This window comes from Corythoichthys intestinalis, unplaced genomic scaffold, assembly GCF_030265065.1.
Source record: "Corythoichthys intestinalis isolate RoL2023-P3 unplaced genomic scaffold, ASM3026506v1 HiC_scaffold_23, whole genome shotgun sequence".
NCBI lineage: Eukaryota > Metazoa > Chordata > Actinopteri > Syngnathiformes > Syngnathidae > Corythoichthys > Corythoichthys intestinalis.
Genome location: NW_026651592.1, coordinates 8,761,786 through 8,833,874, shown reverse-complemented (window position 1 = coordinate 8,833,874; position 72,089 = coordinate 8,761,786). Strand labels below are relative to the sequence as shown.

Below are 72,089 nucleotides of genomic sequence, written 5' to 3'. Positions count from 1 at the left end.
CATTGAAATTTAAAAGGAAGCCTCTTCTGAAGACGGTACACAAGAAAGCCAGCAAACAGTTTGCTGAAGACATCTCAATAAAGCACATGAATTACTGGAACCATTTCCTATGGTCGGATGAGATGGGCAGGCTTTCTTGTGTACCGTCTTCAGAAGAGGCTTCCTCCTGGGGTGACAACCATGCACACCAATTTGATGTAGAGTCTGGTCTGACCACTAACAGGCTGACCCCCCAACTCTTCAATCACGTCAGCAATTCGCTGCTCAGCCTTCACCGTGTACAGACGCACTCTCTGAGCTCCTGAAGCACTCTCTTATCTTAACCGATAAGCGCTCAGGGCCAGCAAGCTCAACTCAATCGAGCTGCTTGACTGGACGCTGAGTTACTAAACCCAGATTGTTGACTGTGTTATTGTAGAGTTTTGATGTATGTTCCATGCCTGAATGTGCGTCTTTAGTTGTATGGGGGACGGGAAACTGATGAGCATATGCTTCATCCCGTCCGCCTTTGTCTTCTTCTTCGGTTCCTTCGGGCAAATCATATCACATTTTGTAATTGTCAATGATTGTCAATGATACCGATGATGATGACAATAAAATTCCATTCATTCATTCATTCCATTCAATGCTGACAGCACTCCTGTAATGAGTCACATGACATTTTGGGGGGAAAATGACAAGCAGTACTCAATTTGGACGTTTTTGTTGCCAGGGGTTTTGATATTAATGGCTGTATTTTGAGTTATTTTGAGGAGAAAATAAATGAACTCTATTATATAAGCTGCACACAGACTACTTTTCATTGTGTCAAAATGTCATTTTGTCAGTGTTGTCCCATGAAAAGATATACTTAAATATCTGCAAAAATGCGAGGGGCGTACTCACTTTTGTGATACACTGTACGACAACTTCTACAATGTCTCGTCAAGACATTATGAAGATTGCCAAATGGTAAGCAATTCGTGGGAGGAGATTGCTGAAAATACGGGGCTGGAGGTCAGCCAGCGATTGAATAAAAAAAAAAATGAAACCACAGACATAAGTACTGTATGTGTGTGTTCGGAATCGAATGGCCACACGAAGCGGTGACCCAGTCGGCCAAAAACTGTCAGCTTTTTATCACTTTATGTCGTGTTTTTGGTTGGTGCACTTCATTATGTATTGTGCACATATGTTTGCTGTGAGTCTGTGACTTATTTATGTGTCACCCTTCAAGTGTATGAAGAATAAAGCACAGGTTTGGTGTCAAAAGAGTTGTTTTGATGTTTAGTTTTCAACTAGACAGTTCACACACTTGATACGTCATCATTGATTGAGAGTGCCTTGGTGGTTTAATGATAACGTGTTCACTATCAAGGCTTACAATGCCGTTTGGGAAGTTCCATACCCGCCAGAAATCTGCTATGGCTTCCCACTGGCTGGTTGTAGGACACACATTTTGGGCACATATGTAACAAAAATGGCAGTAATTTCAAACCCTGAAAAATGCTACTAATTATTTGAATTTCGGTAATATCTGGGTAGCGGCACGGTGGCTGAGTGGTTAGCACGTCTGCCTCACAGTTCTGAGATCAAGGGTTCAATCCCAGGCTTCGGCCTTCCTGTGTGGAGTTTGCATGTTCTCCCCGTGCCTGCGTGGGTTTCCTCCGGGAACTCCGGTTTCCTCCCACATCCCAAAACATGCATGGTAGGCTGATTGAACACTCTAAATTGTCTGTAGGTATGAGTGTGTGCGTGAATGGTTGTATGTCTCCTTGTGCCCTGCGATTGGCTGGCAACCAGTTTAGGGTGTCCCCTGCCTACTGCCCGTAGTTGGCTGGGATAGGCTCCAGCACCTCCGCGACCCTCGTGAGGAAAAAGCGGCATGGAAAATGAATGAATAATATCTGGGTCATGCTAATTTGCCTTAAACACATGCACACAACCATATATCCAAACATTATACATATCATGTTTACATACAGTGGGGCAAATAAGTATTTAGTCAACCACTAATTGTGCAAGTTCTCCCACTTGAAAATATGAGAGAGGCCTGTAAATGTCAACATGGTTAAACCTCAACCATGAGAGACAGAATGTGGAGAAAAAAAACAGAAAATCACATTGTTTGATTTTTAAAGAATTTATTTGCAAATCATGGTTGAAAATAAGTATTTGGTAAATACCAAAGGTTCATCTCAATACTTTGTTATGTACCCTTTGTTGGCAATAACGGAGGCCAAACGTTTTCTGTAACTCTTCTCAAGCTTTTCACACACTGTTGCTGGTATTTTGGCCCATTCCTCCATGCAGATCTCCTCTAGAGCAGTGATGTTTTGGGGCTGTTGTTGGGCAACACGGACTTTCAACTCCCTGCTCAGATTTTCTATGGGGTTGAGACCTGGAGACTGGCAAGGCCACTCCAGGACCTTGAAATGCTTCTTACAAAACTACTCCTTTGTTGCCCTGGCTGTAAGTTTGGGATCATTGTCATGCTGAAACACCTTCAATGCCCTTGCTGATGGAAGGAGATTTTCACTCAAAATCTCTCCAAGCGACCCCAAACCTTTGAACTGTAGTGTACTTGTTTAGACCCCATACTTTTGAACGGTAGTGTATATCCATCTTGCATCTTCTGTCCTCAGGTGTTTTTTTGTTTTTTTTGTTTTTGTTTTTTGGCTAAGCAAAGCAAATGACCGTCTATAATGTTATGATCCTGTGTTGTGTTAAGCACTTATGCCTTCCTTAGTGTCTGCAGGCTGCACAGGTGCGAGAGGGACCGGTCTCCTCAGGGGTGAGTCCAACCAGCAACACCTGTGGCTCTTTAGTAGAGGCCTCATCCGCCAGTTGCCAGACAATTTCCAGCACAAGCACCTAGAAGCCACACTCCTGAGAAGACCACCCTTGCTGAATATTGCTTTCGTAGCATGTTTTTTTCCACTTTAGGGAGACCTTTTGTTTGACACTTTGTTTTTTGAGTAAAACTTAACCACCTCTGCAACTGGGTCCCCGGCATTTCCTGATTACTACATAACAGAATCGTCTGACCACATAATGGACCCAGCGGAGACGGAAAAGCTGAAACAAGCGCTTTCCTGCCAGGCTGCCATGATGACTCAGCATGAGACCTGCCTGAACCAAGTAATGGAGCACCTGCAACAACTCACGTTAAGTGTGGCACAACTGGGACACCAACTGTCATCAATGAGCGAGTTTCCCACACAACCTGCCGCTCCCTCTCCACCTGACCCATCAGATAACCCGGTCGCTACCCCTGCTCCACAAGCCAGGGAACCATACATTCCCATTCCAGCCAGGTACTCGGGGGATTTAAGTACATGTTCACAATGTCTTCACCAGTGTTCACTTGTCTTCAGTCAACAGCCTGCCACATATTCCACTGTTCAGTCAAATATTGCCTTTATTATGAGTTTTCTCACCGGGCAAGCGGCAGCCTGGTCGCTAGCCATCTCGTCGCGGCAAGATATTGTTAATGACCAAGGCACTCTTTACGGACGGGATGAGACGAGTGTTTGATCACCCCATTAAGGGCAGACAGGCAGCTGGCCAATTCCTCGACCTCACTCAGGGAAACCAACCAGTTTCCCAGTATGGTATTAATTTCCGCATCTTGGCAGCAGAAAGTGGGTGGAGGCATTCAGCATTGCAGACAATCTTCGCCAGGGGGCTAGCAGAAGAAGTCAAGGATGAACTGGGAATATGAGAGGATAGTTCCTTTCTTAATTCTCTTATTGAGCTTGCAATTCGCCTGGATAATAGGTTGAGAAAAAGGAGCAGAGAACGGGAACCAGGAAGGAGCCAGGGGATGGACCAACCACCACACCCCAGTTGAGCTGCCCAGATCCCACGTCCCCAAATAACGACAATGCCCCCGCTGCATGCAGGATACTACATCGACCGCTGTCCCGAGACTCAAAAGACCAGGCTCATCAGTAGGTTGGAGGTCTCTGATGAGCCACGCGTCCTCGTCCTCCACATCTCGGATCCAGTTGACAGGTATGATCCACGACCTGAACGTACTCTCTCAATCCCAGTCCTCGTTGACTCTGGGACAGACGACAATTTTTTACACTCAACTTACGTAAAAAAGCATTGCCTCCCAGTCCACCAATTGACGAACCCCAAGGAGGTGCACGCTGTCGATGGTGACATTCTACAAGTGGCCACGCACAAGACAGAACCTCTGAAGTTTGTCCTGTCCAGTAATCACCATGAATATATTGAAATTTTTGTGATTGCCTCACCACTAAGCCCTGTCATTTTGGGTATCTAGTGGCTCACGATGCACAATCCTCACGTGGACTGGTCGACTTCCACGATCTGCAGCTGGAGTAAGCAATGCTACGCCTACTGTCTCCGATCAGCCGTACCTGTCAGGACCTTCAGCCCTGACCAGTCGCCTAAGGAAATAAACTTGAGTAATGTTCCACCTGAGTATCATGTGTTGAAATTCACCCCCCCCCCCCCAATGGCCAAGACGCACTCGGGAACAGCGACAGCCAAAACAAGTGCCGCTCGGCTGACGCTGCCCCCGCGCGCGCCAACCGGGAAGGCAGAACTTCGCGCGTTCTCTCTGACATTAACCCTTTGTACTGACTCCATGTTCCAAAAGTTTGAAAAAGACTCGCCGAAAGCAGGTTGACAATTTATTCGTCGACAATGGTAAAAACAAGGCAAAAACAGATGACGGAGGGACAATTCTGGATCCAAAACAAGGCTACATGTTTCCGACCAGCAAAAATCTGTGTTATCTCAGTGTCCAGTCTTTTTAAAGTCTTTGCTGAAGCGGGCCGGGTCAAAGGTGTGTCCGAAGGTGTGTCTGGGCGTTGCTTTTGGGTCTTCCCCTCTGTGGCCGGTTTTGGGTGGCTTAGGTTTGTGCGGATGGGACGCCCGCTATCAACTTTGTTGTCCAGGCTGGCTTGTACTTGTTTTAGGACAAAGCGCTTTGTCCTTGGAGTTTGCTGGGAGAAGTGATTGCAAGAGTTGGTGCGTCAGTCTTGTTCGTGACGCACTCGTTGGGCTTCTGTGATAAGACAGCATTGTGTATCTCTTCTATTTCTTCTCATTAAACTATGGTGTGCTATTTATTTTATATTAGTAGTGCAGTCCTACCGTAAATATGAAAATGATACTATTTCCTGATTAATTATATTACGTGTGTTAGAGTAATGCAAACAGTTAGACGGTGCCTACGAGAACCTGTACCATATGTATGTGTTAGACTATATATGTGTTAGACTAATGCAAACAATTATATGGTGTGTGCGATGACGATATCTTTTCCCCTTCACATGACATACAAGAGGTTTTTAGTAAAGCCTCTGCCAGGACCTGAGCCCCCCCCCCCCCCCCCCCCTCCCCAATCACCCATATGACCATATGAATAGACTTGCTCTCTGGTGCACCACTTCCCACTAAGCGACTGTACAATCTCTCAAAACCGGAACGTGAAGCAATGGAGACCTACAGTACATCACTGACACTCTAGCGCAGGGGTCCCCAAACTTTTTCCTGTGAGGGCCACATAACTTTTCCCTTCTCTGATGAGGGGCCGGGTCAGTTTGTAAGAGAAAAAGTGTGACAATTGCAGGAGTGCCTAAATGTAAAAATGTATTGTTTTTCAGAAAGCCACAATCAAATAAGCCTTTCTGGATTCTTCACGGAAAAAAAGTAAATACAATTAAAAAAATAAATAATAATAATATAATATATTATAATAATAAATAATAATAACACTATTAATTAAATAGATAATAACCAAATAACCCTTTCTGGGTTGTTGACAGTAAAAAGCCAGGAAATAAATAACACTATTGAAAAAAAATAAAAATAAAAACATGTTCAGGGGCCTGGACCAAATGTGGAGGCGGGTCGTATCCGGCCCGCGGGCCGTGGTTTGGGGACCACTGCTCTAGCGGCTTTTCTTATCGGGCCATCCTCGTCTCCTGTGGGGGCTGTTTTTTTCTTTATGGAGAAAAAAGACAAGACACTCAACCGTGTATAGATTACCAATCGACATACGTACATGTTAAGAATAATTATCCTCTCCTCCTCCTGGATTCTGCATTCAGCCCATTACATGAAGAATGCATTTTTTCCAAACTCGATCTTCGGAATGCTTCCACCTCGTCCGAATTCCCAAATGGGACGAGTGGAAAACGGCATTTAATTCACATTTAGACTATTTTGAATATTTAGACATGCCATTCGGCCTCACAAATGCACCCGCTGTATTACAGGCACTAGTGAATGATGTGTTACAAGACCTGCTAAACAGTGTTGTTTTTGTGTACATGGATGATATTCTGATTTTCTCTCACTCGCTAGAAGAACACGTAACTCATGCCAGAGATGTATAGTCACGGCTCCATATGAAAACGATTGTACGTCAAGGCCGAGAAATGTGAATTTCATGTGCCTTCGGTAAGCTTCTTAGACTATGTGGTGGAAAAGGGACGTCTGCGGGCTGACCCCTCTAAGATGTTGGCGGTTAGGGAATGGCTGTTCCCTCTACTCACAAACAGTTGCAACACTTCCTCGGTTTTGCATTTTTTTATCGCAGATTCATCCGAAATTATAGCCCTCTAGCAACCCCTCTCACTCGACTCACATCCACCAAGGTCAGTTTTTCCAAGTCTTCGGTAGGACTGACTGCTTTTGTTAAGCTGAAGCACATGTTTGTTAATGCGCCTGTTCTTGTCCACCCAGGCACCGAATGGCAGTTTGTGGTCGAGGTTTTCTCCAACAGAAACGAGGGCTGACAACATGGATCACACTCCTTGCATCCTTTTGTTTACAAATGCTGAATGTGGTTTGATTCTCTACATTCTTTTTGGCTCTTTCCTTTTCAATGCAAAAAGATTCAAGTGTCATGATTCTTTTTTAGATTTGTATAATTTTTAACGATACCAATCTGTTGACGTCCTAGCTAGTGTGACGATGACAAGGAGTGGGAGCTTGGTCGCTGAGGGTGTTGCATAGTGACCTGATGCATCAACATAGCGCAACCAAACATATCCTGTAAAATGTGCCATTGTGTACACAGTCTACTGTGACGTGACCTCACTGACACCATGAATTCCTTTTTATTTTTAATTGGTGTGCCCTCCACATCATGAAAACCTTGATGAAGCCTAATGTGACCACCCAGCTGCAGCGAGTGGTAACTGACACCATGACTACCTCCTGCTGCTTGATGTTCCTCTTCATCAACAGGTTCATGTTGTTCAGGTTGAGAAGTAAATATGTGTTTCGGGAGATGCAGCGTTACATCCTGCTATACAACCTTCTGCTTGGAGACACATTGGAACTGACCATAACCTAGCTGATGTGCCTTCTGAGCGCCTGCCGCATTACCCTCATGTTTCCTGTGTGTGGCGTCCTCGCGATGCTTAGCAAACTCTTCAGTAGGATGCCTCCTCTGATGCTGGTGGTAATGTCCCTGGAGAGAGATGTGGCTGTGTGCCACCCCCTCAGACACGCCTCCATTAGTGCCAGAAAGAACACAACGAAGGCCGTGCTTGCCATGTGGATCTTTTGTTTTCTATTTTCTCTCATTCAGGTTTTTTTTTATTGTTGATGTTTCCTTTTGACCAACTTAAGAGTAGGGAAATGACCCGGACATATGGCTTTTATTCTCTCTTTATCGTGGTGGATTTTGAATTGTACAACAGTATTTGTACTTATATCCTGTTATCTTGGCAAGCCTGAGTTTCATATGCAAGACCCTCAAACTCCGAGGCCTGTGGTACATGTACTGTACATATACTGTATATATATATATATATATATATATATATTCTCTATGTACAATATCGATACAATTAATGACTATTTTATTTTGATTTTTTCCCCATGATTAAGAAATACTGTGAATTCAAATTCTGTCTATATGAATGTTAATCTAGAAACAAAATGAATAAAAACAGAAAGAGGGGAATAGATACCTGTGCATTGCACATGTGATAAGCCCTCTATGAAAGCTCTCACTGGTAAACTAGGCTCGGACAAGATTTTGCTTGATTCAAATGCTCTTTATTCATGCAATGACAATAAATGTACACTTTGTAGACTAACACATGTAATTCTTCAAGTCTGCAATTCTAAGTACATGAGAACAAAGTAGTTTGAAAACATGTCATTACAAATATATAATAGGGTCACATGAAACATTTTGCATCACACTAGAGCCTTTTTCTTCCTACAAGTCAGTGTCACAAATCACTGAAATTCTGTAACTGTTTGTTTCAGGTGTATTACAATAGATTTGTACAGACACGTCCTGTTTTCAGCCTATGAACACTAATGACAAATAAATGTGATGATAAAAGGGCAGGAGGAACAGAGCGATGTAACGGCATGGCTGTGTCATTTGCAGACTCTCCAGCTGTTCAAAAGGAAACATCAAAATTAATAGGTTTTGAATGAGAACAATTTTAAAACACACGATCCACATTCCAAGCATGGCCCTCACTGTGTTCCCTCTGGTCATGATGGAGGCGTGTCTGAGAGGGTGGCACACAGCCACATATCTCTCCAGTGACATAGCGACCAGCACCAAAGGAGAAATCCTACTGAAGAGATTAGTGAGAAGGACCAGTACCCCGCACGCAGGATACGTGAGGGTGACGCGAAAGGAGGTCAAACAATACATCAGCTGAGAGACGACCAGTTGCAGCGTGTCTCCCAGCAGCAGGTTATACAGCAGGATGTAGCGCGATGTCTCCCTAAACATAAATTTGTTCCTCAAAGTGAACAACATGATTCCATTGAGAAATAATAAAATCAAGCAGATGAAGGTAGTCAAGGTGGCAGACACTATTCGTTCTGCAAGGCTTAACCCTGTGGTAACATTGGCTAGTAAAATACCTTGCATGAATGTTAGAGATACAACAGGAAAAAAAAGCCAAACAGTGACGCTGGAAACGTCGAGTCTGATTGAATTCTCATCGCACGTTTTATATGTTTTCATGCTCCATTTTGATGCATTGCGTTACCATGCAACACTATCGCTGCAATGTAACCGCCTCTTACAGGCGTCACACTGGAACACACGAGCATCATAATGAGTACACACAAAAAAATGAAAGTAAATACCTTTAGCCCTTTCAGGAACCGTGGTCAGCACAGTGGACAGCGATTCAAAGGTTGATGCTTAAGACCATTAAAATGTATATGACATGACAAATGAAATCTTAAATACAGTAAAATTATTGGAATTAAAATCATATTTTGAGACGATTCGACTACATACAGTGGCATGAAAAAGTATCTGAACCTTTTGCAATTTCTCATTTCTGCATAAAATCACCATCAAATGTGAACTGATGTTTGTCAAAATCAAACAGATGAAAGAGCAGTGTCTCCAAACAGTGATAGGTTTTCATACTTAAATGAGGATAGTATGCAAACAATGACAGAAGGGGGGAAACAAGTAAGTGAACTATCACATTTAATATTATGTGACCACCTTTTGGCAGCAATAACTTCAACCAGATGCTCCCTGTAGCTGCAGATCAGTCTGGCACATCGATCAGGACTAATCTTGGCCCGTTCTTCTCTGCAAAACTGCTTTAGTTCTGTCAGATTCCTGGGATGGCTGGCATGAATCGCTGTCTTTAGCTCATGCCACAGCATCTCAATGGGGTTCAAGTCTGGACTTTGACTTGTCCACTGCAGAACATTCATTTTTTTCCCTTCTAAAACCATTCAGAAGTTGATTTACTTCTGTGTTTTGGATCATTGTCTTGTTGCAGCATCCATCCTCTTTTCAGCTTCAAATGTCTGACAGACGGCCTCAGGTTTTCCTGCAAAAGATCCTGCTAAACTTTTGAATACATTCTTCCATTAATGATTGCAAGTTGTCCAGGCCCTGAGGCAACAAAATGGCCCCAAATCATGATGCTCCCTCCGCCATGCTTCGTGGTGGGGATGAGATGTTGATGTTGGTGAGCTGTTCTATTTTTTTTTTTTTTTTAAAGTAAATGCTTTTAACCCTTCCAGGGACAGTAGTCAGTTTAGTGGAGAGTATTTCAAAAGCTGACACCTCAGACCATTAACTCTTAATAGAGCAAGTGGCTATTTTTGGTCGTTAAACAACACATGAGCATCATGATGAATACAAAAGAAAAATGAAAGTAAATACTAGAGGTGTGCGAAATTTCCGACTCGTAGATTTTTCACAATCCGGCCGTGCAAGATTTGAGAACGATTCACAAACATTCAAATTCTGATTATTGAAATATGTCAAGTAAAGCGGAACTAAAACACAGTCAACGCGGTCTTTGGGACGCAATGGGGAACGGACCGAGAGTAAACATCATGCTTGTCACTACCCGGGAAATGAGAATGCTCAACTCACGGCTCTGGCTCAACTCATGCCGCTAGATAATAAAAAAATAAACAATTTGTACCTGACAGCCGCTACAACTACGTCCACATAATGCTACGGTAGATATCACATGTGATAAAGAACTAGATTCGAGACGACAGACTCGGCGGAGTAAGCAGCACATGTATAGAAACCTAGATGAAAAATAACAGACCTGCCGGCGCTAGTAAACAGCCACCATCTTAAAGCAGTAGACTTCCCTGGAAGGCTTTTGTAGCGAACTTTCCAAGCGAACCTAATTAACTTTTTACCTAAAATACTCCTAAATCGGCAAAATCTTGACTTGAATCTATGATTAAAACAGTTTTAATAATTTCACATGTCGAAAGTAAACAGAAGGAAAATATGGAATAATGGGAGCAATTCTAACAACTTTAACGGTTGATTCACAACATTAATTAGTTTAAAGTTGCTGGTACTGAATGAGAACTTGAGTATCTTATTTACTGTTTTGAACTGTTAACTTCATACTGAAATAGTCGTTTATTTAAGCCTGAGATGATTTTTGTAAAATTTCTGTAACTAATGTATGCAACATTATAAGCAGCTAACAGCTGGGGGGTGGGTTTGCATCAATAATCGATTTATAATCTAATCTTAGCTTCTGAATTGCAATCGAATCGTTCGGTGCCCAAAGATTCCCACCTCTAGTAAATACCTTTAACCTTTTCAGGGACAGTGGTCAGTACAGTGGACAGCAATGGCATACTGCAAACAACACGTCACTTTTGCTCATTAATATTCATGACTTTAACAATTGTGGCTAGGCGTGTCAACCTCCCCTTCGTCCCTAATAGTAAATGCATGAATATAGTGTACGAACGAGATGTTTACTAAGTGAAACCTACCAATCAATCAATGTACCAAATGATGTCCCTGGTGCCAAATTCACTGGTAAAGATGTGGAAGTACATACAAATGTTCAGTTAAAGAGATGGCTTGAGTGTCAAGGGCTGAAAAAGACAGGAAAAAGAGCCGACCTGATCCAGAGCTGGCTTTTTTATCGACACCTTTTTCTTGTGTGCGTTGCGTTACGCCTCTGACGATGACATTCTCCTGTCTCAACAAGCTATCTTTTACCACCATATGCCCTGTCTTTCTTATACAGTGGGGCAAATAAGTATTTAGTCAACCACTAATTGTGCAAGTTCTCCCACTTGAAAATATTAGAGAGGCATGTAATTGTCAACATGGGTCAACCTCAACCATGAGAGACAGAATGTGGAAGAAAAAAAAACTGAAAATCACATTGTTTGATTTTTAAAGAATTCATTTGCAAATCATGGTAGAAAATAAGTATTTGGTCAATACCAAAAGTTTATCTCAATACTTAGTTATGTACCCTTTGTTGGCAATAACGGAGACCACACGTTTTCTGTAACTCTTCACAAGCTTTTCACACACTGTTGCTGGTATTTTTGCCCATTCCTCCATGCAGATCTCCTCCAGAGCAGTGATGTTTTGGGGCTGTCGTTGGGCAACACGGACTTTCAACTCCCTCCACAGATTTTCTATGGGGTTGAGATCTGGAGACTGGCTAGGCCACTCCAGGACCTTGAAATGCTTCTTACGAAGCCACTCCTTTGTTTCCCTGGCTGTGTGTTTGGGATCATTGTCATGCTGAAAGACCCAGCCACGTCTCATCTTCAATGCCCTTGCTGATGGAAGCAGATTCATTCATTCATTTTCCATGCCACTTTTCCTCACGAGGGTCGCGAAGGTGCTGGAGCCTATCCCAGCCAACTACGGGCAGTAGGCAGGGGACACCCTGAACTGGTTGCCAGCCAATCACAGGGCACAAGGAGACATACAACCATTCACGCACACACTCATACCTACGGACAATTTAGAGTGTTCAATCAGCCTACCATGCATGTTTTTGGGATGTGGGAGGAAACCGGAGTTCCCGGAGGAAACCCACGCTGGCACGGGGAGAACATGCAAACTCCACACAGGAAGGCCGAAGCCCGGGATTGAACCCTTGATCTCAGAACTGTGAGGCAGATGTGCTAACCACTAAGCCACCGTGCCGCAGATTTTCACTCAAAATCTCCATTCATTCTTTCCTTTACACAGATCAATCGTCCTGGTCCCTTTGCAGAAAAACAACCCCAAAGCATGATGTTTCCACCCCCATGCTTCACAGTGGGTATGGTGTTCTTCGGATGCAATTCAGTATTCTTTCTCCTCCAAACACGAGAACCTGTGTCTCTACCAAAAAGTTCTATTTTGGTTTCATCTTACCATAACACATTCTCCCGGTCCTCTTCTGGATCATCCATCTCTAGCGAACCATAGACGGGCCTGGATGTTTACTTTCTTCAGCAGGGGGACACTTCTGGCAGTGCAGGATTTGAGTCCCTGGCGGCGCATTGTGTTACTGATAGTAGCCATTGTTACTGTGGTCTCAGCTCTCTGTAGGTCATTCACTACGTCCCCCCGTCTGGTTCTGGGATTTTTGCTGACCGTTCTTGTTATCATTTTGACGCCACGGTGTGAAATCTTGCATGGAGCCCCAGATCGAGGGAGATTATCTGTGGTCTTGTATGTTTTCCATTTTCTAATAATTGCTCCCACAGATGATTTCTTTACACCAAGCGTTTTACCTATTGCAGATTCAGTCTTCCCAGCCTGGTGCAGGTCTACAATTTTATCTCTGGTGTCCTTCGACAGCTCTTTGGTCTTGGCCATAGTGGAGTTTGGAGTGTGACTGACTGAGATTGTGGACAGGTGTCTTTTATACCGATAATGAGTTCAAACAGGTGCTGTTAATGCAGGTAACGAGTGGAGCCTCGTTAGACCTTGTTAGATGAAGTTAGACCTCTTCGATAGCCAGAAATCTTGCTTGTTTGTAGGTGACCAAATACCTATTTCCACTCTAATTTGGAAATAAATTCTTTAAAAATCAAACAATGTGATTTTCATTTTTTTCCCCCCACATTCTGTCTCTCATGGTTAAGGTTTACCCATGTTGACAATTACAGGCCTCACTAATCTTTTCATGTGGGAGAACTTGCACAATTAGTGGTTGACTAATACTTATTTGCCCCACTGTGTATTATATCATCTGGTTGTCTTAAGTCTCTGACGTTTTTTGGGGGTAATTTACATTGCTATTTTTGTGTAGCAATCGCAAATGCTACACAGTGACAGCCAACAAACACATTTAATTTTTTCATTAATAGCAAATCTTAATTCTATAATTTATTTACATTTCCCCCAGACTCAAGTTGTTTTTTTTTTTACAACAGAAAAGGTAACAACAGTGGCAGTCAGATACCATTTAACATTTTTTGCCAGACAGAAGCAGCACGGCAAAACGCCACGCTAAAAAAATAAGTAAAAATATAAAAATGGCTTACCTCTTTGTCCTCTGTAGGACCATGGCCCCTAACAAAATGTTTACTGTGTATGAAATGTGAATGGCTTCACCTTGCTGGCATTAAACTGGTCTTTTGGACGTCCGCGCAAGTTAATCCATTCTTCACATTTTTTCCTCCGGATTTTCAGTTTCGGGAAACGTATTAAGAGAACATCCTTCATATGTCGTAATGTCTAGAGTCGTTTCTACAAGTTCCTTAACAGCAATGTTTACTCGGAATGATGTTTTTTGAAAGATTACCGGAGAAAACAAGCAGAAATAACATGGATTGTATATGAAGGCGTGTCTGTGATGACCCACTTACCATGGTGACATCAGGGTCTAAGAATAGCATTCGTGCGGTATGCTATTCAAAGGTTAGGACCATTAAAGTGTATACGGCATGACAAATTAAATCTTAAATAGCATTATTATTGGAAGTAAAATTATATATTGAGACGATTCAACTACAAACAACAATTGGTCATAGCGCAGATGACCAGAAATGCCTGTTTAAATCTGCCGTTTAGCTCCTCCTGTCAATATAGCGCTCTGGCACCTCCTTGGTGATGACGTCACATGATGAGCGATTTCAGCGTTTAGCTTTGAGACCAATGGAGGATGAAGTGTTTTTAAGTGATTCTAGTTAATGTGTTGATCTTTCAAGTGATATTGTAGAGCCAGAGGAAGCCTGTGGCATACTGCCATATCGATTTGAGCCATATTTGGAAGAGTCGGAAGATTCAGAACGAGAAAAAGGCGACAGAGACAACAAACACGATGCTGATGACCAGAGCAGACTGCATGGGCAACACAAAATGTCGTTGTTGTTATTATCTCTCTGCTCTACAATTATTACAGGATATTCTTTGCATAAGTATTTATTCCCCAACTGCTATATACAGTGGGTAGAACAAGTATTTGATACACTGCCAATGGGTTTTCCCATTGACAGTGTATCAAATACTTGTTCTCCCTACTGTAAATTACATTGTCATGACAAGTAACGCTCTTGTGCTAAATGGAATATGAAATATTAAAAATGTATTCATTCAGGATGAAAGGGCTAAATTCCTGCATAATGGTCACTCTTGTGCCTCCTAAACGGCATTTCATGCCACCAGAGTTTCAGTGACTACAGCTCTTGTAATTTTCCTGCTGTGTCCTCGGAGACGGAGTGTAAACAAAAGAGGAGGCGTCAGAGCTCGGCTACATGCTAAACTGAATCGAGTGGCTCTTCCAAGTCTCTTACTCGCCTTTCGAATACAAGAAATCACACAAAACTGCCCCGACTCTTGTCACACACGGCGGTGGTGATTGCCTACACCGATCACCCAGTCCCCGGCGGTGAGCAAGTTTCGGCTCGTCATTCCCCTGCTGCAACCTGATTCACCGACGTCACATCCACCTTCTTAGTCAACCCGAGACTCTAGCTGGAGGTCACTTGTTTTCATGGCGCGTGATTCAAAAAGTTGAATGAATATATCGATCCACGCACATCCAAGCGGCCCATTTCATTCAGGATCATAAATACCATGTGTAATATGAAATAAACATGCTTTCTGGTGTCATCCATCCATTCATCCATCATCTGCCGCTTAATACAGGGACGGGTCGCAGGGGCATCAGCTTTAGCAGGGAAGCCCAGACTTCTCTCTCCCCAGCCACTTCAATCAGCTCCTCCAGCGGGATCCCAAGGCGTGCCCGGGCCAGCCGAGAGACAGGCTCTCCAGCACGTCCTGAGTTGTCCCCGGGGCCTCCTGCCGGTGGGACCTGCCCAGAACACCTCTCCAGCGAGGCGTCCAGGAGGCATCCGGACCACATGCCCGAGCCACCTCAACTGGCTTCCCTCAACGTGGAGGAGTAGCGGATTGACACCGAGTCCCTCCCGGATGACCGAGCTTCTCACACTCTCTCTATGGGAGAGCCCGGACACCCTGCGGAGGAAACTCATTTCGGCCGCTTGTATCCGGAAATCTTGTTCTTTCGGTCACGACCCACAACTCGTGATCAAAGGTGGGGGAAGGAACATAAATCGACTGGTAAATCGAGAGCTTCGCCTTTCGGCTCAGCTCTTTCTTCACCACAACGGACCGGTGCAGAGTCCGCATCACTGCAGACGGTTGCACCGATCCGTCTGTCGATCTCCAGCTTCCTCTTACCTTCACTTGCGAACAAGACCCCAAGATACTTGAACTCCTCTACGTGGGGCAGGATCTCATCCCCGACCTGGAGAGGGCACGCCACCCTTTTCCGGCTGAGGACCGTGGTCTTGGATTTGGAGGTGCTGATCTTCATTCCAACAGCTTCACACTCGGCTGCAAACCGCTTTAGTGTGAGTTGGAGGTCACGGCTTGATGAGGCCAACAGCACCACATCATCTGCGAAAAGCAGAGATGCAATGCTGAGGCCTCAAAACCAGATCACTTCAAGGCTTCAGCTAGAAATCCTGGTGTCAAAAGCTCTTTTCACTCACATATCCAGGAAAATTCTCATGTAAGGCGATTTGCTCGCCTCATTGCTTTCACTCATGTAGAGATGTCCCGAGAATGATGAGGGATGGACGCGTTCACAGACTTGTCCTGTGTTGCCCACTGGCGCTCTCTGTGCAGGGAAGGCTGCTGGCACGATTTTATAACGCGGAGAGTACGTCATTTTTGGTCGGCATCGACTGTCACAATGTTGGTCAAATCGTGTTTGGTTGAGGGAGCGTTCCCGACGTCGTAACTGCAGCCAATTCAAGCTCATCAAGACTGTTTTTAAGCCCAGGCGATCCAAGAGAAGGGTAGAAGGAAGAATCCCTCTGGCTTGTGAAGGAAGAATCTTGCTGGCTTTGTTTTGTTGTCTTATCGGCTCTCTGCCCATTGCTTAGGTTAATACTTTATTGACCCTCGTCGACTAGTTTTGTATCAGTCGCGAACGATTCGTTCTTTTTGAACGAATTGTTTGGGTGAACGAGACCGAACTAATCACCTTCTGCACTGATTCCTTCGATGAAGTTGGGGCTTGTTAGCTGCGTGGGAGGGCGTTGAGCAAGTGGCAGCGTCTTCTGACATCACACACGACCAATCAGACGCCAGCCTCATCACGAGAAGGGGAGGGAGCGGAAACAGAATCAGAGCGTCACTTCCACGTGTGGCCAATAAGCAGCCAGCGTGCATGCAGGGGGCAAGACTGAGTTATGTCACTTCCCGTTCACTACTCAGTCCTCCGGCTCCTGACCGAGCTTGTTGCTAACTTGACTTTCCAATCATGCGGTGAACGAGTCAAAAAATGAAAGGAAATGACTTTGTCACATATTTGTTAATGTGGAGCCTATCATATGCTGCTCAAACAGACAAAAACACACACACAAACCTAGCGAGCATGGTTTAGTGTACTACTTTTCACTGTTCAGTTATACTGCGAAGCGATCTTTGGTGATTCGTTCGGCAACGTCACTTCCCGTTCACTAACCGAACGATTCATTTGGGCGGGGAGGGGGGTGGGGGTGGGGGGCGAACGATTCGTTGAACGATTTGTTTGAACGAGTCTTTTTACTGAACGAACTGGAATGGATTTGTTTCCTCAAGTGAATGACAGATCCCGTCACTAAACGGACCCATTGTCTTATTCCCCCTTTTCCGCGATCGCATGTATTTTTGTATTTAATAAACCCTTGACCGCTTCCCTCCATTGTTTTTTGCTTTGAAGTAAACCTTGTTTCCGCAGGAGCGGATTCTAACATCGGCAACAAAATAAACCACGCATTTCCAAACACTCTCTTCCTCGGTTCTACAGTCACATATGCATTGTGTTATTCCAGGCCCGGATCTAGGTTTACCCACCAGAGTGGGCACTAAGAAATCTTGAGGGGGCAAACCCAATGCAGGTTTTTTTTTACCCTCTTTATTTCTCCGGGCTTGGGACCAGCGCAAGTAGGACACTGGCTTGTGTCCCATTGAGGCGGCATTAATTTTTGGGCCGTTTATTTGTTTTGTTTTGTTTTTGTTTTGTTTCTTGTTTTTTCATTCACCTATCTACTTATTCTCGCAGTCAGCGTGATGTCACGATGACGTCCTCTCGCATAGCAACGTGTCGCCATTTTGAGATGGGGGCACGCACAAGTAAACATCCGTATACAAAAGTCTGAAATTCCTATAGTTCAGCTGTGTTTTGCGTCTTTTTTTCATAAACTGTCTTAAACATGACTTATTATTATCACGAGTCACTGCCGACAGACGCGAGGAGGCGATACAACTTAAAATTAGCGAGTATTGGCCTGCAAATCTGCCCATACAAAGTCGCCGCCGATAGCTGGATAAACAATCCAAAGGAATGGCCTGCAGTGGAGTTCAGAAACATCTACAACTACCTCATAAAGTCACCCAGTAAATTGACCTTTATCAATTACGTGGAATATGTACTGTGTGGAACACAGAAAACTGGTAGTATATACAGAGTGATTATTTCTGCCGTTACCGGTAATTCGCCTCCAAGCGTTATTGAGCCATTAACACGTCACGGCAAAATAACCAATTCCCACTATGACAATAATATACCGACTGACTGATCAGAGCAGTTCACGGCAAAAGAAAAATAACGCTTTGCGAGTTGTCGGTTATGGTAATAATAACCACTGCCTAGTGCCTAGTCTATTGAATCCTAGCAGCTAATTGGGGCAAAAAAAAAAAAAAAATCGATTAAAGTTTACTTACTAGTAATAAAATGTCAAACAATGCGATTTTCTGTTTTTTTTCCCACATTCTGTCTCTCGTGGTTGAGGTTTACCCATGTTGACAATTACAGGCCTCTCTAATCTTTTCAAGTAGGGGAACTTGCACAATTGGTGGTTGACTAAATACTTATTTGCCCCACTGTATGTGTTTCGAGAGACGCACCGCATCCTGCTATGCAACCTTCTGCTTGGAGACACATAGCAGATAACCTAACCCTGTTGATGTACATGCTGAGCGCCTGCCGCATCACCCTCATGTTTCCTGTGTGCGGCGTGCTCGTGATGCTTAGCAAACTCTTCAGTTCTGATACTGGTGGTAATGTCCCTGGAGAGAGATGTGGCTGTGTGCCACCCTCTCAGACACGCCTCCATTAGTGCCAGAAAGAACACAACGAAGGCCATGCTTGCCATGTAGATCTTTTGTTTTCTATTTTTTCTCATTCAGGGTTTTTCATTGTTGTTTCCTTTTGACCAACTTAAGAGTAGGGAAATGACACAGACTTGTGGCTTTTATTCTCTCTTTATTGTGGTGGATTTTGAATTGTACAACAGCATTTGTACATGTATCCTGTTTACCTTGGCAATCCTGAGCATCATTCTGCAACGTGTGTAAAACCCTCAAACTCAAAACCCAGGCCTGTGGTAGAGGACCCGAGCTTGAGGATGACACAAATACTGCCCCTTCTGAGGTTAGAGGGATGCCCCATACACAATCAATGACTAGATTATTTTGAATATTTGTCGATATATAAAAATTATATATAAGTTCAATACTGTCTATATGAATGTTAATCTAGAAACGAAATGAATAAAATAAAAATGAATAAAAACAGAAACAGGGGTGGAGATACCTGTGCATTGCACATGTGATAAGCTCTCTATGAAAGCTCTCACTGGTAAACCAGGCTCAGAAAAGATTTCACTTGATTCAAATGCTCTTTATTCATACAATCACAATAAATGTACACTTTGTAGACCAACACGTGTAATTCTTCAAGTCGGCAATTGTAAGTACATGAGAACAAACTAGTTTGAAAACATGTCATTACAAATATAAAATAGGGTTACATTAAACATTTCACATCACACTAGAGCCTTTTTCCTCCCACAAGTCAGTGTCACACATCGCTGAAAGTCTGTGGCTGTTTCTGTGTATTACAATAGATTTGTACGGACACGTCCTCTTTTCAGCCTATGGACACTAATGACAAATAAATGTGATGACAAAAGTTAGACCGTGCACATGAAGTTTGTAAAGTTTGAATTTAGAGGCAGAAAGAAAAAATTATGTTCTCAGGACACAACAGCTTTACCCGGCCCTTTGAAGTGACAGCAGAATAGATAGAGGAGTGCAATTCTGAGGCTTTGATCTCTCAGCCCATAGACAAGTGAACTCAGAGATCTGGGCAATAAGAAAAAGCACACAAACAGATAGATCTGCATTTGGTTAAAAGCTACCCAGTTCAACAAAGGTGAGAGAATTGTGAGGATATTGGAGTAGATCACTGACAAAAGGCTGAGGCTTAGCTGCACCAGGTGCAGCAGCAATGTGCTTTTTGCTTTCCGCGCAGAGACTTTGTCCGTGGCCGCCGCTCTGGCTGCTATGACGATGCCAACGTAGCTGGAAATGTTGGCCAGGCCTGCAACAAAGAACACCAAAACCGAGTAGGTATTTTGGAACATTTCAGTCAATGGCAGGAGGGACATAGTGATGGAATTGCATGGCTGTGTCATTTGGAGACTCTCCAGCTGTTCAAAAGGAAACATCAAAATTAATAGGTCTTGAATCAGAAGAATTATAAAACACACAATCCACATTCCAAGCATGGTCCTCACTGTGTTCCCTTTGGTCATGATGGAGGCGTGTCTGAGAGGGTGGCACACAGCCACATATCTCTCCAGCGACATAGCGACCAGAACCAAAGGAGAAATCTTACTGAAGAGATTACCGAGAAGGACCAGTACACCGCACGTAGGATACGTGAGGGTGATGCGAAAGGAGGTCAAACAATACATCAGTTGAGAGACGACCAGATGCAGCGTGTCTCCGAGCAGCAGGTTATACAGCAGTATGTAGCGCGATGTCTCCCGAAACATACATTTGTTCCTCAAAGTGAACAACATGATCCCATTGAGTAATAATAAAATCCAACAGAAGGAGGTCGTTAAGGTGGCAGACATTATTCGTTCCGCAAGGCTTAACCCTGTGGTAACGTTGGTTAGTGAAATACCTTGCATGAATGTTAGAGATACAACGAGAAAGAAAAACAAACAGTGACGCTGGAAACGTCGAGTCTGATTGAATTCTCATCGCACGTTTTATAGGTTTTCATGCTCCATTTTGATGCATTGCGTTACCATGCAACACCATCGCTGCAATGTCACCGCCTCTTACAGGCGTCACACTGGAACACACGAGCATCATTATGAGTACAAAAAAAAAATAAATACCTTTAGCCATTTCAGGAACAGTGGTCCGTACAGTGGACAGCAATTCAAAGGTTGACACTTAAGACCATTAAAGTGTACATGACATGACAAATGAAATCTTAAATAGCATAATTATTGGACTTAAAATCATATTTTGAGACAATGCGACTACATACAGTGGTATGAAAAGTATGTGAACCTTTTGGAATTTCTCATTTCTGCATTAAATCACCATCAAATGTGATCTGATGTTTGTCAAAATCACACAGATGAAAGAACAGTGTCTGCTTTATCTACAACCACCCAAACATTTATAGGTTTTCATATTTTAATGAGGATAGTATGCAAACAATGACAGAAGGGGAAAAATAAGTGAACCATTACATTTAATATTTTGTGACCCCCTTTTGGCAGCACTAACTTCAACCAGACCCTTCCTGTAGCTGCAGATCAGTCTGGTACATCGACCAGGACTAATCTTAGGCCCATTCTTCTCTACAAAATTGCATTAGTTCAGATTCCTGGGATGTCTGGCATGAATCGCTGTCTTTAGGTCTCAATGGAGTTCAAGTCTGGACTTTGACTTGGGCACTCCAGAACTTGTATCTTTTTTTAAACCATTCAGGAGTTGATTTACTTCTGTGTTTTGGATCATTGTCTTGTTGCAGTATCCATCCTCTTTTTAGCTTATACTGTTTGACAGCCTCAGGTTGTCCTGCAAAATATCCTCATAAACTTTTGAATTTGTCCTTCCATTAATGACTGCAAGTGTTCCAGGCGCTGAGGTAGCAAAACAGCCCCAAATCATGATGCTACCTCCACCATGCTTCACAGTGGGGATGAGGTTTTGATGTTGGTGAGCTGTTCCATTTTTCATCCAAATATGATATTGTGTGTTACTCCCAAACATTTCAACTTTGGTTTTATCAGTCCACAATATATTTTGCGAAAACTTTTGTGAAGTGTCCAAGTGCCTTTTTGCGAACATTAAACGAGCAACAATGTTTTTTAGATACCAGTGGAGTCCTCTCATGAACACCATTCTTTTGATGTGTGCACAGAGATATTTGACCGTGCCAGTGATCAGTCTTTAGCAGACACTCTCGGGTTCTTTTTTACCTCTCAGAGTATTCTGTGCTGACGTCTTGGCGTCATCTTTGGTGGACGGCCACTCCTTGGGAGAGAAGCAACAGTGCCAAACTCTCTCCATTTGTAGACATATTCTCTGACTGTCGATTGATGAACATCCAGACTTTTAGAGATGGATTTGTATGCTTTCCCAGCTTTATACAAATCAACAATCCTTTATCGCAGGTCTCAAACAGCTCTTTTGACCGAGCCATTATGCACATCAGACAATGCTTCTCATCAAGACAATTCTTACCATGTGTGTCTTTTATAGAGGGCAGGGCAGCTTTAAACCACTCATCAGTGATTGGGCACACACCTGACTTAAATTGTTTGGTAAAAATTGGTTTCAATTGCTCTTTAAGTCTCCCTAGGCAGAGGGTTCACTTAATCCACCCCCCTTCCCCTATCATCGTTTGCATGCTATCCTCATTAAAATTTGAAAACCTATAAATAATTGGGTGTTTTTTTGTTTGTTTTTTTAGCAGACGTTTGTTTTCATCTGTGTGATTCTGAAAAAGATCAGATTACATTTGATGGTGGTTTTATGCAGAAATGAGAAATTTACAGATAAGGTACAGATACTTTTTCATACCACTGTACAACAATTGGGCATAGCACGGATGACTGGAAATGCCTATTCAAATCTGCCATTTAGCTCCTCCTGTCAATAGACCCCACTCACATGACGTCACAACCACGCCTCCGCGCCATATTGTCCGTCTACTTGTCATGTTGACGCATTACCGCTACGTAAATTCCTCCTATTATGGCGTGTTTTTCTGCTCGTTAACATTAATAATCAAAATGGTGAAGGCGTGTGTGGCGGTTGGTTACAATAACAGAGAAGATAGACGGAGAGACTTGAAGTTCTACCGTATTCCGAGAGACCCGGAGAGGAGAGCGAGATGGACTGCTGCAATTCGACGAGAAAACTGGGCTCCAAACAATTACCACAGATTATGTAGTAGTCATTTTATACCTGGTAAGATGCATTTAATATATATTTAGAGGGTTTTGGGCTGACAACCACAATTATGATCATTGTGAGGCTAATCGCCGACATCATACAGTTTCAAATTCAAGATGCTTATTTCTTCCACCATCATTACATTTTGAATAATATTTAGCTGGTACCAAGTGAAAGAAGCTGGGGGCCAGATTTGGTGTGGTAAAAATGCGGGGGGCTACCTTGACTGATTTACATAGAACAATATATTTAAACAATTTTAGCAAGCCCTTCTGTGTGTCACATTTGCTTTATTATATTTTTTTAATTCATAATTTCAACAGTCTCGTCTTTGTGGCGTTCTCTTTCGACACTCGGGCTCTTGCGAAATACTGCTGCTGTGAAACTAGCTTCAAGTTGCTATAATTTCTCGCTGCGTATCTTCCCTGTAATGTTGTCGTATATGTCAGCGTGTCTTGTTTGGTAATATTGCGTCACATCGAACTGTTTGAAAACAGCGACTGTCTCTTTGCAAATGAGGCAGACACAGTTGTTGCGTGTTTTATTGAAGAAATAGTCCAATATCCACCTATCCTTGAAGCGTCGGCCATCGCAGTCAACTTTTTTTTTTTTTTTTTTTGATTTTTGATTGTCGCCATTTTAGAAATCACACAGGGTAATGTTGCTTAGAGTGCTGCTCTTAAAGTTTTTCAAACTTTCGTGAGAATAGGCTGATTTTGTGTGGACAAGATAGTTGTAGATATCAGGGTAGCAGATGTCAGGCAGAGAGGGCGAAGACAGCGGGTCGAAAAATATCGATTTAGGCATCAAATATGGATCTGGCGAATGGATAGACTGAAGCTTTTCCACATAACGCCTTTTATGCAACGCATCCAATGAGTTTACAGCGTCTGAAAGCACCGGGGCTTCCATGAATTGCGCTATAAATTGCACGACAAATTGAAACCATTGAGAATACGGATAAACACAGACGGACAATATGACGGCCGGATACAGCGACACATCATTCTGTGATGTTGGTGAATAGGTTCTATATAGCGCTCTGGCGCCTCCATTTTGGTGATGACGTCACATGAAGAGCAATTTCAGCAAATTTAGCATTGAGCCCAATAGAGGAGGAAGTGTTTTTTAGCGATTCTGGTTAATGTGTTGATCTTTCGAGTGATATTGTCGATCCAGAGGAAGCCTGTGGAATACAGCCATATAGATTTGAGTCATATTTGGAAGAGGAGGAAGAATCAAAACAAGAAAAACGCGACGGAGACAACAAACACAAGGCTGATTACTAGAGCAGACTGCATGGGCAACACCAGGGGTGTCACTAGGTTTTAAGAACAGGAGGGTCTGAAGCCCGAGTTACGCTTCCGCGCCAGACCTGCGCCGTCAAGGAAGACCCGATTTACGACCCTCCGCCGTAGCCTCTCTTGCTCCTTCACAATTTTGTGACTTCGCGTCGCGTCAATGCGTGTGATGTGGTGGAAATGGACTGTGATTGGTCTGCTCAGACTGTTGTTTCAGCGCGAAATCACAGCCATTGTCAAACATTATTTTGCTACACGCAAAAATGGACCAAGCTTACGAGAGTATCAACGAAGAGCAAGAACAGTGTGTCACAAAAGTGAGTGCACCCCTGCAGATATTTAAGTATATTTTTTGATGGGACAACAATGACAAAATGACACTTTGACACAATGAAAAGTAGTCTGTGTGCCGCTTGTATAATAGAGTTCATTTATTTTCCCCTCAAAATAACTCAAAATATCCCCATTAATATCTAAACCCCTGGCAACAAAAGTGAGTACACCCCTATGAAAAAACGTACATCCCTAAATGTCCAAATTGAGTACTGCTTGTCATTTTCCCTCCAAATGTCATGTGACTCGTTGCAGGAGTGCTGTCAGCATTACTGGCAGAGATTGAAGAGGTGGGGGGGTCAGCCTGTTAGCGCTCAGACAATATGCCACACTCTACATCAAATTGGTATGCATGGCTCTTACCCCAGGAGGAAGCCTCTTCTGAAGACGGTACATAAGAAAGCCCGCCTGTCTCATCAGACCATAGGACATGGTTCCAGTAATTCATGTGCTTTGTTAACATATCTTCAGCAAACTGTTTGCGGGCTTTCTTGTGTACCGTCTTCAGAAGAGGCTTCCTTTTAAATTGTAATGAGGATAGCATGCAAACAATGACGGGGCAGGGGGTTGGAGTAAGTGAACCCTCTGCCTAAGGAGACCTAAATAGCAATTGAAACCAATTTTTACCAAACAAAAGTCAGGTGTGTGTGCCCAATCACCGATGAATGGTTCAAAGCTGCCCTGCCCACTTTTAAACACAAACCTGGTAAGAATTGTCTTGATGAGAAGCATTGTCTAATGTGCATAATGGCTCGGTCAAAAGAGCTGTCTGAAGACCTGCGATCAAGAATTGTTGATTTGTATAAAAATCTCTAAAAGTCTGGATGTTCATCAATTGATAGTCAGAGAAGTTGTCTACAAATGAAGAAAGTTTAGGACAGTTGCTTCTCTTCCAAGGAGTGGCCGTCCGCCAAAGATGACGCCAAGAGGTCAGCGCAGAGTACCCAGAGAGGTAAAAAAGAACCCTCGACTGTCTTTTAAAGACTTACAGAAATCACTGGCACAGTCCAATATCTCAAGAATTGAATGGTGTCAAGAATGGTGTTCATAGGAGGACTCCACGGAGGAAGCTCCTGAGATCTAAAAAAAAACATTGTTGCACATTTAATGTTCGCAAAAAGGCACTTGGACACTCCACAGAAGATTTGGCAAAATATATTCTGGACTGATGAAACCAAAGTTGAATTATTTGGGAGTAACACACAATATCATATTTGGATGAAAATTGGAGAGAGTACTACAAAAAAGGAGGCACCACTGAGCTGTGCAGCCAGGCCCTTTTTCAAAATCAAAATGAATCTTCTAACTGGGCCAATTCGACCAAGTGTGCCAAATTCTGTGGCTCTATAAGCTGAGTCCCTGAAAAAAAGATTTCCTTTTAATGGCGAACAAAGGGTCGACACGGCAACAGACAGAGACATGTGGACATGGGCTATAAAATAAGTATTACAAAAGGTCTTGAAACTACAATGACCGACCTGAAAAGAACTGGACATGTATTAGAAAAATGAGTGACTTTCTATTGCCACTAGTTGGCGCTGTAGGGTTGATGCAAATGACCCTGTCAGGTATACCGGGCAGGCAGGTGGTGTGTGGACCTAAATGCAGGGAAAGGGAGGCAAGGCAGATAGATGGTGCAAAAATGATTTAATTCAAGCCAACAAAAACAAAGTACAAAACAAAGTCTGTGGTGATCCAAAAACTCTTAATAAACAAAAGTCAGGCTAAATAATAAACTTACTTTCCAAGCAGGACGAGGAACTGGGGAAAAACACTGACATGAACGTGGAGATTGACATTGACATAGACTCTGACATTGACAATGGAGTGAAAAGAAACTGGGTGCTTATATACACACATGCAGACAAGGGGTAACGAGACAAAAAGGAACAGCTGGGTAATACAGGAGGACTCACTAGGAGCAGGCACAACAGGTGAAATGAATGGGGAATCACAGGGACAAGTCACACTTGGAAAAAACCAACACAAAACCTAACAGACCCCTACAGGACCCTTCAGAGTATGACTCTAAACAAGCATGAGAAGTTTGGTGCAGATATGTTGTATATCTGCCAAGTAATGACTGTTCAAAACTTGTGGAGAGACAAAATTTCAAGTCATTTTTCACTTTCCTGTGTGGACCCCTGTACTTAAAAAAAACCTCAATATTTTTCTTCAGGCACCTGAACACATGTCTTAAGGCTTCCCTGATGCAGGTTTGAGGTCAATTGATTTGTTTCCCTCGGAAGAGGAGCCTGTTTTGTAAAAAAAAAAAAAAAAAAGGCATTTCCTCTGCCCACTAGGGGGAGCTAGGCCTAATGGGTAATATTTCAATGCACTCGTGTTAAGGATGGGATACCACACATACACACCAGAAATGAAAAAGATTGAATGTTGTGTCAAGGAGCTATTAGTCATTTACTGAATTTGTCATTTTACCCCGCCCAGGTAAGATCAATGAATGAAAATGCACCATTTTGAAAATTTAAGATCTCCTGAATAGTCTCACCAATTTTGAAGATGATCCAACAAAATCCCTCTGTGACAAGGTCTCAAATGTGCACCCTGTTAATCGATAAAAATTTCACATTCGAACCTGTTGGGTTTGGAATATTGGTGGAAGAGACTTTTTGGAGCAGTTTTGCACAAGGTATCGACTCCCCAAATTTCATTGCTCTACGTTAAAAAAAAAACTAATAGGAAACGCCTTTTTGAAAAATTTAAGGGGGCGCCACTGAGCCAATTTGTTACATTTTTTTGTAATATTGCATGATTATCGAAATTTACGCAAATCCGCATGTATGTGCAAAATTTGGTGAGTTTTTGTGCATGTTCAGGCCTCCAAATGTAAACTCTACTATAAAACTGATAAAAATTTCACATTCGATCCAAAATACCCGATTTTATGTTGGATATGGAAAATGGGTGCAAGAGACTTTTTGGATCCCAAGGCGTGCCCAGGCCAGCTGAGAGACAGGCTCTCCAGCATGTCCTGGGTTGTCCCCGGGGCCTCCCGCCGGTGGGACATGCCCAGAACACCGCTCCAGGGAGGCGTCCAGGTGGCATTCGGACCACATGCCCGAGCCACCTCAACTGGCTTTCCTCAACGTGGAGGAGTAGCGGCTTGACGCGGAGTCCCTCCCGGATGACCGAGCTTCTCACCCTATCTATAAGGGAGAGCCCGGACACCCTGCGGAGGAAACTCATTTCGGCCGCTTGTATCCGGAAATGTTGTTTTTTTGGTCACGACCCACAACTCGTGATCATAGGTGGGGGAAGGAACATAAATCGACTGGTAAATCGAGAGCTTCGCCTTTCGGCTCAGCTCCTTCTTCACCACAACGGACCAGTGTAGAGTCCGCATCACTGCAGACGGTTGCACCGATCCATCTGTTGATCTCCAGCTTCCTCTTACCCTCACTTGTGAACAAGACACCAAGATACTTGAACTCCTCTACTTGGGGCAGGATCTCACCCCCGACCTGGAGAGGGCACGCCACCCTTTTCCGGCTGAGGACCATGGTCTCGGATTTGGAGGTGCTGATCTTCATCCCAACAGTTTCACACTCGGCTGCAAAACACTTTAGTGTGAGTTGGAGGTCACGGCTTGATGAGGCCAACAGCACCACATCATCTGCGAAAAGCAGAGATGCAATGCTGAGGCCACAAAACCAGACCCCTTCAAGGCTTCAGCTGCGCCTAGAAATCCTGGTGTCATAAGCTCTTTTCACTCACATATCCAGGGAAATTCTCGTGTAAGGCGATTTATTCGCCTCATTGCTTTCACTCATGTAGAGATGTCCCGAGAATGATGTGGGATGGACACTTTCACAGACTTGTCCCGTGTTGCCCACTGGCGCTCTCTGTGCAGGGAGAGCTGCTGGCACGATTTTATAACGCAGACATTACGTCATTTTTGGTCGGCATCGGCTGTCACAATGTTGGTCAAATCGTGTTTTATTGAGGGAGCGTTCCCGATATCGTAACTGCAGCCAATTCAAGCTCATCAAGACTGTTTTTAAGCTCAGGCGATCCAAGAGAAGGGTGGAAGGAAATGTCAAGTTCAAACAACAATGCTTAGGTAGACATTTGTAATATTAGGAGAAATAAGGAGAGAAGGCACTCAGTTTCTTGGTTTTTGGCCAAGGAGAGCGGGAGGAAACTAACAGTGACATTCTAGATACAGTGGGGAGAACAAGTATTTGATACACTGCCGATTTTGCTGGTTTTCCCACTTGCACGCCATGTAGAGGTCTGTAATTTGTATCATAAATTCTCTTCAACTGTGAGGGACGGAATCTAATACTAAAATCCAGAAAATCACATTGTATAATTTTTAAATAATAAATTTGTATTTAACTGCATGAAATAAATATTTGATACATTACCAACTAGTAAATATTTCGGCTCTCAGTTCTTTTTTATGAACTCCTCCTGTTCTCCTGTTAGGTTTTGTGTTGGTTTCCTCCTAGTGTGTCCCCGTGATTGCCTATTAATTTCACCTGTTGTGCCTTCTCCTAGTTTATCTCTGAACTTGCATCCTCCTGTGCTCACCTGTTCCTCGTTGTCTCGTTACCCCTTGTCTGCATGTGTGTATATAAGTTCCCAGTTTCTTTTCATTCCTTGTTGCGTCATTGTCAATGCCCAGGTGCTCGTCAATGTCTGTCTCGGTGTCTAAGTCAAGTCCCGTCCAAGCCCTCGTGTACCCGTCCCTCCGTTTAAGTAAGTTTTGTTTGAACATTGCCTTTTGAGCCCTAGTCCTTTTGTTTGTACTTTGTGATTTTGTTAGTTATCATTAAAACGTTTTTTTGAGTTCACCGCCACCTGCCTTGCCGCTTTTTTGTTTCCCTGCAATTGGGTCCACACAACCTGCCTGCCTGCCCGCGTCCCTGACATCTCCACTCATTGCCGGAAGTAACTGCACCTGTTTGAACTTGTTACCTGTATAAAAGACACCTGTTCACATCCTCAAACAAACAAACTCCAACCTCTCCACAATGGCCAAGACCAAAGAGCTGTGTAAGGACATCAGGGATAAACTAATAGACCTGCACAAGGCTGGGATGGGCTACAGGAAAATAAGCAAGCAGCTTGGTGAGAAGGTAACAACTGTTGGAGCGATGATTAGAAAATGGAAGAAGTTCAAGTTGACTGTCAATCTGCCTCGTTCTGGGGCTCCATGCAAGATCTCACCTCGTGGGGCATCACTGATCATGAGGAAGGTGAGGGATCAGCCCAGAACTACACGGCAGGACCTGGTCAATGACCTGAAGAGAGTTGGAACCACAGTCTCGAAGAAAACCATCGGAAACACTTTACGTCGTCATGGATTAAAATCTTACAGCGCACGCAAGGTCCCGCTGCTTAAGCCAGTGCATGTCCAGACACGTCTGAAGTTTGCCACTGACCATCTGGATGATCCAGAGGACTGGAGAAGGTCATGTGGTCGGATGAGACCAAAATTTAACTTTTTGGTCTAAACTCCGCTCGTCGTGTTTGGAGGAAAAAGAAGGATGAGTACAACCCCAAGAACACCATCCCAACCGTGAAACATGGAGGAGGAAACATCATTTTTTGGGGCTGCTTCTCTGCCAAGGGTACAGGACGACTGAACCGTATTGAGGGGAGGATGGATGGGGCTAAGTATCGCCACATCTTGGCTGACAACCTCCTTCCTTCAGTGAGAGCCCTGAAGATGGGTCGTGGCTGGGTCTTCCAGCATGACAACGACCCAAAGCACACAGCCAAGGCAACTAAAGAGTGGCTCCGTAAGAAGCATCTTAAGGTCCTGCAGTGGCCTAGCCAGTCACCAGATCTGAGCCCGATAGAAAATCTATGGAGGGAGCTGAAAGTCCGTGTTGCCTGGCAGCAGCCCCGAAACCTGAAGGCTCTGGAGAAGATCTTTATGGAGGAGTGGGCCAAAATCCCTGCTGCCGTGTGTGCAAACCTTGTCAATGACTACAGGAAACGTTTGGTATCTGTAATAGCAAGCAAAGGTTTCTGTACCAAATATTGTTATGTATCAATCAATGTATCAAATACTTATTTCATGCAATTAATTGCAAATTTATTATTTAAAAATCATACAACGTGATTTTCTGTTTTTTTTGTATTAGATTCCGTCCCTCACAGTTGAAGAGAACTTATGATACAAATTACAGACCTCTACATGCTTTGCAAGTGGGAAAACCAGCAAAATCGGCAGTGTATCAAATACTTGTTCTCCCCACTGTAACACTATGCAGTCACCAAAAACGCACTACCTAAACCTCGTGCACCCTCTCTTTTTATTTGGAGTTGTCCTTAGCAACAGATGGGTATCTCTCCTCAAGGGACACGTAAAAAACGTATTTATACGTCTTTTGCAGGGTTTTTTTTGACAAGAGGCATCTATAGGTTCAGATTTAATTTAAATATAATGCACAAAGCTCAAAACCCATTTTAAAGCAATAAAACTGGCCACTGGAGGTCAGTAGCGCACTTGGTAAGGACTCATCTCGGGCCAAGAAAGGAAGTGAAGAAAAATAGTCAGGAAACGGAAGTTGGAGGGATCTTGTGAAGACGTGTAAGAATTTGAGAAAAATGTGGCGAACGATCGGGGAAAAAAAAGGCAGACGACACTGGAGGAGTGTTTTGAAAAGAAAACGATACCATCGTCAAAGAAGGATAAAAAAAAAAATCTATCTTGATGAGACAGACGGCGACATCCACAACAGCATCAGGTTCCACACGCGTTCTGCGGCGCTCACGTTGCGTTACTCCTTAGCCTGAGATTGAAATCAACGATGAAGATGATGAAAAAAGTGAGACCGATCTTGATCCGGACTCATCAGATTAGCCACGGGAGCAGCTGAGAGCCTTCCCCGTTGTTATGTACGCAAATAGTTCAACAGTTCAATAGTTTAGTTATGTGTAAATAAATTGTTACTTTGCGATCAAAAGCTCTATTTGTCTTGTTGTTTATCTTCTTTTGTTAAAGGAAAACAATATTCAGATGTTTGGGATGTAACTAAAGCAAAAAATATCTGTGTATAAGTCAAAGTTATGTTTGAAATGTATGCTTTCACAAAAAGCTCAATTTCTCAGTTTTTTCATCAGAAATTGGAAAATTGCTCAAATTAAGCCATTTTCTAATGCTGATGTCTAAAGAATGGAAAAAGATATGAGCTAAATTTTTTTTCTGCTGAAAGAAGAGAGTCTAATCTTTCTTTTGGTGGGTTCCGTGTTTATATAGCAATAGAACAGAATTTTCTGTGGGCCTTGCAAAATCAGTCAAAATCCAGTAAAACGGCCGAGAGCAAAGGGCCTTACTCCGGTGAAAATGGCTTGGAGTGAATGAGTTAAATAGTGACACTGTGGAAGTCCGGCAGCGTGTTCATGTGACGTCACCAATCTGCGATGTCAACAACAATGGCGACCTACTTGTTAATTTTTTGGTTTAAAAATTTTACAAATTTTATTAAAACGAAAACATTAAGAAGGGTTTTATGATTAAATTATTATAACTCATACTAACATTTATCTTTTAAGAATTACATGTCTTTCTATCCGTGGATCCCTTTAAATGTAAATGTTCATAGAAAAAAGAGAATAGGTCAAAGGAATATCTTAAATTCAGCAGTGTAAATTCAGTTTTCAGGGTGAAGGATCTGATTTTTCTTCTTCTTCTTCTTTATTTCCTGGAAAATAAATTGCACTTTTTGAAATAGTTTTGAAAATTTGAATGTTCTCATAGTTTTTCAATGTTAAACATGACATCATGTGTAGTTTTTTCTTTGGTCTTTTGAACTGGCGTCCCCGCAGACATGCACGCGCAACACCCGCAGGACTCATTAATCTAGTCAATATTTGGTGAAAACATTTTTGAATAATTAATGTGCCTAAATGAGCCATTTGGGGACAAGTTCAGAGGTGATGATAACAAAGTGCTCGGTGACATGTTCATCGGAGGAAAATATGGAAGCCAAGCATCTAATTAGGACAAATCTGAACAACAACAAACACTGATGTCATCGACACAAAGTTCATAAAAGTTTTTCCACCAGAGGCACATGAAAAGTAATATACATTGTAACATCACATAAAATACAATTTAGATTGAAAACTATAGGTAGATCCTTGCTGGCGTCATTGTTTACAGTACATTTCCCGCGTAGTGTCTGGCACGTGTTGATTCATTTTGATGTTCCTAATCCAGGCTGCAACACATAGGTAGGGAATGTAGCCAAAAATTATTCTGAAATTTGAGTTAGTTTTGACAGTTTCTCTAACTATCCATCTTAATCTAATACTACAGATATGCTGCTACAAAAGAACAGTTTTAAATGCATAGGCATCCACTATTTGCTACGACAAGAGTACGCGATGCTAGAGTTGAATAGCCGTTTTCAACTGGCACTCCGAGGACTTTATTGCCACAGTATGCTACAACAAAGCTGCTATATCAAGGTTAGCGCTAGCTGTTAACTGTTTTAAAAGGATTTCATCCACTTTAATTTTGAGTGGATTATATAATTTTGCGAATGTAGTGACCTGTTTTTCAACGTTCGTTTTTAAGCATTCAGACAACACGTGTTGTTGATGTTGATGCGTGTTTAGGGATGGGAATTGATAAGATTTTTACGATTCCGATTCCATTATCAATATTGCTTAACGATTCGATTCTTTATCGATTCTCTTATCGATTCTAATTTGGACTGATGGACTGTATGAGGTTCTGCGTTCAATATGTTTTATGGTTCATTCGCCTCGGGGTTTCGGTCGGAACACAAGGAGCGGATAGTGGAGTTGGTCTTTGGCACTTTTAATACAACTTGGCAACAGGCACAACTACGTACAGGCGATGGCACTTGATATGAGAATCACTCAATGAGCAGGTGGGAGCAAGCGTGGAAAGATGTTGATGTATTTATATGTGTGTGAAAGACTGGAATGTGTGTGGTTCTGAAAGGAAAGAAAATTAGTGCTGATGCAATAAACAATGCAAATTGACTGTAAAGCAGTCAATAATACACATACGTGTTTCGCAGTGTAATGAACACAAAGGAGGGGGGGTGCGCGCACAACCCAGAAGCACGCTGCGTGCACGTGCGGTCATCTTGGCCATAAAAGTGGCGAAAACGAAGCATTGTACCCTCATATAGATGTACAACATCATATTAAGATGCTAAACTAACACATTCCCTCTTAACACAAATGTGCAACGCAAATATAATGGTGGGGGCGCGTGTGCGCGTGCACAACCCGCAAGCACGCTGCGTGCACATGCGGTCATCTTGGCCATAAAAGTGGCAAAATCTAAGCACTGTACACTCATATGGATGTACAACATCATATTAAGATGCTAAACTAACACATTCCCTCTTAACACAAATGTGCTACAGGAATGTAATGTAAACAACACTCTCCTCGACACAGCGAGTATGAGCGGCGCAACCAGCCGACAGTAAAAACACGAAACGGTGGCGCTGATAACAGCTCTAATTTATCATAAGAACTTTATGGCATGAAGAGGAAATAGTTAAATTCGTTCATGGACGCACAAAAATTAATACTTCCTCTAAAAGGTGGCCGTTCTCTGCTCGAAATGCGCACCTTACGCTTAATCTCGGTCCCAGAACACGCAGCGCGCATGACGTAGGACAATACAAGGAAATGGACTGGTTGCTATGGGAACGAAGCATACCCATGAAATCTTTCTAACAGGAGTATAAAAATTGCTCATAAAAATGTTTAGGATTATTTTAGATGCATGTATGTTATATTTTTCTTATAGAGTATTCGACGAGAATATGACGGACCCATTAATAGACTTTTTTGGAAAAAATCACCATTTCTTTAAGTAGTCTCATGAATATTGACTTGGCCTGTGAAAACCACTACATTATTGCTAGGAGGCGACACCTTATGGTACACTTGGTGAGTGATTACATTGTTAGCATTCATGTTGAGATACATGCGTACTTGTCTATGTGTATCATGCGTAAAGTCTGTGAAGTTGATTGTACTGTTTGGAATCTATTAGAGAATCATTAAATATTCTGCCAAATGATTCCATGGAATTGATACATGCGGAACTGGTTCTCTGTAAGAACCCGTTCCCGATTCCCATCCCTGTGCGTGATTATCTGGTTAATAAATAGTTTTTTGATTAATCAAATATTTCTGTGTAACATCTATGTAAATATACAATGTTAAGGGCTTATAGTCAGATACGGCATACGTGTGGATTTATTTAAAAAATTTTGTGAAATTTGGCCAGTGCGGCTTATGATTGGGTGCGCTTTATAGTCCAGAAATTTCAGTAGTTACAGTTACAAATTACTTCTCCCAAAAAGTAGTTGAAATAGTAACTCAGTTACCTCACTGTAAGAGTAATTAGTTACTTGGCAAAGTAATTGACGTTACTTTTCATGTTCTACACGTTATTACATGATCCATTTGATAATGTCTCTCACATCAAATATGTTTACATTAACTGATTGAATTGTTGAACTGAACTGTCTTTTCATTGCCCCACCTCCAATTTTTTTTTTTCAATGTTCACCTACTGTATGTAAGAGTGTAATGGAATACAAACTTTCACTCTCAAATGCTGTGAGAAAAAAAGTCTGTTTGTTTTTCCTGTTGTACTGAACCCGCACCGAACCATGACCCCCTGTACTGATGTACGTACTGAACCGTGACTTGTGTGTACCGTCACACCCCTAATATATATTATGTAGATATATTTTACAATATGCAGGTGAGGTTCTGAATCTTTTCCCTCTCCAACTTTTTCCCGAGTTGTTTTAATTTGAAAAAAAAACAAAAAACAATCACACAAGGTTTATGGATACGTCATTCAAGAAAAATTTAGTGAGTATTTTTGGTAATAAAAACCAAAAACAAATTATTGTTATATTGTAGAATCAATAATGACAACGCGTACTTGGTGATTATAATGCATACTCAACATGAACAGGACAGGAACTCAACAGGAAAACAGTCCATTATTTTCAATTAATTGTACCCATCTGAACGCCACAAACTGTATGAAAAAAAAAAAAAAGTTTAAGATGACGCTCGCCAAACTAAATGCTAATGCTTGCGAAAACGCGAATGCTATGCTAAGGCTCCAAGCCACCTAGCATCACATTTCCAACGGCGTCACAACCCCCTTCCTTCTTCCTGCCTCCCGCTCTGCTTTCTCTATGTCTCTCAGAAATCTCGCGTGTGAGTCAACCAAATTGTAGCCTTCACATCCTCAGTAATGGCAACGGCGTTGCAAAGATGGGAAAAGTAATTGATTACTCACTACTGACACTACTGGTTGATTGTCTTCACCGATCGGCCAGCCCCCGGGGGTGAGCAAGTTACAGCTCGTCATTCTACTGCAGCTACGGTGGGCAGGCAGAGAAGGGAGAGAGAGGAATGAACGCCAAAAATAGCGCATTATCGGTGGACAAACCAGCCGACGTCGGCGCAGGGGGCTGCCCGAGCCCAAGCTGAGGATAGTGGTCTATTGGCGACCACACGAACAGGACCGAGGAGGTGGAAGTGACCATGGTGAGTGACAAGCCAAGCCGCTTGTCATCGGCGGAGTTGCCTTCTCGGTGGTCCGGAAGCATTGTAACTCACAAAATGCAAGCCACCTCCTCATTAAAACGTGTGCCATGATCCCAGTATTTGACATAATACAAAACGCGTAGTTTACTCACTTCCTCATTGGTCCAATGGTCCCACAATTGTCAGACTTGTTTTGGCCATTCTCCGCAGTGAACAGGAACTTTATGAAATCCCAAAAGGCTTACACGCCTCTCCCTGGTGCAGCAACAAAAGCCTGCAGCACATTGGGATGGCGTGATGCAAAAAATAAACAAATTAATCCGCAAAATCAGCTAATTACGCAATCCATTGTTTTGTTTTGAGTTGTGCTGTGTTGTATTTTGTGACCTCACATAGCTTAACTATTTGGCTACCACTGATAGGGAATAGCAATAAACATCCAATCTATTTTAATTGGGAGGGGCCGCAACTCGACAGATGTTTTCAAAATAAAGTCCTCCTCTTACTAAAAACTACAACACATACTCTGTAAACTGGGCTGGCAGTGAATGAGTTAAGCTAATGATACAGTTTGAATAGATGTCTAATGTAGTAACCACTGTTCCTGAGAGGGTCATTAATAAAAAAAAAATATATATATATATATATATATATAAATTTTAAAAAACCATCATTGTGTAAAAATAATTGGGTTAAAGGGTTAAAGTGAGGGAATATTTTCCCACATTGAATCACAGTAATGAGGCCTCCTCTGAGAACTTGCTACCGCTCGCGTTACATTTAATCAAATAGTACCCTCTAGTGGACAAATATACAAATGAACACTTGAATGGCAGGATAGTCCAAAAAATCAAATATTCCAATTGACTTGTCAGTCACATAGCCTGAATAGAAATTTGTTTCAATGACCATTAGTATAAGCGGTCTTTTTTTTTTTTTTTTTGGCTTATAGGAGCTGGAAATACATGAAGATAGGATCCCAATCCTCTGAAAATAATGTGTTTGGGCCCGATATCCAAATACGGTATCAGATTAGGTACATTTTTAGTAACTAGAAAATGCAATTTCTGGTGAAATTACTATGGAGCTTTGCTGTGGTAGATACAGATCTAAGACCCCCCAGGTTGATTTGGGGACATTTCGGGGAAAAATAACAGGTCACTTCCTGTTTATATCAGGTCGCTTCCTGTTGATTCGGGGACATACCCTGGTGATATCAGTTCAAAGCAATGTAAATGCCATTGAAAATGAATGGGAAATTTGGACGTACACGGCCGTCAATGGCATCGACTTTCGTATGCGTCAAAGGAATCTGAGTACATTAGCATCAATAGAATCGACATACATGGCCGTCAACAGCATGGACGTGCATAGCCCTCATTGGCATCTGTGAACATGGGCCTCAATGCAAAGTAAATGCCATTGGAAATGAATGGGAAATTTGGACGTACATAGCCGTCAATGGCATCGATTTACGCACGCATTAATGGAATCCAAGTACATTGGCATCAATGGAATCGACATCCATGCCCGTCAATGGCCCGCCCTTGTTTTTCTGCCATTGGAAAGGAATGGGAAATTTGGACAAACTTCATGGCTGTCAATGGCATCCCATTAGAAATGAATGGGACCATTTTTTGGCAAATCTTGGGGGAACCAGTATTTTCCAAATTATGTATACAACTTTGACGCTCCTTACCATCCCGGAATTGGACAGAGGGACAGTTTTTATTTTTCTCTGCAGGCGGTATCAGCTCCTTAGGTATAGTGTGGGGTCATTCTGCACTGAGCAATTTGGTTTAATTTATTTATGTAATTATTTAGTATGATTTGGGGAAAACTCCCACGAAGAATAGTCAACAAAAAAGATAGCAATACTAATCCAAATCCGCGTTTTAATCTCAGTCGAAGATCCAGGAATTAGACTGATCCCATGGCAATATCGCAGCCGCTAACAGGCTGCCGATTCCACAAAATAGACTGATCTGAAAAGCCGCTGTGGGACCGACGAATCGAAAAAGTGGACGGATCCGAAACCATTATTGCAGACGCGATGGGACCGTCGGATCCAGAAAATAGACGGATCCCTTACTTGACTGAGGATCCAGGAAAAATGTTCGGGTGCCAGTTGTAATGCATGGTGGGTAGGATACGTGCATACAGGGACCAAAAAGGGGGAGAAGCTTCCACTTATGCACATTTATTCACTAAGAATAATAATTCCACCTTGACCACTCACTTCACTCCCCTTGTTTCCATTTGACTGGAAATTGCATCCAAAAGCAGCACATCGTGGCATTTTACTTCGCGAGTTTAGGCAGCAATAAGCAATTGTTGAACACGCTACACATTTGGAAAGATACCAATTACGTCATCACTGCGAGCCCGCAAACCATGGCGCCAACTAACGGTCAAAATATGGACTAAGTATTATAAAATATTGCCATTGATTTAACATTTTATGTGTTTCTAACAACATATTTTAGTACATGAGAACAATTGTGGTTTGTTAGAGCCTACATGTATTTAAGTCAGAGGATCACTTTAAGTCTGTGTGTGGGCCAGATGTTACTGATTTTATGACAGAGGCTGGGGGCCGGATGAAATTTGACCACGGGCCGCATTTGGCCCCCGGGCCGGGCTTTGTCTGCTCTAGAGTTAACAGTGAGACTGGAGAATCAGCAGAGCGTGACGAGCGGCTGAGCACTGTAGCACGTCTGCTCCACAGGCTATCGAGACTCACCAGTATCCATCCGCCACACCATTATCTTTTTGACCCTTGTTGCCATTTGGATTGCTTATTATGTGATGATATCGATGTATTAGATACATTAGATGCTTAAATCATAAAGCCTAGGTCCGAGGCGTTAAGGCTAAATACAATAAATACAGTGGTATGAAAAAGTATCTCAACCTTTTGGAATTCCTCACATTTCAGCATAAAATCACCATCAAATGTGGTCTGACCTTTGTCAAAATCATGCAGATGAAAAAACAGTGTCTGCTTTAAATAAAACTAAAATAAACTTAAAGTAGCCATGTCTGAACTTGGCCTGGGAAATCACCAAATACTCATGTATTAGTTCATCTTGGTCAGTGCCCTTTTCCCTTTTAAAGGGGAACAATAGTCATAGTTTTTTTTTTTAGATATGTGCCAAGGGTAGTGGGGGGACTGAGGGTGTTTTTTCTTTTGATGGGAGTTTTTTTTTCTGTTTTTTGTTCATCCCTGTGACTTTTTTTTTTTTTTTTGCTTTGTTTTGATATGTCAAAAAAGTGGAAAAATGCTCAAATGTTGTCATCTCATTATGTCGTGAACGCGTGTACCTAATTGAAATAATAATAATAAATATAAATAAATAAATAAATAAAGTAGCCAAAAAATGTACTCAAGTAGGAGAAGTATTACTTCAAAATAATATTAAGTAAAAGTAAAAGTAGTCATCGAAGAAATGTACTCAAGTACAAATAAGAAAGTATCCAGTGAAAAGAATACTCAGGTAATGAGTAACATTGTAAGTGCTTATTTATTTATTTTTCAATCAATTGTATTTCTTTTCCCAGCACAAACTTATCAATATGTTCTGTTGTTCTAATTATACTGTACAAAAAAAAAACATTGAATTCTGGCGAGAGAAAAAAAAAAATTATAGCATTACTCATCCAAAGAGCATGAGTGCCCTCTAGTGGAGAAAATAGTTCCTAGTTTGAATAGTGAATACGATATGAATATGATCATATCTCCGGTAGTCTGTGGTCAGTCGGTTCCAACAAAAAACTGGGAGAGAGGTTTAAATCCGCACTTTCGACCCATGTTGAGGGCAGCGCTCTATGTGAAAGACTTCATTTTTTACAGAGCTTTAAAGACGCCACCTGATAGAACAGGCGGGTCTGATCATAGAACGGCAAGCTTGCGTCAAATTGGTGTCAAATCTTTAAGAGCAACGAAAGAGTTGAGGCTTATTTATCATATTTAGTTTTATTTGCTCTGATGGGGAGGTTTAGAACATCTAAACTGTCAATGTGCACTTTGGACTTTTATTTGTTCATTTATGTTAGGCTACTTATTCATTTCCATGTGATTTAAAAAAGTAAATGCGCCATCCTCAAAATAAATTCCATTTCACTCTGCATAACATAAGTCATTTGTACTTATTTTTTGAATGTTACTTAGATCTTTATTATAAATATATTTTAAAAAATAAAGTAAATGTTTACATTAACTTCAATTTTAATATACATCCGATGTTCTTAAGTAATTAAAATTGAGATTTGGCATTTAGCATGTGAGGAAATGAGGGAAAATGAAAATTAGGAGCTGGAGGTTGGGGTTATTGCTGCTTTTTATTTATTTATTTTTTTATTTTATTTTGCAAATCATTGAAAAAACATACAATTTTGGATGAAAATCAATTTTTGTATGTGTGATAGAAGTAACTGTGCTAAAACAGTTTTCTTTGCATTTCAGAAGTTTAGGAGGTTTAAACCACCCCACCCCATCCCTAAAAAAGAAAGAAAAGATAAATAAATAAATAACATTTCTGGCTCCGTGGCGACCTTCACGTCGGGGAGATCCGGCAAGAAATTCTAGCCATTTTCACCCCTGCGCACAACCAAACATATACTGTAAAATGTGCCATTGTGTACACAGTCTAATGTGGCGTGACCTCACTGGCACCATGACTTCCTTTTTATTTTTCATTGCTGTGCTCTCCACATTATGCAAACTTTGATGGGGCCCAATGTGACCACTCAGCTGCAGCGAGTGGTAACTGTCACCTTGACTACCTCATGCTGCTCGATGTTCCTTTTCATCAACGGGTTCGTGTTGTTCACGTTCAGAAGTAAATATGTGCTTCGAGAGACGCACCGCGACATCCTGCTATACAACGTTTTGCGTGGATACACATTGCAGCTAACCTAACCCTGTTGATGTACATGCTGAGCACCTATCGCATCACCCTCATGTTTCCTGTGTGTGGCGTGCTCGCAATGCTTAGCAAACTCTTCAGTAGGATTTTTCCTCTGATAGTGGTGGTAATGTCCCTGTAGAGACATGTGGCTGTGTGCCACCCTCTCAGACACACCTCCTTCAGTGCCAGAAAAAACACAACGAGGTCCGTGCTCGCTATGTGGATCTTTTGTTTTCTATTTTCTCTCACTCAGGGTGTTTCTATGTTGATGGTTTTGCTTTTGACCAACTTAAGAGTAGGGAAATGACACAGGCTTGTGACTTTTATTCTCTCTTTATCGTGGTGGATTTTGAATTGTACAACAGCATTTGTACATACATCGTGTTTTCTTGGCAAGCCTGAGCATCATTCTGCATCATGTGCAAAACCGTCAAACTCCCAGGCCTATCGTAGAGGACCCGAGCTTAAAAAACTGCCCTTTCTGGGGTTGGAGGGATGCCCTGTACACAATGAATGACTATTTTTTTTGGGAATATTTTTCTATTACTAAGAAAAATATATAAATTCAATCCTATCTATATGAATGTTAATCTAGAAACAAAATGAAAATGAATAAAAACAGAAAGAGGAGTTGAGATACCTGTGCATTGCACATGTGATAAGCCCTCTATGAAAGCACACTGGTAAACCAGGCTCGGACAAGATTTTGCTTGATTCAAATGCTCTTTATTCATGCAATGAAAATAAATATACGCTTTGTACAGTAACACATGTAATTCTTCAAAGTCAGCAAGTGTACATGAGAATAAACTAGTTTGAAAACATGTCATTACAAATATAAAATAGGGTCACATGAAACATTTCACATCACACTAGAGCCTTTTCCTCCCACAAGTCAGTGTCACACATCGCTGAATTTCTGTAGCTGTTTGTTTCATGTGTATTACAATAGATTTGTACGGACACGTCCTGTTTTCAGCCGATGAACACCAATGACTAGGGATGGGAATCGAAATCCACACGTAGGTTCAAACGCTCGAAAGTATGTCTTCACTTCACGAGGAAAAATTACAACAAAGCGACGTGCAGTCATTGCAAGGTGGAGATAACTGCATCGGGAGGGAATACGACTGCGCTGTCCTCACAGAGAGGCTAAGGCTCAGTCCTGTAGTGACGGGATCTGTCGTTCACTTGAGTAAACGAATCCATTCCGGTTCGTTCAGTAAAAAGATTCGTTCAAACAAATCGTTCAACGAATCGTTCGCCCCCCTCATCTCCCTCCCCGCCCAAATGAATCGTTCGGTTAGTGAACGGGAAGTGACGTTGCCGAACGAATCACCAAAGACTGCTTCGCAGTATAACTGAACGGGAAGTGACATTGCTTGGTCCCTCCCTCTCTTGCACACAGGCTCCTCATTGACCACTCGTCGTAGTTTCAGAAATGAGTGACAGGCGATATCATTCTGCTTTCACAGACAGCCTCGTCTCCCTCCCGCTGCTGCAAAAGCGATGGAGAACTTCCGCGTCGTCTGTCCTCGTTCAATGGGATCAGTCATGGCTCGTGCTTGCATTTCGATTTAGGACACGGTTAAACATTTTCCTTTTGTGGGGGGAGTGGGGGTTTGGGGTCGGAGACGCACGGACTTTCTTTAGCATGATCTTGATCACATATACACTGCTGCTGCTACCAGCCAATGCGGCATGCTTGCTGTCACGAAAATACAAATAAATCCAAAATTTAATTTCTAAATATGGAACGACCAACACATCATATTTACCTCTCGCTCTGTTGTATTTTAGTTGTTATGCTCATCACTATTATTTTTGGTCACTAATGTTAAAACTAAAGTGTAAATAGCTAGTTGTCAAATGTGCTGCTCTGAAATAAAAACAATACTACATTTTGATATTTGACAGTTTAATTGCAAATCAGTATTAAGATGATCGTATTGAATTTTTGCACTGGTATTAACAAATAAAATAATCCGGTCAGCTCCCCTGTCGTTCCCTCATCTCAGATCGTCAAATGCTGACGAGAAATAATTGTTTGCTCTTTACGATGTTGCCTTTCTACTCTCATTAGTCTGTTAAGAAAAATGTAGACATATTGCGACATTTCCCGTGTCCGCGTGCGTTGTTTTTGGGCGCTTGTGTGGCACATGATGGACGGATGGACATAATTTTTCAAACCAACCAACACCCGACACGCTCTGACAGGAAAAAAAATAATAAAACAGTCGGGAAAAAATTGACGTGTATATACAGTTTCATTGCAAATCAGTATTATGGTGATCATACTAAATATTATTTTTTTCTGTGCACATATGAGGTAAATATCGCTGCCATGAAGCCTCCATATAGTGAAAGTTCTCTGCCCACTTCACTGCCGTCACGCGACCGCAGCTCACTTTTGCTTGCCTCGTAGCTACCCGTGTTTAAAACTACTGTAAATTTGATAGTATGTCGTCATAGGTAGTCCCGAGTCTGTTGAGAAAAGTATTACACTAAACCATGCTCGCTAGATTTGTGTGGTGTTTTTGTCTGTTTGAGCTGCATTTGATAGGCTCCACATTAACAAATATGTGACAAAGTCATTTCCTTTCATTTTTTGACTCGTTCACCACATTACTGGAAAGTCAAGTTAGCAGCAAGCTAGGTCAGGAACCGGAGGACCGAGTCACTGAGCGGGAAGTGACAACACTCAGTCTTGCCCCCCTGCCTGCACGCTGGCTGCTTATTGGCCACACGTGGAAGTGAGTGACAGACGCCCTGATTCTGTTTCCGCTCCCTCCCCTACCCGCGATGAGGCTGGCGTCTGATTGGTCGTGTGCGATGTCAGAAGACGCTGCCGCTTGCTCAACGCCCTCCCACGCAGCGAACAAGCACCAACTTCATAGAACGAATCAGTGCAGATGGTGATTAGTTCGGTCTCGTTCACCCAAACAATTCGTTCAAAAAGAACGAATCGTTCGCGACCGATACAACACTACAGTCCTGGCTATAGACCCTACCCACGTGACGTCACAACTCCTTCCTCCTGACTGGTGCCGCCCAATTGTCCGTCAACACATCATGTTTCCCTGTTACGGGTACGTACATTCCTCCTATTTACGACGTGTTTTTCTGCTCGTTAACATTAATAATCAAAATGGTGAAGGTGTGTGTGGCGGTCGGTTGCAATAACAGAGAAGATAGACGGAGAGACTTGAAGTTCTACCGGATTCCGAGAGACCCGGAGAGAAGAGAGCGAGATGGGCTGCTGCAATTCGACGAGAAAACTGGGCTCCAAACGATTACCGCAGATTATGTAGTAGTCATTTTATATCTGGTAAGATGCATTTAATATATATTTAGAGGGTTTTGGGCTGACAACCACAATTAAGATCATTGCTAGGCTAATCGCCGACAACATACACGTATGTATGTAGTGAGAGTGCTATCGCTAAACCATATAAACATTAAAAGCCCCAACTCCATTGACAAACGACATGAAATACATTAGACTTGACAGTGGATGTTAGCAATAACAAAAGATTTTGAATTGAAAATTTCGTAACTCACCTTTCCAAGCACAAGATAGATTCCTGCCGAATTTTCGTGGACGAGGACCTGTTTCACCCAACCAGCAACGAAGTATTTATAAGCCTCCAAGCTCTTAAAGTTTTTCAAGTTTTCGTGAGAATAGGCTGATTTTGTGTGGACAAGATAGTTGTACAGTTCAGGGTAGCTAGCAGATGTCAGGCAAATACGGCGGAGACAGCGGGTCGAAAAACATCGATTTAGGCATCAAATATGGATCTGGCGAATGGATAAACTGAAGCTTTTCCACATAACACCTTTTATGCAACGCATCAAGTGAGTTTACGGCATCCGAAAGCACCGGGTCTTCCATGAAATGCATTATAAATTGCTCGATCAATTGATACCATTGATAATACAGACACAAAATGACGGACAAGTGGGCGGAACCATACAGCGAGCACGTGATTTTGTGACGTCGGTGGGTAGGGTCTATACAGCTAGCTAAACTCCCAAACAAATGATGATGCAGAAGACGTTGGTATAATTTGCTGACTTTATTCAACCATCACTTGAAGAGTGAAACTAAGAATAGAAATGAAACAAATCAATTTCGTCCCCAATAACAAACAGGGTTGCATCAACGTAAATCAGCGATGATTAGCTGCTAATAACAGTAATAACAAATGGTTAGCATGCGTTCGCTAGCATTAGCACATCGTTCAAACCACTACACAACTGGATTTAAGTGTCCGATCGTGAGTGGAAACACAACAACAACAACACAAAAGATGATACATACAGGCGTTTCCTCTGTAGATATTAACATTAACAACGAACGTAGGCTCGTAGAAGTGTTTCCCTCTCTCACTAACTCGCTCACTCGCTTGGATGCGGCATTTCTTCCTCGGGTGTAAGCGCGCTATTCTTCACGTGAGCGCGTTCTTCATCGCGTGAGGAAGGGCAAGGGCGCCCCCACTTGAGCGTGTAAGCGCCACAAAAAATAAAAGGCATGCATTTCAATGTAATGGTAAATAATACACGTTAACCCAGTAGTCCCCAAACTGCGGCCCGCGGCCCAAATACGGCCCGCCTCCACATTTGGTCCGGCCGTTTTGAATTTTTTTTTTTTCTCAATCGTGTTATTTATTTCCTGGCCTTTTCCTTGAAGAATTCAGAGAGGGTTATTTGGTTACTATCTATTTAATTAATAGTGTTATTATTATTAGGGCTGTCAAATTTATCGCGTTAACGCGCGGTAATTAATTTTTTTAATTAATCACGTTAAAATATTTGACGCAATTAACGTACATGTTCCGCTCAGAAAGTATTCTGCCTTTTGGCAAGTTTTACAGCAAGGCTTTTTGCGCTGTCCAACAGCGAACTCTTGTGTTCGCTTTGCGACATGGTTTATTATTTTCTTCTTTTCTTTCTTCATTATGGCTGCACGACGTCTCAGGCTGATAATGTTGTGCTTATATGATCCTTGGACAAGATTTGTCCGTAAGTATGGTTGTTGTAAAGAATGTACATGTACATGTATTATGTTAGTAAGCGAAATGTTATATTTTTTGTATGAGACGCTTTTTGTTTATGTTTAGTGAACCTGTGAAGCGTGCTAAGCTAACGTTGTTGCTAATGCAATGCTTGTGTACTTTTATTTTGTAGTTTTACGACGGTCTAAAGGGGACAATGGTTTGAGGCCATTTTATTAATAAATCAGATGAAAAAGGAAGAAGTCTAATTAATAAGGCGTCGTTCACTAGCTGTCTAGCTTTGGAAAAAGTAGATGCTTCGGAGTGAGGACAGCATAGACAGATTTAAATGACAGTAGAGTGAAATGCCCACTACACTCCTTATGTACCGTATGTTGAATGTATATATCCATCTTGTGTCTTATCTTTCCATTCCAACAATTTATTTTACAGAATATATATATAATTTACAGAAAAATATGGCATGTTTTATAGATGGTTTGAGTTTCGATTAATTGCGATTAATTACGATGAATTAATTTTTAAGCTGTAATTAACTCGATTAAAAATTGTAATCGTTTGACAGCCCTAATTATTATATTATATTATTATTTCTATTTTATTTACTTTCATTCCGTGAAGAATCCAGAAAGGGTTATTTGATTGTGGCTTTCTGAAAAACAAAAATTTTTTACATTTATGCACTTCTGCAATCGTCACACTTTTTCTGTTACAAACTGACCCCGGCCCCTCATCAGAGAAGGGAAAAGTTATGTGGCCCTCACAGGAAAAAGTTTGGGGACCCCTGCTTTAACACATATTGCCAAAGGCAGAACAACAACCTATCTGCCAATATATACCAATATTTTTTATTTCTATTAGATAAATGTTTCAGTAAAATGTTACACATTCTTGTGTATTTGCCACTTATTGCCACAGTTAACATTGAGGCTTTGGGCCTCTTTTGATCTCGTTGTGAGTTTGTAAGGTTGTGACTTCTGATTAACCAAACTCAATGCCAATCAAAACGTTTGTTCTTCTTTTTCCCCAAATTAGAATCGATAAGAGAATCGATAAAGAATCGCATCGTTAAGCAATATCGATAATGGAATCGGAATCGTAAAAATCCTATCAATTCCCATCCCTACTAATGACAAATAAATGTGATGACAAAAGGTAGAACTTATACATGTAGTCTAAATGTTTCTCTGAGTTGAAAGCTGTAGCGTTTGCAAGGTTTGAATGCAGAGGCAGAAGGAAAGAATAATGCTCTCAGGACACAACAGCCTTGACCGGCCCTTTGGCGCAACAGCAGAATAGATAGAGGAGTTCAATTCTGAGGTTTTGATCTCTCAGCCCATAGACGAGTGAGCTCAGAGATCTGGGCAGTAAGAAAAAGCACACAAACAGAAAGATCCGTATTTGGTTAAAAGCTACCCAGTTCAACAAAGGTGAGAGAATTGTGAGGATATTGGAGTAGATCACAGACAAAAGGCTGAGGCTTAGCTGCACCAGGTGCAGCAGCAATGTGCCTTTTGCTTTACGCACAGAGACTTTGTCCGTGGCTGCCGATCTGGCTGCTATGACTATGCCAACGTAGCTGGAAATGTTGGCCAGGCCTGCAACGAAGAACACCAAAACCGAGTAGGTATTGTGGAAAATTTCAGAAAAGGGCAGGAGGAACATAGAGCTGTAACGGCATGGCTGTGTCATTTGCAGACTCTCCAGCTGTTCAAAAGGAAACCTCAAAATTAATAGGTCTTGAATCAGAAGAATTATAAAACACACGATCCACATTCCAAGCATGGCCCTCACTGTGTTCCCTTTGGTCATGATGGAGGCGTGTCTTAGAGGGTGGCACACAGCCACATATCTCTCTAGCGACATAGCAACCAGCACCAAAGTAGAAATCCTACTGAAGAGATTACCGAAAAGGACCAGTACACTGCACACGGGATACGTGAAGATGACGCGAAAGGAGTTCAAACAATACATCAGCTGAGAGACAACCAGTTGCAGTGTGTCTCCGAGCAGCAGGTTATACAGCAGGATGTACCGCGATGTCTCCCGAAACATACATTTGTTCCTTAAAGTGAACAACATGATCCCATTCAGAAATAATAAAATCCAACAGAAGGAGATAGTCAAGGCGGCAGACACTATTCGTTCTGCAAGGCTTAACCTTATGGTAACATTGGCTAGTGAAAGACTTTGCATGAATGTTAGAGATACAACGAGGAAAACATAAAAACAGTGACGCTGGAAATGTCCAGCATCGATTGCACGCTTTATAGGTTTTCATGCTCCATTTTGATGGATTGCGTTACCACCAACACCATTGTTGCAATGTCACCGCCTCTTACAGGTGCCTCACTGAAACACACGAACATCATTATGAATACCAAAAAAAAAAAGACAGTAAAAACCTTTAACCTTTTCAAGGACAGGGGTCAGTACAGTGAAGTGAAATTTAAAAGTTGACATTTCAGACCATTAAACCTTAAAATAGCAAGGGACAGTATGTAAATATAGTATATATAGAAAATTTACATATACAGCATATGTACATATACATATATTCATGCACACAGTGCCGGCCAAAAGTATTGGCACCCCTGCAATTCTGTCAGATCATGCTGAATTTTCCCAGAAAATGATTGCAATTAGAAGTGCTTTGGTAGTAATATCTTCATATGTTTTGCTTGCAACGAAAAAACACAAACGCGAATGAAAAAATCAAATCATTATCATTTTACGCAAAATTCCAAAATGGGCCAGACAAAAGCATTGGCACCCTCAGCCTAATACTTGGTTACCATTAGACAAAATAATGGTGAACAGCCGCTTCCAGTATCCATCAATGAGTTTCTTACAATGCTCTGCTGGAATTTTAGACCGTTCATCTTTGGCAACTGCTCCAGGTCTCTGAGATTTGAATGGTGTCTTCTCCAAACTGCCCTCTTCTGATCTCTCCACAGGTGTTCTATGGGATTCAGCTCTAGAGTCATTGTTGGCCACTTTAGAAGTCTCCAGTGCTTTCTCTCAAATCATTTTGTAGTGCTTTTTGAAGTGTGTTTTGGGACATTGTCCTTCTGGAAGACCCATGATCTCTGAGGGAGACCCACATTTCTGCCCTTTGACGTGACCTCACTGGCACCATGACTTCCTTTTTATTTTTAATTAGTGTGCCGTCCACATCCTGCAAACTTTGATGAGGCCTAATGTGACCACCCATTTGCAGTGATTGGTAACTGTTACCTTGACTACCTCCTGCTGCTCGATGTTCCTCTTCATCAATGGGTTCATATTGTTCACGTTGAAAAGAAATATGTTTCCGGAGATGCAGCGCTACATCCAGCTATACAAGCTTCTGCTTGGAGACACATTGGACCTGACCATAACCCATCTGATGTACCTGCTGAGCACCTTCTGCATTACCCTCATGTTTCCTGTGTGTGGCGTGCTCGCAATGCTTAGCAAACTCTTCAGTCGGACGTCTCCTCTGATGCTGGTGGTAATGTCCATGGAGAGATATGTGGCTGTGTGCCACCCACTCAGACACGCCTCCATTAGTGCCAGAAAGAACACAACGAAGGCAGTGCTTGCCATGTGGATCTTTGATTTTCTATTTTCTCTCATTCAGGGTTTTTTTTTATATTGTTGATGTTCGCTTAGGACCAACTTAAGAGTAGGTAAATGACATAGACTTGTGGCTTTTATTCTCTCTTTATCGTGGTGGATTTTGAATTGTACAACAGTATTTGTACATACAGTATATCCTGTTATCTTGGCAAGCCTGAGCTACATGTGCAAAACCCTCTAGCTCCCAGGCCTGTGGTACAAGAAAATATATATGTATATATGTATGTATGTATGTATGTATGTATGTATGTATGTATATACATATAGTCAATGTATATATACAATTAATTACTACTTTATTTTGAAAAATTTTCCATGATTAAGAAATACTGTATGTATATAAGTTCAATACTGTCTATATGAATGTTAATCTAGAAACAAAATGAATTAAATGAAAATGAATAAAAACACAAAGATGGGTGGAGATACCTGTACATTGCACATGTGATAAGCCCTCTAAGAAAGCTCTCACTGGTAAACCAGGCTCGGACAAGATTTTGCTTCATTCAAATGCTCTTTATTCATGCAATGAAAATAAATGTACACTTTGTAGACGAACACGTGTAATTCTTCAGTTCAGCAATTCTAAGTATACATGAGAACAAACTACTTTGAAAACATGTCATTACAAACATAAAATAGGGTCACATTAAACACTTCACATCACACTAGAGCCTTTTTCCTCCCACAAGTCAGTGTCACACATCGCTGAAATTCTGTAGCTGTTTGTTTCATGTGTATTACAATAGATTTGTACAGACACGTTCTGTTTTCAGCCGATGAACACTAATGCCAGATAAATGTGATGACAAAAGGTAGAACTTACAGATTTAGTCTAAATGTTTCTCTGAGTTGAAAGCTGTAGCATTTGTAAAGTTTGAATGCAGAGGCAGAAGGAAAGAATAATGCTCTCAGGACACAACAGCTTTGACCGGCCCTTTGGCGCGACAGCAGAATAGATAGAGTTCAATTCTGAGGCTTTGATCTCTCATCCCATAGACGAGTGAACTCAGAGATCTGGGCAGTAAGAAAAAGAACACAAACAGAAAGATCTGTATTTGGTTAAAAACTACCCAGTTCAACAAAGTTGAGAGAACTATGAGGATGTTGGGGTAGATCACAGACAAAAGGCTGAGGCTTAGCTGCACCAGGTGCAGCAGCAATGTGCTTTTTGCTTTCTGCGCTGAGACTTCGTCCGTGGCTGCCGATCTGGCTGCTATGACTATGCCAACGTAGCTGGAAATGTTGGCCAGGCCTGCAACGAAGAACACCAAAACAGAGTAGGTATTGTCGAACATTTCAGTCAATGGCAGGAGGGACATAGCGATGGAATGGCATGGCTGTGTCATTTGGAGACTCTCCAGCTGTTCAAAAGGAAACTTCAAAATTAATAGGTCTTGAATCAGAAGAATTATAAAACACACGATCCACATTCCAAGCATGGCCCTCACTGTGTTCCCTCTGGTCATGATGGAGGCGTGTCTGAGAGGGTGGCACACAGCCACATATCTCTCCAGCGACATAGCGACCAGCACCAAAGGAGAAATCCTACTGAAGAGATTAGTGAGAAGGACCAGTACACCGCACGCAGGATACGTGAGGGTTATGGGGGGCCGTTAGGGACATAATTCAGGATTACCTTTCACACACACTTATCAAACGTTCTCACACACTCTATTGAAACATTTTCTGTGAGAACGTTTGATAAGTGTGTGTGAAAGGTAATCCTGAATTATGTCCCTAACGGCCCCCCATACGTATGTATGTGTGCGTGAATATCACATGTATGCGTGCGAGAATCTCACATCTATACGTGCGCAGAAAATGTTTCAATAGAGTGTGTGAGAACGTTTGATAAGTGTGTGTGAAAGGTAATCCTGAATTATGTCCCTAACGGCCCCCCATAGATGTCTCCTGAAACATACATTTGTTACTCAAAGTGAATAACATGATCCCATTGAGAAATAGCAAAATCAAGCATAAGGAGGTAGTCAAGGTGGCAGAAACTGTTCGTTCCGCAAGGCTTAACCCTGTGGTAACATTGGCTAGTAAAATACCTTGCATGAATGTTAGAGAGACAACGAGAAAGAAAAACAAACAGTGACGCTTGAAACGTCGAGTCTGATCGCACTGCCATCGCACGTTTTATATGTTTTCATGCTCCATTTGGATGCTTTGCGTTACCATGCAACACCATCGCTGCAATGTCACCGCCTCTTACAGGCGTCGCACTGGAACACACGAGCATCATTATGAGTACAAAAAAAAAAAGACGCTTCCTGAAGCAGCAGACCACTCTGGCACATCGATCAGGACTAATCTTGGCCCCTTCTTCTCTACATAACTGCTTTTAGTTCAGTCAGATTCCTGGAATGTCTGGGATGAATCGCTGTCTTTAGGTCATGCCACAGCATCTCAATGGGGTTCAAGTCTGAATTTTGACTTGGCCACTCCAGAGCTTGTATTTTTTTCTTCTGAAACCATTCAAAGTTGATGTACTCTTGTGTTTTGTATCATTGTGTTGTTGCAGCATCCATCCTCTTTTTAGCTGCAACTGTCTGACAGACGGCCTCAGGTTTTCCTGCAAAATATCCTAATAAACTTTTGAATTCATTCTTCCAATAATGATTGCAAGTTGTTAAGGCCCTGAGTCAGCAAAACAGCCCCAAGTCATGATGCTCCCACCACCATGCTTCACGGTGGGGATGAGGTGATGATGTTGGTGAGCTGTTCCAGTTTTCCTCCACACATGACGTTGTGGTTTTCTCTCAACCAATTCAACTTTTGTTTCATCAGTTCACAAAATATTTTGTCAAAACTTTTGTGGAGTGTCCAAGACCCTTTTTGCGAACATTAAACAAGCAACAATGGTTTTATTTTTAGACAGCAGTGACTTCTTCCCATGAACAATATTCTTGGCCATAGTTTTTTACATATAGTTGATGTGTGAACATAGATATTGGACTGCGCCAGTGATTTCTGTAAGTCTTTAGCAGACAGAGGATCGCGGTCCAAGACCGGACCACGGCACATCTCTCCGCAGATCGAGGCAAATGGCACTTCTCAAAAAAGAAATAAAAAATACGAAAAACAAACAATTTTTTTTTAACATATACCGTATTGGCCCGAATATAAGATGGTGTTTCAGGGCCGTTCCTGACCAATTTTGAGCCCTAGGCAACATATTTGTCGCACCACCCCACCCCCACCCCCATATTTTCACCACATATATTTAAACACTCATACTGAAAAAGCACGTTATCTCTTTGTAATTTATTATATGAAAAAAGACAATGTACAAGTGCAGAAATTAAAAGAAAAATGCTCTAATAACTATTCAAAAGCACCAATAAAAAACTCCAAAAACAAATGCAAGAAATAAATTACAATTGTTATTACATAGGGTGACCATATTTTGATTTCCAAAAAAGAGGACACTCAGCCCGGCCTCGAGATTTTACTCGAAGTCCACTCAAAGATGCCAACTAACTTTAATATAAAAGTGTGTGTTAATCTAGTGTGTGCCTCCTCCATCTGGATATAAAAATTCAGTTTTATTTAAAAAAACAAAACAAAAAAACATAGGCCTATTGCCATATAGTATATACTATACACTATATGGAAATATATTTTTTTACTCAACTGGTAACTCAACCGGCTTTATTCTTCCTAAAAAAATAATCTAACCTTAAAAAAAAAAAAAAAAAAAAAAACTAATAATGATTAAAGAAATATCTATATATATAATGCAGACCCATGGAAATGTAGTCCAGTCAATACGCACACACAGTAGGCTATGCGCCAACTCAACATTTTTATAAATTTCTATCACGACAATTGTCGTTGACAAATTGTTATTCCCACTCAATTTTTATTCTTATTCAGTGTTGTAGATTGTACGCAAACAATAACCGAAATAAACTGACAAGCTATTCAACCAGCATGTTTCCAAACTTAGAAGTTCAAAACTACATTGCCCATAATGCCTAGCGCGGCTGAACGCACTGATAGCTACCCTGTTAGCAATTATCGGGCTTTGCTATTAGGCTCGAGCGTATGACGTGGCACTCGCGAGGTTTCCGCCCCTATCGCCATGTTGGAAGCAGGAAGTACGGTGTCAGAACTCGGGGAAACATAAACAGTGAGGCATTTCGACTCAGGTCGCTCTTTAAAAATGATTGGAAATTATTGTTCGGTAAAGAATTGCAACAACCGATCGAATAGAAAGGAAAATGTACAGCTCGACGGAACCCCACTGAGTTTCTTCCGGATCCCTACATGGAGAAAAGGCGAGGGAAAGCTCATATCTGAATTTACCAAGCGTCGAAGAATGGCATGGGTGGCCTCGATCAGAAGGAAGGACATAACGTTTGATTCTCCAGTTACACACATAGTTTGCTCTATGCACTTCCACTTTGGTAAGTTAATTTCGTTTGTCTACGCAAATTTCGGTAACTTTATGCCCTAAGTTGGCCTGTTGTTAGCTAAAGCTACAGCTAAACAACTAGCATGCATACATGTGCATTAGGGCTGTCCCAAACGACTAATTTTCTCCCGATTAGTCAGCCGACTATTTTTACGATTAGTCGACTAATTGAATAGTTACAATTTTATTTTCATTTTTAATTTATTTTAATTGACTAACTTAGCGATTAAATTTTTGTTGACGCTTATCAATTCACAAAAACATATTGGAACACGTAAATTATTTATTTAAGTACAAATAAACACGTAAATAACAATAATAAATCAAAAAATAAACAACGAGTTCAAATGCTGATAGAATTAACTAGTGCAAAAGAATGGAATGTAAACAGATTCAGAACACTGACTTCGCCTTTCCAACATGATTCAAAACAATTCTTAAAAAAACACCTCGCATTAATATTATAGTATAGTACTATATATAATAGTATTATAATAATTATTCATTGCCAATCAGATTTTTCATAAAGGGTGTCATTTTAAAGGTATTTTTAGTGTAGAATCTGAATTTTGAAGTAGAGCAGGGCGGTAAACCGAAAATTTACCGTTACCGAAATTCTTCACGATGACCGACTTAATTTTGACCATGTCGGTAAATTCGGTAATTTAATAAAACAAGAAAATATAGTCTTTTCATCCCGCTCTGACTCTGTGTTGTTCGGCTATGTTCATTCCCCTTTAAGAAAGCAGGCAGTGTGCTTACTGTACGTATGGAGTCACGTGGTTTTCAGGAAGCCAAACAAACAGAAGCCCAGTAGGCTAACGCTACAAGTACACGGGATGGAGTCGGGCTTAAGTTAAGTTCGCCAAACTTTCACCCGACATTAAGTAAACTCTTGGCGGGTTCCAGATGGGCTTTCACCCGCTGTCCTCCCTGGTTCTCACGATTTCAGGAGAGGATGCTTTCAGTGCTTTTTTCTGGTAGCCAAGCCACAGGCTAACACTAGCGGCTAACAGCGGCTACAAATGAACATGATGGAGTCGGATAGCGGCTCTAACCTTTTCGAAACGGCTGGAATTAATGAGTGGACTGGGAACGGACTTCATGTAGCAATCATTATGTCGCGTTATTTGGTGTGTGACTTCTCTGAAAGCTTTCATGATGGTAAAGCTCTCAACATGAAGTATAATCCAACAGTGAAGCCTACATATTGTAAATGCAGCTAATCTGCACAATCTGCCACTTCCAGCATAGTCCCGGTTTTGGTTTCTTCATCACTAGAGCCTCAGCGACAAGTTCTGACCTATGCTATACTCGACCAGCAGAGCGACGCAACCTTTATTCTAGAAGATCTGCTCGACGACCTCAATGTAGAGTCAGCCCAACCAACAACGCTAAAACTTAGCACCATGACTGCCGTTGACACTGTCTTACCAAGTAAATATGTCAGTGGGCTGCAGGTTCGAGCACTCCTTTCCGCAAAGCCTATCCAAATAAACCAAGCCTTCTCACGGAGCTTTATTCCCGTGGATAAGTCATACATCCCGACAAAAGAGACAGCCCAGCAGTGCTGTCACCTACAGCATTTGACAAACCAGATACCGACACTCCAAGATTGTGAGGTAGGACTGCTAATTGGATCGAACTGCCCAGCAGCACTAGCCCCAATTGAATCTGTCATAGGTGGAGGAGACAAACCGTTTGCACAGTGGACAGAGCTCGGTTGGAGCATTGTAGGACCATCCAATCTGCATAACAAAAAACAAGGAAGCACCAGCTACGTCCACAGAATTGCTGTAAAAGAAATCCCAACCTCACCAGTCATGGACAAATTGAAAGCCCTTAGATTAGCGCTAGATTTTAGCGAGAGAAACTGTGAGAAGTATATGTCACAAGATGTTAACTTAAGACAGTTCCTCAGCAAGAAAATTAGGCAAAAGGATAGACACTTAGAGATGCCTCTACCTTTCAAAAATTATTCTCCATCATCTCTTTCAAACAACAAGAAGCTTGCCACCATCCCACTTCAATGTCGGAAGAGGAAGCTGAAGTCTGACGCCCTCCCAAGTGACTTGAGATCACGGTGGGAGAAGTGGAAACGCGGCCTCGAGAAGCTACAAGAAGTTGTATTTCCACAATGCTATCACCCACAGAACTTCAGCGCCATCATTAGAACTGGGCTGCATCACTTGGCCGATGCCAGCTGCAAAGGCTATGGTGACCCCAAAGTTAAGGTAACTCTAGCATGTGATACTAAGCCCAACGATAGTGTAGACCTCCTCAACCATCTAAGTCGGATCTCTTTGTTGATGAAACTCTTGAAAGTAGTCACAAGAATCAAGAGACTAGAGTCCAAAGAACCACACACAGAGCTGGTGACTGTCACAGAAACAGACAGAGCTGCTAAAATCATCCTCAAGCTCGTCCAGCAGCAAGCCTTTCCCAAGGAGCTTAAGATGATCCAGAGGAGAATATCTACCAAGTCCAAGAACTCTTTCCCGTCTCGACCCAATCCTGCGGAAAAATCTACTCTGTGATGGTGGAAGATTAAAGAAGTAAACACTGAGTCTGGAACGAAAACGCCCTATCATCCTTCCAAAGGACAGCAATGTCATCAAGCTGATTCTTGCCCACTACCATGTCAAGACCTGCCATCAAAGACGAGGACAAACCTAGATGGAACGCAGGGCCAATGGGCTCTGGGTTATTGGTGGGAGCAGACTTGTGGCCAAGCTCATCCAACTCTCTGTGCAAGGCAGAAAACGAAGGGACCGCCTCATGAAGCTCACTACCAGACAGAAATCGTTCAGACCCCGTCGCAATCTCCAAATGGATGATGAAAATCTCCCAATATACCAATGGCTACTAGGAAGAGTGGTCGAAGCCATTCAAGGAGGTGATGGATTAGTTAGAAGAGCTATCCAAACTGGAGAGCACAAATTGAGAATTCAGGATCATTCATCCGAACCTTCGATTATAGAGAGGCCAATTCAAAAGTTAGTGCTTCTCCTCGAGAGCGAATAGAACTGTTACCTCACTCACACTTATTAAGCTCGAGCGTTTACGTCACAGCAGCACGGGATCGTGCGAGATTTGCGACAATGCAGCCATTGAGGAAGCACGTCTGCATCACGGGAAATTTAAACTTAACGGCAAATACAATTGAACTACGAGTGCCAAAGATGGAAAAATGTAGGGGAAACTTGCCAGTTCGACACAGAGACAAACTTGTTACCACGGCGAAGGACAGATATGTGAGCAATTTTAAGGATGTGAACAATGTTGACCCTCACGAGCAAGCCGAACACAAATGGAATAAAGATGTCGACAAGCTTCCACCACTACGCGAAATGGACATCATGCTGTATTTAGTGTTTGGTGTATGTTACTACACTCATCAGCAATTCCGAAACTACAAATCGCTACAAAGCTACGAACAGTTTTGCTGCGGATGGGTGCAGGATCTGCACATTATGACCATAGCAAACGGCAACACCATCTTTCTAGCAAAGGTAGGCATTGTGTGTTTACATTAGTCTGTGACCACGGATGTACAAAGTTTTTGTAGCAGAAAATGTAGCCTGTGTACAAATTCTTTGCCACTCTCTCACGTCAAAATATTACAGCTTTTTTATTTAGCAACGATAGGAATTATGTCTTATGAAGACAATGCACATGTATGCATGCTAGTTGTTTAGCTGTAGCTATAGCTAACAACAGGCCGACTTAGGGCGTAAAGTTACTGAAATTTGCGTAGACAAACGAAATTAACTTACCGGAGTGGAAGTGCATAGAGCAAACTCAGTGTGTAACTGGAGAATCAAACGTTATGCCCTTCCTTCTGATCGAGGCCACCCATGCCATTCTTCGATGTTTGGTAAGTTCAGATATGACCTTTCCCTCGCCTTTTCTCCAAGTAGGGATCCGGAAGAAACTCAATGGTGTTCCGTCGAGCTGTACATTCTCCTTTCTATTCGATCGGTTGTTGCAATTCTTTACCGCACAATAATTTCCACCATTTTTAAAGAGCGACCTGTGTTGAAATGCCTCATTGTTTATGTTTCTCGCTTCCATAATGGCGATAGCGGCGGAAACCTCGCGAGTGCCACGTCATACGCTCGAGCCTAATTAGCGTAAAAGTACAAGGTAAAATCCGTTGCAGATTAGAGTTTAAAATCCTGCATGAAGCATTTAAATTGTTCAAAGCAGGATTTGGTGGGAGTGTAAATGCAGCTAATCTGCATTCCAATGTAATATAATTTAATATAATGTTTAAAGGTTCAAAGGTTAATTTGTTTTGAATGTAATTATTCACATATGTCTGCTTGTTCATTCTGTATCATTATTTCGTGCAATTCCCATAAGCGCCATAGGGTGGCAACGTTGCGCAGGCTTGCCTAGTTTATCTGCGCGAAGTAAAAGTAGTGAGGAGGAAGGCAAGGCAAAAGCTTCAGAATAGTGACGGGAAAAGTCGTTCACCTGTGGAAACGAATCAATTCCGGCTCGTTCAGTAAAAAGATTCGTTCAAACAAATCGTTCAACGAATCGTTCGCCCTCCTCATCCCCCCCACCCACAACCGCCCAAATGAATCGTTCGGTCAGTGAACGGGAAGTGACGTTGCCGAACGAATCACCAAAAGACCGCTTAGCATATATAACTGAACAGGAAGGCTTGGTCCCTCCCCCTCTTGCACAGTACACAGGCTTTTCATTGGCCGCTCTCTTCGTAGATTCAGAAGTGAGTGACAGACTGTGTTTTTCTGTCTTTTTTTTTCACTGCCTCGTCTCTGCAGCCCAGCCGCTGCAGCAATGAGAATTTCCGCGTCTATCATATTTCTATGGGATCAAAGCCATGGCTTGTGCTTGCTTCACTTTGATATAGGAAACGGTTAAACATTTCCCCTTTTTTTAAGCACAAACTTTTTCAATCATGCTAAATTACGTGTACGCGCCCTTCCGTATTCGTAGTTTAAATGCGTGTTTACGTGAGCTGGCTGCTCGTGAAAGCCATTTGATATACCACCAAATCATTTCGGCTGAAGAACAAATAAATGTGGAATTTAAATAAACTGTCTTCAGCTATTTTTTCCGCTTGAGTGAGATTTATTGCACACAAATAAGAAAATATAAAAAATATTAATAGATAATCAATTTATTATGTATATTAATAAATATTAAATCAGCATTATAAATAAAATGTATTATTATTATTATTATTATTTGGCTTCTCTGACGCGAAAATAAATAAATAAAACAACACTCGAAAAAATATTACCTAAAAATCGTGCTGAAATGTCATTTTTGCACTGGTATTAATATATAAATAATCCCATCAACTCCACGCAGTCATCCCCTCCCGATCTCAGATCGCCAAATGCTGACGAAAAGAGAATCGTTTGCTCTTTACAATGTAACCATTCCACTCTCATTGGTATGTTAAGAAAATGGAGACATACATCCTACATCCCCGCGTTTAATTTTTGGACGCTTTAGTCGCACAGGATGGACTGATGGACTCAACGTTAATTAATTTGCGCCCCAACCCGACAAGCTGTGACACGGAAAAAAAAAAAAAACTCGGAAAAATATGTCATGAAACTACCGTTTCATAGCAAATCAGTATTATGGTGATCATACTAAATAGTCATTTTCCATGGGCACAGATTAGATAAATTTCGCTGCCATGAAGTCCAGCTAGTCTCTTGACAGCTTTCTCGCCCGCCCCTGCGACGTATCCATAGCTCAGCCTTATCGCCTTGTAGCTACTGGCGAAAGTTTTAACGTACTGTAAAGTGGATACAATGTCGTCATATGTGGTCTCGAGTCTGTTGAGAAAAGCACAGTAAACTTTGTTCACTGTGTTTATGTGGTGATTTTTGTGCATTTGAGTAGCATATGATAGGCTCAACATGAAAGAATATGTGATAAAGCCCTTCCCTTTCAGTCCTTAGCTCGTTCACTGCCGCAGCGCTGCTGTGTGACTGCCGGTGTAGGCTGACTATAAATTAGCGTAGCAGTCTAGCAGAACGAATCATCTAAGCATTCTCGGTAGGACGGAGAGTCAGTGAACGGGAAGTGACATAACTCAGTCTTGCCCCCTGCCTGCATGCTGGCTGCTTATTGGCCACACGTGAAAGTGAGTGACAGACGCCCTGATTCTGTTTCCGCTCCCTCCCCTGCCCGCGATAAGGCTGGCGTCTGATTGGTCGTGTGCTATGTCAGTAGAAGCTGCCGCTTGCTGAACGCCCTCCCACGCAGATAACAAGGCAAGCCCCAACTTCATAGAACGAATCAGTGCAGAAGATGATTATTTCGGTCTCGTTCACCCAAACAATTCGTTCAAAAAGAACGAATCGTTCACGACCGATACAACACTACTTCAGAATGCGGGAGGCACCGCTCGTTGCGGCCGTACGTTGCACAAGGCGGCAAAAAAGAAAGTTCTAGAGGCGAAAGAAGAGATAAATAATAAATCTATAATAGTTCAAGGTAACCATGTTTAATCAATATAACATATTTTGTCGCTATTGTGTCACATTAGGTGCTCTATTTATTTGTTCAAGTACATTTTTGCCTGCTTTTTGTTTGTCTAATGGCGCCCATTGTACATTTTCTCAGAGTGTCCATTAAAGCTGCAGACCCAGTTCACATTGTTTTTAGCACCCTTGGTCGGCGGAATAAGGTATTAGATAGTGTATTATTATTGAATATTTTATGTTATTTACTTTGTGAATGTATAGTTTTGTTTGCCCATAATATCTTTGTATGTAAAATTGTCTAGTTTTCACGGTGCACCAGGTGAACCAGGTGCTTATGGTGCGAACGAGAGTGGAGAGAAAAATAAAAGAAACTGGAGCATCAGTCGAGAGTACTTCGTTTTTTTTTGTTTTTTTTTGGACCGAGGGACAGCTACACATATAATATGACAGTTTAATGGCCACAGCTATTTTTCTGTATGTGTTTGCTTTATTCTGCCATCATAAAATCTTAAATGTTTCATTGGCATCAGAGCAATACAGCTTTAATCGGGTTGTGTCTGTGTGGGTGTGCATGTATTAAAAATGTTCTGGGGAAAAAAAAATCTGAAACCTTGACGTAAACACTTGTGTTGAATAATTACGTCGCAGCAGCCATTACCAATAAGTTGTCTGAAGTGTACTGTTAAAGCTGCAAGTCATTAATGTTAGAATGACATGTTTGCACAGTCATCATTGATTTATATAATGTTGTACATTTTTCAAGTCATACAAGCTGTTACAAATGTTCACACTAGAATTCTTATTGTTTACAAGATTTTTTTAAATACTTAATATAATACTTTTAATTAGGGCTGCAGCTATCGAATATTTTAGTAATTGTCAAGTTCAAAATTAGATCCTTAGGTAGACATTGTAAAATTACCCAAAAATAAGGAGAGAAGACACTCAGTTTTCTTGGCCAAGGAGGTCAAACATGTGGCTCATTAGCCACCAAGATTGATCTCAAGGAAAAAAAACCCTCCTTGGTATTTTATTTAGGGGTTTTCCCTGAACAAAATGGGCGTCGCCCTGAGGGAGGGGAAAGCAAGCTGGCGACACCCATGTGGTTTTTTATTGGCTATGTGTGTGCATGTAGGTGGAATTTAAGTGATACACGTGTGTGGAGCAAGAGCTTATGTAAACAATCAAAACAATCATATAAACAGTCAAAATAATATATAAGCAGTCAAAATAATGCAGACACTCTTAGTTATGCAACGTTAAACAATCAGCAGAATAGTCCAAACACTTCCAGTTGTGCACCGCTGTGGCCCTGGAAGATGTCCTCGGATGGAAAATCGTCCTCGAAGGGCTAGGCGAAAGTCCAAACCCCAGGTGCTGGGGTTGTCTGGAAGGTCCAGTTACGCAACGGCGCGGCCATGAAGCCACTCCGACCCTCTTTCTACACTTTGTAACACTTAAGCATTATACTACAATCTGGTATAGCAAGCAATGATCATTTACTGGTTATATATGTAAGAAAAATATGGCAATATGTATTATTTATGGTATATATGAGCATAAGCATAACTAGAAGTAAGAAGAATATGGCAGTATGTATTATTTATGGTATATATGAGCATAAGCAAATATTCAATCAACCAACCAAGGAAACATTTAATGAATCAAACCCCGATAATTATCTTAACAGTAATTGAGTAATCGACTGAAAATTCTATCGATTAATCGAGTAATCGGATAAAAGAAATATATTTTTAGGTGAAGAGCAATTATAAATATACATGAGAAAACAAGACATTTCATCTAATCTTGAACCATTTTCAGTCAATCAATGTCTTTATTTTCAATGTATATTGTTGAAAACAGCCAACAATTGCATCTCAGATGTAACTAGAATAAAAAAAAGACTAATTCACTGCTTTCACTCAAAAAACCTTTTGATCTTATTAATATTTTATATATACACTTATATATACCTAAAAATGCTGTTACGCTTGATAACACACATCACTTAAAAGATTTTTTTCCCACGTGTTTCAATTGAATTTCTATTTGTGTCAAGCCATTTTTGAGTTCTAGTTAAGTTTTAAGTTAGTCTAAACTGTAAGTCCTGATAGAATTTTGAGTTTTGCAGTGTTAAAAATAAATGTATGATACAGGCTGTATTGGAGCACATTAAGGACCAGTGCTACTTGGTGTTTTATCCAGCAATGACTACTGAGCTAAAATTGATAGTTAGCTTTATTGAGTTTTTATTTTACACCCTCATCACTCCACAACGCTATGTTATGTTAAAGCCTGTATGTAAGACGCGTTAGCCACGCATCGAAAGTGGTCATATTTAATAGAAACCTAGCCCTCCGCAGGGCTAACGTTACTTGAGCTAGTGAAAGTAACGTTAATCTTATTTATTAGCGCTTAGCGCTCTTTATTAGTGCTTAGCGCTGTACTGCTTTAAGATGGCGGCTGTTTACTAACGCTGCCCAGACGCGGCCGAGTCTGTCATTTTGCATCTAGTTCAACATACATGTGAGCTCTATGAGACTCATCAGACGCTACCTGCTACCAACGTAGCATAGTGTGGGCTAGTATTTAGCATCGTCGGCGTCGTTTGGAGCGGCTGTCGGCTGCAGTGTTTTTGTTTTGTTTTTTTTGCTTCTTCCTCTACGCCCGTGACATCAGCGCGTTGTCCCGCATTAAAAGTAGTCCGAGCAAAACGCAATGCTTAGAGCTGTCAAAAACAACCGATTACTCGAGGTGAATAAAATTACTCGGATCAGTTTTTAAACTCGAGTTGCTCGAGTATTCGTTTCAGCTCTACTTTTAATACTTAATGTTTAGACTGCATGTGTAATTGTTAAATTGAAAGCTGGTAAATAAATTTAACGAGAAATGGTTAATTTGTATTCCATGCATTTATTCAAATTTTCAAATTATATAACAGTCCGCTTGGGCGAATTTATCGTCATTTATCGTTATCGAGGTAAATCTGCTCAATTTATCGTGATACGTATTTAAGGCCATATCGCCCAGCCCTATTTCGAAGTATGTGGGATTAACTCCAGAAATTGCTATTTATATGAAGAACATGACATGCTTTTATTTTGAAATGTTGGCTAAACCGCTAACTTCAGCTTTACACTCCGCAAAAAAAAGCACTTTTTGTAATTGCATGTAGTGTTAGTAATAGATTTTTTTGGTCATTTTTTTCGTTTGCAAATGCTGCTAAACAGCGATTTTTCATGTTTGAAGTGTCACCTTTTAACCGCAAGTTTGCTTTCACGAGACGACTGCCAATGTTTTATAACAGGCTAAAGTAAGTTGCCTTTTTCCCCCATTCACCTCAGTGTAGCAGTGCTAACGTTACAGTGTTTAATATAGATGTGTTTTCTTATTTTGTATGTCTGAACTTTAATTCTACAGCGTGTTGATAAGAGAAAGGAACTGGAGTCTCATATGCCATCAGCATGCACGCACCAATGTATGCACGCACGCGCGCAGCGATAAAAGCCAGCCGTGAAAATGACCGGCCTCATTTTTTTTTGCTGTGCGATAAATGGACTCATTGCATATCGTGACAGGCTTAGTAACTTCAATAAAACATGTCGTCAGTTAGTTAGATGGCCTTACAAACTGGGTGACGGCGCTTTAGGTGCAGCCAAGCTTGGCATTGAAGAGACAGGACAAAAGAGTGTACCCTCCTTTGTTTCTTTGACATAAGTCAATGTTTTGGACACGCTGGTGCGCTTTTTTGGCTTTGTGCCACTTTCCCCGCTTGCATACAGAGCGTCCGACATTCTGAACTTTCCACGCATACATTTTATTAACCCTTCATTAACCGTTGACGGGATGTTTTGCTCGTCGACGGATTTACGTCATCGATGACGTCGACTATGCCGACTAGTCGGGACAGCTCTAATGTGCATTGTCTTCATAAGACATAATTCCTGTCGTTTATAAATGTAAAAACTATAACATGTTGCCGTGAGATAGTGGCAAAGAATTTGTACACAGGCTACATTGTCTGCAACAAATCTGTTTTCTAAAACACAGCATTTATGTGTCACTTAACTATCACAGCTCAGCACAGCACAAATTCAGATGTTCATGACAATGAAAATGTAAACACACATTGCCTACCTTTGCAAGAATGATGGCGTTGCCGTTTGCTACCGTAATAATGTGCAGGCCCTGCACCGATCCGCAGCAAAACTGTTCGTAGCTTTGTAGCGATTTGCAGTTTCGGAATTGCTGATGAATGTAGTAATTTACACCAAACACTAAATACAGCATGATGTCAATTTAGCGTAGTGGGTGAAGCTTGTCGACATCTTTATTCAATTTGTGTTCGGCTTGCTCGTAAGGGTCAACATTGTTCACATCCTTATGTTTGCTCACATATCTGTCCTTCGCTGTGGTAACAAGTTTGTCTCTGTATCGAACTGGCAGGTTTTCCTTACTTTTTTCCATCTTTGGCACTCGTAGTTGAATTGTATTTGCCGTTAAGTTTAAATGTCCCGTGAGGCAGACGTGCTTCCAATATGGCTGCGTTGTCGCAAATTTCGAATGATCCCGTGTTGCTGTGACGTAAACGCTCGAGCCTAATAAAAGTTTACAATCATCGGCAGCGCAACGATGCAAACCCAAATGGGATTTTACAGATTACGCCAGTACAAATCTCGGACAGAAGTCAACAGTTGCCATTATATACAGTGCCTTGCAGAAGTATTCGGCCCCCTTGAATCTTGCAACCTTTCGCCACATTTCAGGCTTCAAACATAAAGATATGAAATTTAATTTTTTTGTCAAGAATCAACAACAAGTGGGACACAATCGTGAAGTGGAACAACATTTATTGGATAATTTAAACTTTTTTAACAAATAAAAAACTGAAAAGTGGGGCGTGCAATATTATTCGGCCCCTTTACTTTCAGTGCAGCAAACTCACTCCAGAAGTTCAGTGAGGATCTCCGAATGATCCAATGTTGTCCTAAATGACCGATGATGATAAATAGAATCCACCTGTGTGTAATCAAGTCTCCTTATAAATGCACCTGCTCTGTGATAGTCTCAGGGTTCTGTTTAAAGTGCAGAGAGCATTATGAAAACCAATGAACACACCAGGCAGGTCCGAGAAACTGTTGTGGAGAAGTTTAAATCCGGATTTGGATACAAAAAGATTTCCCAAGCTTTAAACATCTCAAGGAGCACTGTGCAAGCCATCATATTGAAATGGAAGGAGCATCAGACCACTGCAAATCTACCAAGACCCGGCCGTCCTTCCAAACTTTCTTCTCAAACAAGGAGAAAACTGATCAGAGATGCAGCCAAGAGGCCCATAATCACTCTGGATGAACTGCAGAGATCTACAGCTGAGGTGGGAGAGTCTGTCCATAGGACAACAATCAGTCGTACACTGCACAAATCTGGCCTTTATGGAAGAGTGGCAAGAAGAAAGCCATTTCTCAAAGATATCCATAAAAAGTCTCGTTTAAAGTTTGCCACAAGCCACCTGGGAGACACACCAAACATGTGGAAGAAGGTGCTCTGGTCAGATGAAACCAAAATTGAACTTTTTGGCCACAATGCAAAACGATATGTTTGGCGTAAAAGCAACACAGCTCATCACCCTGAACACACCATCCCCACTGTCAAACATGGTGGTGGCAGCATCATGGTATGGGCCTGCTTTTCTTCAGCAGGGACAGGGAAGATGGTTAAAATTGACGGGAAGATGGATGCAGCCAAATACAGGAACATTCTGGAAGAAAACCTGTTGGTATCCGCACGAGACCTGAGACTGGGACGGAGATTTATCTTCCAACAGGACAATGATCCAAAACATAAAGCCAAATCTACAATGGAATGGTTCAAAAATAAACGTATCCAGGTGTTAGAATGGCCATGTCAAAGTCCAGACCTGAATCCAATCGAGAATCTGTGGAAAGAACTGAAGACTGCTGTTCACAAACACTCTCCATCCAACCTCACTGAGCTCGAGTTGTTTTGCAAGGAAGAATGGGCAAGAATGTCAGTCTCTCGATGTGCAAAACTGATAGAAACATACCCCAAGCGACTTGCAGCTGTAATTGGAGCAAAAGGTGGCGCTACAAAGTATTAACGCAAGGGGGCCGAATAATATTGCACGCCCCACTTTTCAGTTTTTTATTTGTTAAAAAAGTTTAAATTATCCAATAAATTTTGTTCCACTTCACGATTGTGTCCCACTTGTTGTTGATTCTTGACAAAAAAATCAACATTTTATATCTTTATGTTTGAAGCCTGAAATGTGGCGAAAGGTTGCAAGGTTCAAGGGGGCCGAATACTTTTGCAAGGCACTGTATATCTATAAATTATACAGTATGTAAATACAGTTTATATCGAGAATGTCCGTCTTTATGTACATATACATATATTCATACACACAGTGCTGGCCAAAAGTATTGGCATCCCTGCAATTCTGTCAGATAATGCTCAATTTCTCCCAGAAAATGTTTGCAATTACAAATGCTTTGGTAGTAATGTATTCATTTTATTTTGCTTGCAATGTAAAAACACAAAAGAGAATGAAGAAAAAAAAAAATCATTAGCATTTTACAGAGAACTCCAAAATGGGCCAGACAAAAGTATTGGCACCTTCCGCCTAATACTTGGCTACTTTTAGACAAAATAACTGCGAACAACCGTTTCCGGTGTCCACCAATGAGTTTCTTACAATGCTCTGCTGGAATTTTAGACCATTGTTCTTTGGCCAACTGCTCCAGCTCCCTGAGATTTGAAGGGTGCCTTCTCCACACTGCCATTTTCAGATCTCTCCACAGGTGTTCTATGGGATTCAGGTCTGGACTCTTTGCTGGCCACTTTAGACGTTTCCAGTGCTTTCTGTCAAACCATTTTCTAGTGCTTTTTGAAGTGTGTTTTGGGTCATTGTCCTGCTGGAAGACTCTCTGAGGGAGACCCATCTTCCTCACACTGGGCCCTACATTATGCTGCAAAATTTGTCTCAGTGTTCATAATGCCATGCACACGGTCAAGCAGTCCAGTGCCACAGGAAGCAAAGCAACCCCAAAACATCAGGGAACCTCCGCCATGTTTGACTGTGGGGACCGTGTTCTCTACTTCGAAGGTCTCGTTGTTTTCCCAGTAAACTCTTATGTTGATGTCTTTTCCCAAGAAGCTCTACTTTTGTCTCATCTAACCAGAGAACATTCTTCGAAAACGTTTGTAGCTTTCTCAGGTAAGTTTTGCAAAACTCCAGCCTGTTTTTTTTCTTATGTCTCTGGGTCAGAAGTGGGGTCTTCCTGGGTATCATTCCATAGAGTCCCTTTTCAGTCAGACGCCGACGGATAGTACGGCTTGACACTGTTGTACCCTCGGATTGCAGGACAGCTTGAACTTGTTTGGATGTTAGTCGAGGTTCTTTATCCACCATCCGAACAATCTTTCATTGAAATCTCTCGTCAATTTTTCATTTCCGTCCACATCTAGGGAGGTTAGCCACAGCTCTGTGGGCTTTTCACTTATTGATTACACTGCGCACGGTAGACACAGGAACATTCTGTTCTTTGGAGATGGACTTGTAGCCTTGAGATTGCCCATGCATCCTCACAATTTTGCTTCTCAAGTCCTCAGACAGTTCTTTGAGCATTGAGAAAAGAAAGAAGACCAATGTGGTTCACACAAGGACACAGGACAGAGGCTGGGTCCACTTTAATCCATTTCCACTGGCTGCAAGTGTGATTTGGTTATTGCCACCACCTATTATGTGCCACAGGTAAGTGTGTAAGTGGTGTAATTACACAAATTAGAGAAGCGTCACATGATTTTTCAAAGGAAGCCAATACTTTTGTCCCAGCCTGGTACTCCAGACTCACCGCTGTTCCAGCTATTGAATCTGGCCACCATTAAGTGGATAAAATTTCCAGGGCGGAGCAAACCACAGCAAACAGACAGCGGAGTGGACCAATCAGCGACGGGCGGGACGAGGCACTTGCGCGCGGAAGTAAACATACGAAGAGAGCGGAGTTTATTCAACATGGCTAGCGCGAGACAGACTGTTGTCAATGACTTGTGTCGATGTGTTTTTGGTAATTTAAAACTGATTTTACCGTGGATTGGAACATATTCTTGGCTCTCCTGTTCGCCATCTGTGTTGCTGTGGAGACAACTTCTGACGCGGAAGAGTGACGTTGCTCGTTAAGAACACGTCACGCAAATAAACGAATCTGATTTGTCGATTGATTTTGTACTTGCATGAGAGGCCGTTAATGGGCTGGGTCCCAGACTATTCTCTCAGTGTTTGAAAAACACAGCGAGAACAGTCTGGCCGTGCCAGGCAATTTTTGTCTGGCCCATTTTTGGAGTTTTGTGTAAAATGATGATGATGATTTAAAAAAAAAAAAATTCATTCTCTTTCGTGTTTTTTCATTGCAAGCAAAATAAATGAAGACTACCAAAGCATTTGTAATTGCAATTGTAATTTTCTGGAAGAAATTGAGGATTATCTGACAGAATTGCAAGGGTACCAATACTTTTGGGCAGCACTGTATACAAATATACATAAATATACTGTATACATATACATGTACTGTATGTAATATATTATTAATCATTATGTGTATTTATCAAATATTATTCATATATACATACATTTCTTGTAAAAACGCCCCAGGACCTGACAATATACCTTTGGAACTCCTCACTCAAAGTGGCCCTGAGTTGAGAAACCACCTTTGTCACCTGATACTGAAAATATGGGAAACAAAGACCCTGCCAAATGACTTCCGCGATGCAAACATCATCACCATATTTAAAAAAGGAGACAGAGAGAACTGCAACAACTACCGTGGCATCGCTTTGTTATGCATCGCTAGCAAGATCTTTGCCCGCATTCTCCTTGCCCGCCTCCTCATCTTGGCAGAAGACGTCCTCCCAGAGTCCCAGTACGGTTTTCGACCTTCCCGTGGGACAATAGACATGATCTTCTGTGCCCGGCAGTTACAAGAGACGAGCCGTGAGCAACAACGACCACTGCTGCTCATCTTCTGGGACTTAAAAAAGGCCTTTGACAAAGTACCCCGCCCTGCAATGTGGGCAGTACTTGCACAGTATGGCTGTCCACCAGACTTTGTCACCTTAGTCCGTGGCCTCCATGATGGAATGGTTGGCAGAGTATGCCACCAAAACTTTCTCTCAGGCCCATTCCCTATCAACAGTGGCCTCAAACTGGGACGTGTACTAGCGCCAACTTGTTTTTCACTGTACACAGCAGCCATGATGAATGAGATACCGCCAGACGCACATACAATCAACTTGCGTTTCCGCATGGATGGAGGAGCTTTCAATCTCACCCGGCTGCGCGCAACTACTAAAACCACCATCGCAACAATACGAGAATTGCAGTATGCTGATGACAATACCACCCCGTGCCAGGCTGCAGATCTTCAATTAACAGCAAATGCATACAATACCGCATACGAACGTTTTGGCATGCAAGTTAACACTGACAAGACCAGAATAATGATTCAAAATCCACCTGGCCGGGCACTCCCAAACACGAACACCACAATTAAATGACATCTCCTAGAGGAAGTGGACCAATTTCCATACCTAGGCAGCATCCTTACTTCGACTCCCACATGTAAAAAGGATGTTGAAAATTGAATCAGGGCAGCCCACACTGCCTATGGGCAGCTCCGTAATCGGGTGTTTAACAATCATGCACTAACAGTGGCTACAAAAATCATGGTCTTTAAGGCAATAGTCCTGTCTACTCTCTTGTATGCATGTGAAACGAGGACCCTCTACAGCAGTGACATTAAAAGCCTAGAGCGCTTCCAGCAGTACAAGCTGAGACAAATTTTAAAAATACCGTGGGAGAGCCACACCACCAACATAGATGTCCTAAAAGGAGCCTCGGTGACCAGTGTTGAAGCCACCATTATCTACCACCATCTCCGCTGGGCAGGCCACGTTCAGAGAATGGATTCTTCTCGACTCCCCAAAATAATGTTGTACGGCGAGCTCGCAAATGGCACTAGACCACGAGGCGCCCCAAAGATGCGCTACAAAGACCAGCTCAAGCGCACCCTGGTACGCACTGACATCGCCCCCCCGTCGTGGGAGCAAACTGCCATGGACCGCAAAACATGAAGGGGAACTATTCACCAAGACATTGATGCTTTCGAAAAAAAAAACGAACAGAAAACGAAGAGTCAAAGCAGAGGAGAAGACAAGAGTGACAACAACAACCCCGTCCTCCACCGACCCTGCCTTGTACACAATGCCAGCGATTATTCCACCATAGACTAGGCCTCTCAAGTCATATGAGACATAAACACCCACCACGAAAATAGGCTGACAAACGACTGAAACTAATACTCGGACACGAGTGTGAAGCCGCCGCCTACGACATTTAATGTAGCAGCCTCTCGGAATGACGAGGTGAGAGCGACTGATGTGCAAGGTTCTTTATTTCCATTCAATCCTTACGACACCCTGAAACTAAAATTCATACAAAACAATATTTCACAGTGATCAAATAACAAAGATTTACAACACACAAATAAGATACCTCGCTGCAAATCAAGGCGTGCAAATCAACCCGAACATGGAAGTGCAGCGAAGACTTTAAAGAAGCGAAGGCAGTGCTTAATTTGTAAAACATAAGGTGCCGGAACCCAAAGTACATATTACAGCGCAGGGATGATGAGACGGGCAAAGGTCCTGGAACATACGCAGAAAATGGTGCTGAAAACAACACGCAAATGCCAATGTGCAAATGTGAGACTTACAAGCATCAATTTCAGATAATATACATGGTATAAATGCTATGACGACAATTTACAATTATTTAGGCTGTACTGTGCACAGCACTGGCAATTCCCTTTATAACCCCAGGTGGGACTTACAGTACACAGTTAACAATTACGTTTCTCAACAGGTCTAATTTGTCAAACATAAAAAAAAAAAAAAAACATAAAAAATCAGACATTGCAATGAATACCACATACCCATTCTTTTGCGTGTTTCATCCCCTCTGTCTTCTCTTGCCCCAAGGTTTCCACGGCCTTAAAAATTGTGCCCAAATCCAAATTTCCCATAAGGGTACTGGCTTGTTGCTCTGGCTGTGGTGGTCCACCTGGCTGACTGCTGGCGCTGTAGCTGGCCCCCACTTCGGGTGGCGCTGAACCTGACCAGCTGCTGCCATGGTAGCAGCCTCCTGCCCTGGCTTGGCTGGCTGTCTGTCTGTAAACCTGGCTAGCTGCTGTGGTGCTAGCTCCCTGCTGCACCCAGTCCTGCCTGTTAAAATGATCGCTGCAGCTGCCCTCATTGGCCGGTTGTTACTTTTCTGACTTGTTTTGAACCATCTTCCTTCTTTTTGAAAAAAGACAGTAAATGCAACTGTCTTTTTGGCATGTGTAAATGCTGTTTTAATGCCAGGGGCGTGATTTGTTTGTCC

The 72,089-nt window shown here is 41.9% G+C and overlaps 2 protein-coding genes across 2 annotated transcripts; both read right to left on the bottom strand.

Moving 5' to 3' along the window:
- Positions 1-19,761: 19,761 nt before the first annotated feature.
- LOC130911266 (odorant receptor 131-2-like) lies at positions 19,762-36,239 on the bottom strand. The gene is made up of 2 exons (XM_057829112.1): positions 36,080-36,239; positions 19,762-20,672 (listed from the first exon to the last, which is right to left on the bottom strand). Exons 1-2 carry the CDS (start codon positions 36,237-36,239, stop codon positions 19,762-19,764), a joined length of 1,071 nt encoding a protein of 356 aa, XP_057685095.1.
- An 11,114-nt stretch (positions 36,240-47,353) lies between these two features.
- LOC130911265 (odorant receptor 131-2-like) lies at positions 47,354-48,298 on the bottom strand. The gene has a single exon (XM_057829111.1). It carries the CDS (start codon positions 48,296-48,298, stop codon positions 47,354-47,356), a length of 945 nt encoding a protein of 314 aa, XP_057685094.1.
- Between the last annotated feature and the right edge of the window lie 23,791 nt (positions 48,299-72,089).

Coding starts and splice junctions, on each gene's coding strand:
- LOC130911266 (XM_057829112.1), bottom strand. CDS start 36,239: ATGCTTCCGGACCACCGAGAAGGCAACTCCGCCGATGACAAGCGGCTT. Junction 20,673..36,079: donor CCCTGCGCCGACGTCGGCTG/GTTTGTCCACCG, acceptor ACGTTACCACAG/GGTTAAGCCTTGCGGAACGA.
- LOC130911265 (XM_057829111.1), bottom strand. CDS start 48,298: ATGCAAAGTCTTTCACTAGCCAATGTTACCATAAGGTTAAGCCTTGCA.